Here is a 72089-nt window from a genome sequence, read left to right on the forward strand (position 1 = left end):
CCATTTGGGGTGTGCAAACAGTGGCATCCTTTTTATGAAAGAAGAACTCCTGTACACAGCTTTGCCTCTTCCTGAGAAAAAACAACAAAACAGACAATAATTAATAACATTTAGGAAACAAACAAGTTTAGCCAACATGAAATCTATGAATCAATGCTAATAATGTACTGTATTTCAAAGAGGGTAGGGTAGTAAATCTGCATAATATTATGGACTGAATGTGATTAATAACAATGTTGTTTAATTATGAATGATAATGATTATAATATTAATTGTATTTCATCTATTTGAAAAAGTTTGAGATATCCATGGCCAATGTTGTAGCTGCATAATGCTGCAGTACAAATGCAATGTTGTCGCTGCTCTGCGTATTTTGTAAGAAAAGCATGGCATCTCTTCTCTTAGGTGTGCTGGTCATACATTGCAGTTAGTTGTCAACCATGCCCTGAGGGATCCCCAGATCAGCAAGACACAGAGGGCTGCAAAGTGCCTTGTGAAACATTTAAAAAAAGGTGAGATGGCCACTACAAAAAAGCAATTAGCAAAGCACACAGCACAGCAACAAATATGGGTACCCCTGAACAAATATGGGTACCCCTTACAAAGATGGCTCGTCCATTTGAGGTCGTAGAGCACCAGGATGTTTTCTTCTGAGGTGCTTGTGCATCACAGTTGTGCTGCCGTGGTACGCCATTTCAGTTTTGCAGAGGGAACAAAGGATCATTTTATCTGGCCTCTGTTTAAAGGATTCCCATACTTTTGAAAGTCGTGGTCTAGCTTTTCGTGCTACACTGGAACTTTCTCTATTCCCAGGAGCAGGAGCAGCAGCCGCCATTACTGCCATTACCACCATTACCGCCATTACCGCCATTACCCGCGAGATGAGGCGAAATGAGACGTGCGTGCCGCGTTGACGCCTTTCAAGCACGTCAATTTATTTTCTTAGTTGACGTAGTCGATTGCGTCAACGTGACATGGCAGCTCTAATTGGCATCCATCTGTACAATCAATTAGTGCACATCAGTGCCACCTATCAGTGCCCATCCATGCCGCCTATTAGTGCCCATCAGTGACACCTACTGTATGTGTACCCATCAGTGTTGCATATCAGTGCCACCTGTAAGTGCCCATCAGTGCCCCCTTTCAGTGCCCATCATCAGTGCCCATCAGTGCCACCTCATCTGTGCCCATCAGAGCCGCCTTATCAGTGCAGCCCCATCAGTGCCCATCAGTGAAGGAGAAAACGTACTTATTTACAAAGTTTTGTAACAGAAACAAAAAAAAAATTTTTTTTCAATTTTTGGTCTTTTTTTTTTATTTGTTTAGCAGAAAATAAAAATCCCAGAGGTGATAAAATACCACCAAAAGAAAGCTCTATCTGTGGGAACAAAATTATAAAAATTTAGCTTGGGTACAGTGTTGTATGACCGTGCAATTGTCATTCAAAATGTGACAGGGCTGAAAGTTGAAAACTGGTCTGGGCAGGAAGGTGTATAAGTGCCCTGTATTGAGGTGATTAAATTGCTACTTCACTGAAATGTACTGCACTGCTGGTGCCTACGACTTTAACAGACTGTACCACACTGCTGGTGCTTTCCTCCTGCAATTCAGTAGGATGTTCAGTGCTTGAGGACTCGATAAACCTGACTCTTTTAGCAGGGACCCCTGCATCCTTGGAATCAGAAGTGGCCACTAATGAACCGCTTCTTTCTTCAGGTTCAAAGGATTGTTTGGTCTCTTCCCTGGTGCTTTCATCAGTCATACTCAGAATTTGAAAGTCCTACTCACTGGTGCACATTTTTAAATATAATTTGGGCAGTGGCTGTACTGGTACCAGATCGCACTGGTTGGTGATCTAAACACTGTTTCAGGTGGTTCTAGATTAACTAAATACTCAAAATATTCACATTCACCTAAAACAAGCAAACAATAATATATATATATATATATATATATATATATATATATATATATATATATATATATATATATATATATATATATATATTTATAGCTGAAGCACTTAAAGTTATCAAACCTTGTACAATAAACATATTCACCAAATGTGCCACACTAAAACAGCAAAATGTGTTTGTAATAATGTGTTATTCATCAAAAAAACTATACGGTTTCAAAATGAATAAATATAAGATCACCAGCAGGGGACCTCAGAAGAGGAAAAATTATACAAAGAATAGTACAAATAGTGTTCTCTGCTTACAAATAACTATTGCCTTTTATTGACACAAAGTAATGCACTCAGAGAATGTAGATAAAAAGAGGCCCATCTTTTTATCTACATTCTCCCAGCTGCAGATTCCCCGGGGGGAAGGCTCTCTGCTGGATGGATGTGCCTCACAAACTCCTCCTAATACTCCACCCTATACGGTATGCCAATTAGGCCTATCAAGAGACGCCCTTGTATACTTACTGTATGTATGTCCTTGCTTTTTTATACATTTTTACTTTTTGGGGTTTTTCTAACACTATCACAAGAGGACTGAGTAGTGATAAGGACTGTAGTGACAAGTATTCTTTATCATATGCAGGAGCACACTCATGGGCATGGAACCAAGAAAATGTCTCCACCGTAGCTCTGCTGTCTATAGTGATTGGATGGCTTATCTGAATTACAAATCATTTGGCAGGCAAAACATTTCTCATATTAATATTTTATGTGTAAATTTAGTTTTTCCCTCATACTCAGTTATAAACCTAGACCAAACCCTAAGAGAATTTTGGGGGAGAATATATTAATATATTAATAATTCCACTAGCCTTTAGATGGCTATTTTTAAAATCTGATTTATTTATTATTAATTACAAAGATATGTCATTGTCATATCAATGATATGTTTTGTTTTTTACTATTGGCCAAGTTGATTCTATTAAAAAGAACTGTAATGCCGTGTAAACACAACCGATCGTGTGTGGGCTTCATCGGACCTTTTCTATCAAAAAATCTGATGGGCTTTAGAAATAGAACATGTTTCAAATCTTTCCGCCGCAACCAGTTCCTATCGAGAAAACCGCTCGTCTGTATGGAGATCCGATGGACCAACAACGACGAAAGGGCAGCTATTGGCTGTTACTGGCTATTGAACTTCCTTTTTCTAGTCCTGTCGTAGGTCTTCTCATTAAATGATCAAACTTTGGTGTGATCATGTGTAGGCAAGTCTGGTTCAGCGGAACTCCGTCGAAAAGTCTGTCAGAGTTCATTCCGACGGAAGGTCGCGTGTACGCGGCATAAGTGTTTAATCATCTAAAACTTTTTTTTTTAAAGATTATAATAAACTGTTAAATTAACAAATAAAATAATAAATGCATTTTCCAATGTTTGTCTTTTTATCAGCTTATAATTAAATAATTCCCTGCTCAGATTTTTTAACACTATACCAAATAAAAGAGATATAATTCCTTTTACTAACAGTGCAAACTATTATTAAGTTGGGATGAATTAAAAACAAAAAAAATCGACATACCCTTTCGTACTATCAATAAGAAATAAAATTATTAATAAAACCCCCTAGAAAGATGTGAAAGTGACACAGCTGCTGTATGTATATAATCCACCCACAAAGTGAATATCAAATATACAAAATACAGTACTAAAAAAATAGTTAATAAATTAATCAGTGCTGACATAATACACTTTTCAAATGAATGTGCATATCAAAATGACAACAGAATCCAATGTGAATTTTTTTTTTTTTAATTCAACAAACGTGCAAAGCACTGAGTGGAGCCTGATGCTGGGAAGAGCTTGGGATCTGTGTCTCTTGAGCAGTGAAAGGGTTGAGAACAGTCGGAGGATTTGAGCGGTTGGCTGGCTGGCTGATTGTTGCATAATGCTGCTGCACACACTCTCCACGGGAAATCTTGTTTTGATGTGGCTGTTTACTTGCAGTCTATGTGAGTTTTTTTTTAACGTCTTTAATAAAATTATCCAGAAGTTACTACACCATTGGAGTTCTCCTGTGCTCTTTTTATGTAACCATCAGAGGGATTTGTGAACGGAGAGCAGAGGAAGTGCTGGATAACAGCCTAAGTACCTGACATGAGCCTTGTTTGCCTAATCTGTTTAAGTTGAGTGAATCTGTCAGAGAGTTATAGTCAAGGTAATCTACACATATGAACGCTACTAAACCAGTGGTCATCAATCCTGTCCTCAGGGCCCACTAACAGGCCAGGTTTGCAAGATAACTGAAATACATCACAGGTGATATCATTTGCTGCTCAGTGATTGCAGTATTCTAGTCTGCATCCCCCCAATACATAAAACCTGGCCTGCTATTGGGCCCTGAGGACAGGGGCAATGACCACTGTACTAAACAATACCACTTAAAGCATTTTTGTACATCTCTTAGGAAAAGAAAAACATATTTGTTTAACCTGTACATTCTGCCTCTCTGGTCCCAATAGTATCATTGTCTCTGCCTTGTTATCCTTTGTGGACTAAAGAACACCTCCCCATTTGTTATGGAGATGAGCAGAGGGAGTGGGTTCTGTAGTGTAAATCAGGTGCAAGCCACTCCTATATAAGGTCTGGTTCACACCTCATATTTTAGTGCATTTCAGTTTTGCAGAAACACAATACAGTCCATTTAACATGGTTTCCTATAGGTCACATTCATATCTGTGCATTTTATGGAAAGGGCCAGGGACCAGCGGGTTGTGTTTTTGGTTCCATAGACTTTAATGGATAAAAAACATTGCAAAATGAAAAAAATATCTGGAATATGCATCAACCGCAACCTGCATAGGTAAACCAGACCTTAATATAAGACAGTTAGGACTGAAATAATGTTACTTGTAGAATCACTTTTAGAAAATAACGGAATGAAAAACATTTATGATTATGCACATTTTATGGTTTTTGCACTATTTATTTGTTATTGAATTTTTATTGATCATGTACACTTTGTGATTTTCATTAGGATGTAAACGTATACATGCACTTAATAATTTTTTATTTATTTTGTCTGATATTACATTTTTAATTATTATGAGTACTTTGTGATGTTTTAGATCTTAGAAAAGTATTTAAAGAGACAGTACAGCTATTTTTTGTATGTGTGTGTATACTGTATATCTTGTATTAAAATGCTGCTGTTTTTTAAAATTCACACCAAAGATTCTTTACTTTAGTTTTAGTTTTGCCAAGGCACCACTGAAGAACCCAGAAGGCACCCTGGTTGACAAGGGCTACTTTAAGGAATAATGAACTCTGTTTTATGCAAAATTGCAAAATAAATCATTGTACATTCACAAGCTATTTGTAGCGAGTACACTCATTATCACATCATGGGTTTTTGTTAAATTCAGGAAAATGACTTTGCATATTCAACAAAATAAATTTTTACCCACCATTAAAGCATCAGCAGACCACCAATATAACACATACTTGTCCTTTTTTATTAAGAGAACTCTTCAGAGCTATTTTATATACCATCATAGAATTCTATGTTGCTCAGCTGAAAGAAGTTTGAACTAAATCATTTTTTGTGAAGCAAAATAATGTGAAAATGTACAAATTGGATAAATATTTAATACAGTTGTGCTCATAAGTTTATATACCCTGGCAGAATGTATGATTTCTTGCCCACTTTTCAAAGAATATGAATGATAATACAAAAACTTTGCTTTCACTCATGGTTAGTGTTTGGCTGAAGCCATTTTTTATAAATCAATTGTTTACTCTTTTTAAATAATAATGGCAACAGAAACTACACAAATGACCCTGTTTAAAAGTTTACATACCCCAGTTCTTAATACCGTGTATTGACCCCTTTATCATCAATGGCAGGCTCTTTATCTTCTCAGATGGTAAAGCTTCCCATTCCTCTTGCCAAAAAGCCTTCAGTTCCTGTAAATTCTTGGGCTGTCTTAAATGCACTACATGTTTGAGATCTCCCCAGAGTGGCTCAATGATCTTGAGACTGAGATGGCCACCGGAGATGGATCATTGTCTTGTTGGAATGTGCAAGTACGTCCCATGCGCAGCTTCCTGGCTGATGAATGCAAATGTAATCTTGCCATCAATTTTGACCAAATTTCCTGTGCCTTTGTAGATTACATATGTCAAAACATCAGTGATCCACCTCCGTGTTTCACAGTAGGAATGGTGTGCCTTTCATTATAGGCCTTGTTGACTCCTCTACAAATGAAGCGTTTATTGTTGTGGCTAAAAAGCTCAATTTTGGTCTCATCACTCCAAATGACTTTGTGCCAGAAGGTTTGAGGCTTTTCTCTGTGCTTTTTAGTGTATTGTAAGCGGGATACTTTGTGGCATTTGTGTAGTAATGGCTTTCTTCTGGCGACTTAACCATGCAGCCCATTTTCTTCAAGTGTCTCCTTATTGTGTACTTTTTTTTTTGCATCCCGAACAATTTTCCTAGCAGTTGTGGCTAAAATTTTAGTTGGTCTACCTGACCGTAGTTTGGTTTCAACAGAACCCCTCATTTTCCACTTCTTGATTAGAGTTTGAACACTGCTGATTGACATTCTCAGTTCCTTGGATATCTTTTTATATCACTTTCCTGTTTTATACAGTTCAACTACCTTTTCCCGCAGAACCTTTGCCAATTCTTTTGCTTTCCCAATGACTCTGAATTCAGAAACGTCAGTGCGGCACTGCCCGAAAGAGGCAAGGTTCTGTCAGGAGTCCAAAAACACATTGACCTTTAATGCACACACACTAATTACAAGCAAATAGACCACAGGTGAGGATGGTTACCTTTAACCACTTGCTGGCCGCCACACACAGATGTACGTCGGCACATAGGCACAGGCAGGCAAATGGACGTACAGGTATGTCCTTTTAAATTTGCTGCCTTTCAAGTGTGCCTGTGGGTCCCGGGAACTCAATGTTCTCTGGGCCCTGCGATTGCGGTGTGGAGAGATAGAACGGAAAAGTGCCTATTTAAAGAAGACATTTCCCGTTTTGCCTTGTGTCATGACAGAGATCCACTGCGCCCTGTGATCGGGGGCAGTGATCGCTGTCATGTCCTAGGTAGCCTCTCCCCCCTACAGTTAGAATCACTCCCTAGGACACACATAACCCCTTCATCGCCCCCTAGTGGTTAACCCCTTCCTTGCAAGTGTCATTTACACTGTAATCAGCGCATTTTTAATAGCACTGATTGCTGTAAAGATGACAATGGTCCCAAAATAGTGTCCGATGTGTCTGCCATAATGACACAGTCATGATAAAAATCACAGATCACTGCCATTACTAATAGAAAAAAATGAATAATAAAAATGCCATAAACTATCCCCTATTTTGTATAACTTTTGCGCAAACCAATCAATATACACTTGTAACATGTAGAGGAATACATATTGGCCTAAACTGAGAAAAAAAATGTTTTTATATATTTTTGGGGAATATTTATTATAACAAAAAGTTAAAATATTGGGGGTTATTTACTAAAGGAAAATCCACTTGAATGCAATTGAAAGTGCACTTAGAAGTAAAGTCGCTGTAGATCCAAGGGGGACATGCAAGGAAAATAAAAAACAGCATTTTACCTTGTACATGATTAGATGATAAAATCAGCAGAGCTTCCTCTCATTTCAGATCTACCCCTTAGATTGAGAGCAAGTGCACTTTCAAGTGCACTTGCAGTGCAAATTGGATTTGCACCCCCATTGTGTTTTTTTCAAAATTGTCGCTTTTTTTTGTTTATAACGCAAAAAATAAAAAATGCAGGGGTGATCAAATACCATCAAAAGAAAGCTCTATTTGTGGGAAAAAAAAGGACATAAATTTTGTTTGGGTACAACGTCGCACGACCACGCAATTGTCAGTTAACCCCCCTAGCGGTAATCCCGAGTCTGGCTCGGGTTGGGATTTTAATTACAGGAGCGGTAACCCCAAGCCAGACTCGGGATCGCATCGCTTGACGCAGGGGAGGACACAGGGAGAGTTACTTACCTTGTCCCATGGATCCAGCGATGTCCGCCGCGCTGTGTGATCGAGCCGTCCTCCGCTCGATTCACAGTGCCGGATGCCGCCGAGCTCCGTTCCCTTGCGACGTTACGGCGCATGGGAGCGGAGAACGGCGGCAAATTCAAAAAAGTAAAAGTACACAAAACACACACAGCACTGTAATCTTACAGATTACAGTACTGTATTAAAAAATATACACCCCCTTTGTCCCTAGTGGTCTGTGCAGTGCCCTGCATGCATTTTTATATTATAAATACTGTTTTTTTCTGCCTGGAATTTGGAGATTGTCCATAGCAACCAAAACTTGTCCCTTTTTCAGTGTTTTAGGATTTGATTACATTATTGAATATTTTTTATTATTCTTTATTATATTATAAACTTTATCATACCCGGGATGTCTGCTGGACTCTGGTTTGAACAGATTTAAGAGCGTTATTCCTAAGAATTACAGGACTACAAAATAAAACGCCAGATTTCCATGTAAAATAATTGTACCGCTTTCAGCGCCTTTTATTTCAGACTGAATCATACCGCCAGGGAGGTTAAAGCGACACAGTGCCAAATCGCAAAAAGTGCTCTGTTCAGGAAGGGGGTAAAATATTCCAGGGCTGAAGTGGTTAATAGCCATTAAAAACCTTTTGTGTCGACTTGTGTGCAAGTTATCAGGACAAAATCATTAGGGTATGTAAACTTTTGATCAGGTTCATTTGGGTAGTTTGTGTTGTGATTATGATTTAACCACTTTCAGACCGGACCAATTTGCTGGTCAAAGACCAGACCACTTTTTGCGATTCGGCACTGCGTCGCTTTAACTGACAATTGCGCGGTCGTGCGACGTGGCTCCCAAACAAAATTGACGTCCTTTTTTTCCCACAAATAGAGCTTTCTTTTGGTGGTATTTGATCACCCCTGCGGTTTTTATTTTTTGCGCTATAAACAAAAATAGAGCGACAATTTTGAAAAAAACGCATTATTTTTTACTTTTTGTTATAATAAATATCCCCCAAAAATATATAAAAAAACATTTTTTTCCCTCAATTTAGGCCGATACGTATTCTTCTACATATTTTTGGTAAAAAAAATCGCAATAAGCGATTATTGATTGGTTTGCGCAAAAGTTATAGCGTTTACAAAATAGGGATAGTTTTATAGCATTTTTATTAATAATTTTTTATTATTATTTTTTTTACTAGTAATGGCGGCGATCTGCGATTTTTATTGTGACTGCGACATTGTCGGGGACCCATCGGACATTTTTGACACATTTTTGGGACCATTGTCATTTATACAGTAATCACTGCTATATAAATGCAGTGATTCCTGTGTAAATGACACTGGCAGTGAAATGGTTAACCAGTGGGTGGCAGTGTAGGGGTTAAGTGTTCCTAGGGGTGTGTTACTAACTGTGGGGGGTTGGGCTTTCATTTAGTGTACACTGATCTCTGCTCCAATCACATGGAGCAGAGATCAGCGTCACTAGTTGCTAGGCAGAATGGAAAAATGTTGTTTATACAGCATTTCCTCCATTCGGCCGCTCCGTGAGACGATCGCGGGGATGCCCGCGGCGATCGAGTCCGCGGGTCCCGCGACCGGACTCACGGGGGTCCGGACCAGCGCGGGAGCGCGCTGCCGGCGGCGCGCTCCCGATGGCAGGGCGGCATCGAATATTGGACGTACATGTACGCCAATATGCCTGCCCGTGCCATTCTGTCGACGTACATCGTCGTGCGCTGGTCGGGAAGTGGTTAAAAAGCATAAACACAGTTGATTGATAATAAATGGCTTCAGCCTGTTTGGCTGTATCTAACCATGAGTGAAAGAAAAGTTTTTGTGTTATCATTCATATTCTCTGAAAAATGGCCAATAAATCATAAATTCTGCCAGGTTATGCAAACTTATGAGCACAGCTGTACATGCATTGTACATTTACCTCTACTACAACAGATGAGTCCTCAAATATATCACCTAAATTGAATCCCAGCTTCTTGCTTTCTAGTCTCATTATGTGTCTGAACATAAAAATGTCAGCTCATACATCTGGAAGATTTTTCCACTTCAAGTTAGTCCTGTTCAAGCTAATTTCTCTTTTTTAACCCAATAATTTTTATTTTCTAAAGAGATAAAAAGAAAAAGGTTTCCAAAACAAATTGTAATGCCTACCAATAGACAAGAAAAGCCGAAATGTACCTATTTTCCCAATCAATATAACCATATATAAAAGTTCCAGTATAAGGCTCACTATTTTTGTCAGTGATAGCATACTTTCCATCATTAGGCTGTATGTTTTCTCACGTGTTTAATAAAAAATGATGGGGGCTCAGTAAAACAATACACTGTTGGATCTTACCCCTCATGCACTTAGCGGCACAGGCTTTGGACGTGGAGAGAGTAAGAGGGGGAAGTAGATGAACTGTGCTGCACTAAATAAACATACAGTTTAATATGCTCCATTTTATTATTTTTTTGGGTGGGGGGCAAACAGTCTTCCCTATTTTTAAGCCTATTAGAGCCTCTGGCTCTAATCGGTTCTTCAAAAAAACACCCCCACCACTGTAATTCATACGCTTGCCTCCTGAAAGGGGCCAGACGCATGGATAGGGGGTGACGGTAGCATGGATATGGAAGGCGGCGCCCATGCGCTCTTAATGGAGGGGCTGCCCTTGCTCAGATTATAGAGAAGTCACATAAAGCATGATGTCAGTTTAATCACTAATAGGTAGGGCATGGGCTTCAAGTGAAAGACCACCAGCAAGAAACACCATTAATACAGTATCTTTCCTCTCAGTCCTCCATCTCATATATACCCTGTTTCCCCGAAAATAAGACCTAACGTGATTGTCGGTGATGGCTGCAATATAAGCCCTACCCTCCAAATAAGCCCTAGTTAAAGTCCTTGTCGGTATTATTTTCAGGGTAGGGCTTATTTTTGGGGAAACAGGGTAGGGCTTATTTGGGGGGTTGGACTTATATTGCAGCCATCACCGACAATCACACTAGGCTTTATTTTCGGGGAAACAGGGTATCATATCCCAAGAAAAGATTAACCACTTGCTTACTGGGCACTTAAACCCCCCTCAGTCCCAGACCAATTTTCAGCTTTCAGCGCTGATGCACTTTGAGTGACAATTACGCGGTCATAAAACACTGTACCCAAATGAATTTTTTATCATTTTTTTCCCACAAATAGAGCTTTCTTTTGGTGGTATTTAGTTACAGCTCGGAGTTTTATTTTTTGCTAAACAAACAAAAAAAGATGCAAAAAAAAAAAAAAAAAAAATCATGTTTTAATAGTTTGTTATAAAATTTTGCAAACGGGTCATTTTTCTCCTTCATTGAAGTGCGCTGATTAGGCGGCACTGATAGGCTGCATTGGTGGGCACTGATGGGCTGCATTGGTGGGCACTGATGGGCTGCATTGGTGGGCACTGATAGGCTGCACTGGTGGGCACTGATAGGCATAGTTAAGGCGGCACTAATAGGCACAGATAAGGCGGCACCGATGGGCACAGATAAGGCGGCACTGATGGGCAAAGATGGGCACAGATAAGATGGCACAGATGGGTGGCACGGATAAGTGGCACGGATGGGTGGCACGGATGGGCACTGATAGGTACCACAGATAGATGGGACTGATGGGCACTGATAGGTGGCACTGATAGGTGGCTCTGATAGGTGGCACTGCTGGGCACTGATGGGCGGCACTGCTGGGCACTGATGGGCGGCACTGCTGGGCACTGATGGGCGGCACTGGGGTGCAGCACCTGAGGCAGATTTTGGGTGGCACTGTGGGTGGCACTGCTGGGTGGCACTGTGGGTGGCACTGTGGGCACTGCTGGGTGGCACTGTGGGCACTGCTGGGTGGCACTGTGGGCACTATGGGCACTGCTGGGTGGCACTGACAGGGGGGCACTTACTTTATTTCAGGATGGCACTGCGGGTGGCAGGTGGGCACTGGCAGGGGGCAGGTGTCCGTTTAAATTGCTGGCCGTGATCGGGACTGATGTCCCGAACACGGCCGCCGGCGATCGGCTTTTTTTTTTTCTCCTCGCGCTGTCAGCGCGAGGAGGAATACTAGCCGATTACCGGCTCCGTTTTATCACATGATCAGCTGTCATTGGCTGACAGCTGATCACGTGATAAGGGGTCGGGATCGACCCCTTACACGGATCGGTGATCAGGCGAGTCTCACGGACTCGCCGATCACAGAGCGCGCCGCGCGCGCCCCTCAGGGGGCGCGCAGGCCGCTCGTAACCGGGACTACGTCAATAGACGTAGTCCCGAAAATGTGGGTCCGCGCTATTGCCGTCATTTTGCAATAGCGCGGATCCCAAGTGGTTAAAACAAACACTCCACATAGAGTAGTATTAAGATCAAATAATTGCACGTACACAGGTAAAAATATCACAGTACAGCATAACAATGGTAAAAACTGTCTGAATCGATCCCCGGAGACACTTGCACAATGACATTATGGTATGTAGCTCTGCCCTATGTGTTTAATCAGAATTGATGTCTTCTAGGGCATGAATGCCATGCCGGGGTCAAGACGCAATAATTACCCTCCAAGTGCTGTGGATGAAACTAGAAAGGAACCGAGCCTTAGTCAATTCATGTCTAAGGGGCCAAATATACCTAAATGGTGATTCATCTAAGGCACAATGAAATTAGTTTAAATAAATTAATGACAATAGTAACGCAATTAGACCTAATTCCATCCAAATAAACAACATACAATATGAAGAAAAGGAATGAGGGAGAGAAGAAAGCCAGCACAAAAACAATACAGAATGTCAATTAAAAGTAGAGTCCATAAAATCCAGTTGCAATGGATATATGGCTTCCAGCTGGTGAGCAAGAAGCAACTCTTTGGATTAAAGCAGGAAGAAAAGCAGCACCATCTGAGTGTAAAGTAAAAACTATTTATTCAGAAGGTAAACCACTCACATGAAGGAGAGATTGTATATAGCACGTCAAAGAACTGTGCTGCCAGAAAGACAATCCCAATGTATGGAGCATCCATCCGGTGTGAGGAGCTTCAGCCGCACTGATGGATTCCAGAGCCCCTGGGCTCACTCGGTCAACATGTAGACACTCCGGTGACAGCTCAAATGATGTGGCAGCAAGGGGGTGTGGCACATGTTCAGAGCATGCATGCGCCTTCATCATTATTAAAATAATTCAGAAAATTAATAAAATGAAAAAGGAAAAAATAATATCCAAAATAAATCTCATTGGAAAACAGGGAAGAGGTAAAATATTAAAACAAGACACAAAAGGGAAGAAAAATAAATGGGGAATCCTACATAATATCCCAAATGAGGGTGTGAACTATTATTTATAAATGTTTTCCTGTCCCAGTCGATGTTTAAACCATACAAAGAGTATGCCTTCAAGTTTTAGATCCATTTAGTCTCTTATCTATACACTCTTCTTTTAGAGGCACTTCCTAACTATACACTGATTAAATTGTCAGACAGAACATATTCTGCAGGAGAAAAAAACAAAACAGTGAGTGCATGAAAAAAGGAGAGTCTAACCAGCTGGTCTAGTACATTTGAGGCAACTATGTCTTTTAAATATGGAACACCACTATATATAACTTGTAGCCTCTCTGGCAAAAGGGAGCCTAATATCCTATTGTTTTTTAATATGTGCTAGTGTTTTTGATAATATTTCTTCATAGTAAAATTTGGGACATACTAAAACATTTAATGTGAAAATGGCTTAATGTAGCTTAACATGTAATAAAGTGCCTAAACCTCAATCAATTGAGGTTTAGGCACTTTGTTACCTTTCCAAACCTACCCTATAAGTTTTTTGCATTTCGGTGTTCCACAAGGCAAACTAGGGACATTAAGATTGTTTTTTAGGGAGCTTAATGTGGCTTAAGGTACAAAAAAGACCTTAAATGTTAACCAATTACCCCTAAACTTTACACAATAGAAGACACTATCCATGCCAACATATTCTGAAAATGTCATCTCATTTTGTTAATCAATTCAAAAGTTATTCACATTAAGCTATGTTTTACAATGCTAAAACATTTAATGCATAAAAATGTAACTTCACGTGTAATAAAGTTCCTAAACCTCAATTTAGTCTTGGGAGGACCATGAACGAACCAGCTTGATGCCAATCACACTTTTAGCAGATCTCAGACAGCTAATCTGACCATTCAAACCTTCTGGTATACTGCCCAGGTGTAGTGGCGGCTGGTTTTCATTGTTTGAACACCTTTCTGTCCTTCCCTTTTTGGCATCCACACAAGCTTAAGAGGGCAACTCTTTGGAGGGCCACATTGGGACGTCCTTTGTGAGGGACCACAGTCCTTTTTAGGCTTCGGGACCTGCTGTGTGTCTTGGACAGCCTGTTGATCTATCTTATCGAGCCGAGGTCTAAAGGGGCCAACTACCACAGTCTTTTCCTCCTTTTTTATCAATTTGGATGCTGGAGCATACACTGATTGTACAACGTTTTGTACATTCTGCGAGAAATCACTTACACCCCTGATGAATGGAAATCAAATACTGTAAATCTCAAAATGCGTCGGGTACTTCTGATGTACCCACTCCAGTACAACATATAATTTGTGATTTTCTTGATTGTGCAACTCAATGCAATTTGTATGCTCCATGGCCTCCACAGTACTATTGCTAAAATTGTCGCTATGATTTTGTATGTGTTTACCTTTTTTATACTATCTCCTTAAAATAATTACTTTTTTTAATATTTGCTTTACATTTCATGAGCTATCTACCTTATCCAAAAGTCCTGCACAGAGGAAATTTTTTTCAATTATCCTTATAATCCTCAATTCTGCCCTGAAACTTTGCACAGCCTAAGTTTTTACCTTTCCAAATCTACACTATAAGTTTTATGCATTTGAGTGTTCCACAAGGCAAACTAGGGACATTAAGCTTGTTTTTTAGGGAGCTTAATGTGGCTTAACGTACAAAAAATACCTTAAATGTTACCCAAACTTTACACAATAGAAGACTCTATCCATGCAAACATATTCTGAAAATTTAAGCTCATTTGGTTAATCAACCCAAAAGTTATTCACATTAAGCTATATTTTACAATGTTAAAACATTCAATGTAAAGAGCTTAATGTACCATAATGTGCCTAAACCTCAATCAATTGCACTGAAACTTTGCACAGTCTAAGATCTCAACTTCTCAAACCTATACTATAAGTTTCATGCAATATGATATTCCACAAGGCAAACTATAGATATTAAGCTGGTTTTTTGGGAGGGTAATGTGGTTTAACGTACAAAAAAGACATTAAAGGTTAACCAATTTCCCCCAAACTTCACACAGTAGAAGAATCTATCAATGCCAACATATTCTGAACATTTCAGCTCATTTGGTTAATCACACAAAAAGTTATTCACATTAAGCTATATTTTACAATGCTAAAACATTTAATGTGAACAGCTTAACCATTTGCCAACTGCTGCACGCTGATATACATCGGCACAATGGCAGCAGTGGGCAAATGGGCATATCTGTACATCCCCTTTAGTTGGTGGGGCTAGTGGGCACACGTGTGCCCACCGCATACAGCGGGACTGTGCCCCCGAGTCTTGCGGACTTGATGTCCACTGGTGACCCACGATCGTGTCACGGAGCTGCAGAACTGGGAGATGCCTATAAAAACAAGGCATTTCCCCGTTCTTCCTAGTGAAATGACAGGGCTCTACTGCTCCCTGTCATCAGGACCAGTGATCGCTGTCATAACAATGGTAGCCCATCCCCCCACAGTTAGAATCACTCACTAGGACACACTTAACCCCTTGATCTCCCCCTAGTGTTTAACCCCTTCTCTGCCAGTATCATTTACACAGTAATCAGTGCATTTTTATAGCACTGATCGCTGTATGAATGACAATGGCCCCAAAATAGTGTCAAAAGTGTCCAATGTGTCCGCCATAATGTCGCAGTATCGATAAAAATTGCAGATTTCCGCCATTACTAATAAAAAAATTATAATAAAAATGCCATAAATCTTTCCCCTATTTTGTAGACGCCAGAACTTTTGCGCAAACCATCAATACACGCTTATTGCTATTTTTTACCAAAAATATGTAAAAGAGTACATATTGGCCTAAACTGAGGAAAAATATGTTTTTTATATATTTTTGGGGGATATTTATTATAGCAAAGTGTAAAAATTTTTGCTATTTTTTTGTTTATAGCGCAAAAAATAAAAACTGCAGAGGTGATAAAATACTACCAAAAGAAAGTTCTATTTGTGGGAAAAAAGGACATCAATTTTGTTTTGGTGTAACTTCACAAGGCTGCGTAATTGTCAGTTAAAGCAATGCAATATTGCAAAAAGTGCTCTGGTCAGGAAGGGGTAAAATCTTCTGGGGCTGAAGCGGTTAATATAAAAAAGAGCTTAATGTACCATAATGTGCTTTAGCCTTAATCAATTGTCTTGAAACTTTGAACAGTCTAATGCCTTGTACACATGACTGTTTTTTTTCGTCAGAATAAACTCTGACGGTATTTCCAATGGAGCTCTGACGGAGTTCCGCTGAAATGGTCTTGCATAAACACGATCACACCAAAGTCCGATCGTCTAGAACAGGGTGACGTACAGGACTAGAAAAAAAGAAGTTCAATAGCCAGTAGCCAATAGCTGCCCGTGCTTTGTTTTTGGTCTGTCGGAACAGCATACAGATGAGTGGTTTTCCCAATAGGAATTGATTCCATCGAAATTGGGGAAAAAAAAGTCAGATGAGGCATACACACGATCAGAATATCCGATGAAAAGATTCCGTCTGACTTTTTCTGCCGGAAAGTCCGACCGTGTGTACACAGCATAAGATCTCAACTTTCCAAACCTATCCAAGAAGTTTTATGCATTTCAGTGTTCCACAAGGCAAACTAGGGACATTAAGCTTGTTTTTTGGGGAGCTTAATGTGGCTTAACGTACAAAAAAGACCTTGTTAACCAATTTCCCCCAATCTTCACATAATAGAAGACTCTATTCATTCCAGCATATTCTGAAAATTTCAGCTCATTTTGTTAATCACATGGATGTAAACCCAATTTTTTTTTTGATGTCATAATGTAGAATATAAGATTTCCTATAATTTGAGCCCAGTCTTGCCATAAAGAGTTAATCCAGGTCTGAGCAATCCTCTTTTATTGTTCAGTGAGATAAATCTTGACAAACAGAGAAAAACTTTGTCAAATCCTCCCCCTTGCTGTGAGTGAAAGGTGATTTACATATCTTGACAGGTAAAGATACATGCATATCCTTATAGATAACCCCTATGGCAGTAGTTTAGAAAGGATGACATTGGGTTTACATCCACTTTAATGTAAAAAGAGCTTAACCTCCCTGGCGGTATGATTATTTCAGATTTTAGGAGCTGAAAGTGGTACAATTATTTTGCATGAAAATGTGGCGTTTTATATTGTAGGCCTGTAATTCTTAGGAATAACTCATTTAAATCTGTCCAAACCAGAGTCTAGTACACATCCCGGGTATGATAAAGTTTGAAAAATGAAATCATAAATTATAATATAATAAATAACTATAAATAATTATACCAAATAATAATATAACAATAATAAAAAATATTCAATAATGTAATCAAATCAATAACACTGAAATCTGCTCAGTTGCAGAATTGTCACTGTCATTACTTTTCAGTATTTGATGACGAATTTCCCCACAAATCGATATCTCTCAATTCTGCGAGTGATTCTAATTTATTATCGCTGTTTTCTAGCTGGTCTAAAACCATTTTTGATGTAAAGGGACAGTATTGGTTGCTATGGACAATCTCCAGTTTCCAGGCAGAAAGAACAGTTTTTATAATATAAAACGACATGCAGGACACTGGGCAGACCACTAGGGACAAAGGGGATGTGAAATAATTACATACAGCAATGTAATCTGTAAGATTACGTTATACTGTATGTAATGTGTGTGTTTTACTTTTTAAATTTGGCACCGTTCTCCATCCCCGAGCGTTACAACGCTCGCAGGGAATGGAGCTCGGCTCCATGATAGATCAAGTGGAGGACGACTCGCTCGTACAGCGGGGGGACATCGCTGGATCCAGGGGACAAGGTAAGTATACTCATCCTGCATCCAGCGATGCGGTCCCAAGTCTGGCTCTGGTTTACCGCTAATGGTACAAAATTTTCACCCCAAGCCAGACTCGGGAATACCGCCAGCAGGGTTAACATACCCTAAAGTGCCTAAACTTCAATCAATTGCACTGAAACTTTTCACAGCCTAAGTTCTCAACTTCCCAAACCTATCCAAGAAATGTCATGTGATTCGGTGTTCCACAAGGCAAACTAGGGACATTAAGCTTGTTTTTTGGGGAACTTAATATGACTTAACATACAAAAAAGAGCTTAAATGTTGACCAATTTCCCCCAAAGTTAGCACAATAGAAGACTCTGTCTATGTCAACATACTCTGAAATTTTCAGAACATTTGATAAATTAGACCAGTGTTTTACATTAAGCTATATTTTACAATCCCAAAACATGTGGCTTAGTATAAAAGGAGCCTAATGTACCATAATGTGCCTAAACTTTAATAAATTGTCTTGAAACTTTGCACAACCTAAGTTTTCAACTTCCCAAACCTATCCTAGAAGAGTTGTAGATTTTGGTCTCCCACAAAGAAAATTAGGGTGTTAAGCTTGCTTTTTGGGGGGGGAGCTTAATGAGGCTTAACTTACAATAAAGTGCCTAAACCTTAATCAGTTGCCTTTAAACTTTGCAGAACCCAAGCTTTCAGCTTCCCCAAACCTATCCTAGATGTTTCATGGATTTTTGTTGTGGCATTAAGCTTGTGTAGCCCCTACCACCTTTTGTGCAGTGGCCACAGTATGGGACAGCCAATGGTGGAATATTATGTGTGTGTGTGGGTGTGTTGCTCACCAGCCAATCACTAGGGGTTTCTTGGCCAGTGATGCATGCTGGAGAAGTGCATATATACTTAGGAGAATTGCTATGTGCTCAGTCTTCGTACAGCCTACATCCAGGCTTGTCCTGGAGATCGGAATGCTCAAGTGTGGGAAAGGTTTGACTAGGCCTCAAGCCTAGAAGAGGCCCCACATGCTTATTGAGGAGGAGAACTAGAGACACTGGATGACTACTGGAGGTAACTGTTACTGGAAACGACCTAAGGAGCATGTATGGTGTCTTTCCTACTGAAGATATTATGTCTATCCCTATTCAGCTGTTGCTCTAATACCCAGAGCCAGCCTGTGCTCCTATTGAATCTGCACTGTGGAATACTGAAAGGGACTGTTGAGTCTGGAGTTCTGTTCTAATTTAGTTTTGCCATGGATGTTCTCAGCCCTATGCCTTCTCTGTCAGTTATTGAGTTCTTCAATAAAGCATTCAAAAATGTACTTTCAATGACTGGTGCCAAAACGTTTCTTTGATGGCACAGCCCTTCACTGGCCTAGGATCTCCCCAAGATCAAAATGTCAGCCTTCCCTGTCTTTGGGTGTCCATGCTATGCCTCTAGGGGTCAGGGGGTGCTGTATTTTTTTTTTTTTGGGAGTTTAATGTGGCTTAATGTACAAAAAACTTGGATGTTATCCAATTTCCCCAAAATTCACACAATAGAAGACTGTACCTATGTCAGCATATTCTAAAAATCTCAGGTTGTTTGGTAAAACAGACCAAAGGTTATTCACTTTTAACAATTTTATTATATTTCTGAAACATTTAATTGGAACAGCTTAAAGGGTAAGTTCACCTTTACAGAAAATCTTTAAGGTGAACTTACACTGGTCCCCCTCCCCACCCCCCCAGGTCCAGCTGACCTGGAGCCCTGCAGTCACCCGCTGTGACGCATCGGGTCGCTGCTTCACTGGTCAGAGGATTTGAAATCCCTGTGGTTTGATCTCCTAAACGTGTCTCATAAATGTACGTATAGAAGGCATTCTAATTGGTTGGTGCCATCAAATGGATGGTGCTGACCAGTCAGGACCTGCCTAGCCCATCTTGCCAGCACTGGAGAAGAGGAGAGAAAGCCATGGGGATTTCAAATCCCTGGACCGGTAAAGTAGTGACCTGATGTGTCACAGCGGGTGATCACGGGACTCCAGGTTAGCGGGACCCGGGGGATGGGGCGAGGGTCCAGTGTAAGTTCACCTTACAGATTTTCTGTAAAAGTGAACTTAAACTTTAATGTAAAAGGGGCTCTTTGGGGGTTATTTACGAAAGGCAAATCCACTTTGCACTACGAGTGTACTGCAAGTGCACTTGGAAGTGCAGTTGCTGTAAATCCGAGGGGGACATGCGAGGAAATTAAAAAACAGCATTTTAGCTTGCACATGATTGGATGATAAAATCAGCAGAGCTTCCCCTCATTTCAGATCTACCCCTCAGATTTACAGCGACTGCACTTCAAAGTGCACTAGCAGTGCACTTGTAGTGCAAAGTGGATTTGCCTTTCATAAATAACCCCCTATGTGTAATAAACTGCTTAAATTAGAGCTGCGCGATTAATCGTTAAGAATCAAAATTGCGATATTTTTCCCTTTCCTATCTTCAAAACAGCATGTCACAATTCTTTCTAACAAGTACAGAGAGTTCTCATGGCTGGAACAAAAAAAACAAATCCAGGCAGCCTGCCAAGGTTTATCACAACACCATGAATAAGTAGAAACAAAATATCTTCTCATTCTTTTATCAAAGGAAAGAACTCTGGCGTGTAAATGAGGGAAGTTTAACCATTTAAAGACCAAACCTTTTCTGACATTTGTTGCTTACATGTAAAAATCATTATTTTCTGCTAGAAAATTAATTGGAACACCAAAACAAGATTTTTTTTTAGCAGAAACCCTAGAGAATAAAATGGTGGTTGTTGCAATATTTTATGTCACATCATATCTGCGCAGAGATTTTGCAAGCACAATTTTTTTGGAAAAAATACACTTTAATGTATTAAAAAAAAACAGTAAAGTTATCCCAATTTTATTTTTTGTATAATGTGAAAGAAGATATTACACCGTGAGAATCGTTCTCATTTGGTGGATGGTTCTCATTTTAGCCAGAATCATGCAGTTCTAGGCTAAATCTCAATCAATTGCCTTGTAACTTTGCACAAGTTCTTTTTTGTACATTAAACCACATTAAGCTCCCAAAAAATGAAAGGGGTTGTAAACCCTCAATGTTTTTCATCTTAATGCATTCTATGCATTAAGGTGAAAAACCTCCTGTGATGCAGCAGCCCCCCAGAGCCTCCTTTTTCCTTACCTTAACCTGGTCTTTCTAGAGACGGGGACAAGCACACCAGCTCCAGCCGCTGTCTCGGGTCCTGATTGAATAACAGCAACAGCAACCATTGACTCCTCCTGTTGTCAATCAAATCCAATAATGCAGGAGACGGGAGCGGGGTCGAGTCCTGCTGTCTGTGTCAATGGACGCAGCAACAGGACACGGGACCGCACCTGCATGAGTTCCACCCAGGGAGAGCGTATCTGCGTAGTTTTAACTGACAATTGCGCAGTCGTACGGTGTTGTACTCAAACAAAATGTATGTCCTATTTTTCCCCATGAAAGAAAACAAATAGTGTTGCGCTTATAAAGAAACATGACTTAACATGTATAACAAACAACAGGTGCTATACTTAACTCCATAAGGACCGCCTCACGCCGTTATACGTTGGCAGAATGGCACGGCTGCCCTTTAAGAGCTCCGTGACCGTGGCTGCGGGACCCGTGGACCCGATCGCCGCCAGTGTCCCACGATCGGGTCACAGAGCTGAAGAACGGGGAGAGGTAAGTGTAAACAAACCTCTCCTCGAGCTTCCTAGTGAGCCTGTCACTGATCATGTTCCCTGTCATAGGGAAAGACGATCAGTGACGTCACACACCAAGTCACACCCCCTACAGTAAAAAAAAAAAAAACACACACTCACACTTAACCCCTACACTGCCCCCTAGTGGTTAACCCCTTCACTGCCAGTGACATTTTTACAGTAATCAGTGCATTTTTAATCGTGCTGATCACTGTATTAATGCCAATGGTCCCAAAAATGTGTCAAAATTGTCCGACGTGTCCGCCATAATGTCGCAGTCACAATAAAAAACGCTGATCGCCGCCATTACTAGTAAAAAAAAATTATTAATAAAAATGCCATAAAACTATCCCCTACTTTGTAGACACTATAACTTTTGCGCAAACCAATCAATAAACACTTATTGTGCGTGTTTTTTACCAAAAATATGTAGAAGAATACGTATCAGCCTAAACTGAGGGAAAAAAAGTTCTTTATATATTTTTTGGGGATATTTTTTTTTCCTCAGTTTAGGCTGATATGTATTCTTCTACATATTTTTGGTAAAAAAAAAATCGCAATAAGCGTTTATTGATTGGTTTTTGCAAAAGTTATAGCTTTTACAAAAGAGGGGATAATTTTATGGCATTTGTATTAATTTTATTTCTATTTTTTTACTAGTAATGGCAGCGATCAGCAACATTATGGCGGACACATCTGACATTTTTTACACATTTTTGAGACCATACAAATGCACTGATTCCTGTGTAAATTACACTGGAGTTAACCAATAGGGGGCAGTGTAAGGGTTATGTGTGTCCTGGGTAGTGTTTCTAACTGTGGGGGGGCATGGCTACGTGTGACACATCACTGATCTCTGCTCCCGATCACAGGGAGCAGAGATCATTGACACTGTCACTAGGCAGAACAGGGAGATGCTTGTTTATATTATCATCTCCCCGTTCTTCCTCTCCATGAGGCGATCGACTCCCACTCACAGAGCTTGCCGCTGGGGCGTGGCCGGGCACGCGCTGGCTGCCTCTTAAAGGGCCACGTACAGGTACGTTAGTTTGCCTGTACGAGCCCTTCTGCCAATGTATATCGGCGTGTGGCAGTCGGCAAGCGGTTAAAGAACATTAAGCTCCCCAAAAATGAAGCTTAAAGCGGGGTTCCACCCTAAAGTGGAACCTCTGCTGATCGGAACCCTCCCCCCCTCCGGTGTCACAATTGGCACCTTTCAGGGGGGAGAGGGACAATTCCTATTGCGCTGCGCGACTCGCGCATGCGCAGTAGGGAACCGGGAAGTGAAACCGATTCGCTTCACTTCCTGATTCCCTCACCTAGAATGGTGGCGGCAGCAGCCGAGGGCCGAGCGATCGATCGGCCTCGGCTGCCGGCATCGCTGGAACCCGGGACAGGTGAGTGTCCGTTTATTAAAAGTCAGCAGCTGTAGTATTTATAGCTGCTGGCTTTTAATATTTTTTTTGTAGGTGGAATCCCTCTTTAAAGGAATTGTAAAGTGAGAAGGTTTATTTATCTTAATGTATTCTATGTATTAAGATAAAAAGCATTCTGTGTGCAGCAGCCCCCCCCCCTCTGCCCCCCTAACACTACCCTGAATCCCATCTAGATCCAGCGATGACATTGCAGGACACTGACAATCACAGGCATGACTCCTAGAGGCAAAGGCATGATGGGATTTGTAGTTTCACCACAGCTGGAGTGCCAAGCTTGCCTACCCCTGACTTAAGATAACAATGTAGTATAAGCATGCATGCATGCAGGACAAACAAGGCTTTCTTTTTGTGAATATTGTCCTGCAACAATAATTTTTATTTGCAATTCCTAGACAATTATAGTATTTATCGGCATATAGCACACACAGACGTATAACACGCCCATTCATTTTAAGAGGGAAGTTTCAGGAAAAAACTTAAATTTTAAATAAGGAACTTTGGAGCAAAATAAGGGTCAATGCCCATCTGCAGCCTCACCATTGCCATCAATGCAGCCTCATCAGTCCACATCAATGCAGCCTCGCCATTGCCATCAATGCAGCAGCCTTGCTATTTCCATCAATGCAGCAGCCTCTCCAATGCCATCAATGCAGCAGCCTCACCATTGCCATCAATGCAACAGCTTTACCATTGCCATCAATGCAGCCTGGTTGATGGCCATTTGCAGCCTAGAGGGAACAGGGAGGGGGGCAGGATGAGCACCGACAGATTACTTACAGTGAGAATCTCACATGATAGACAGAACAGTGGTCCAATGGCGGCCCAGGAGACGGGGACTTCCTATTACAGAGGGCGCCAAGTAAACAGGAGATTCTCACTTTATGTAATCTGATGGACCCCTTCGAGGCAGCTAAAATTTAAGTATTGGCGTATAACACAAACATTTTCATGGTGAAAAAGTGAGTGTTATACTCCAATAAATACAGTAAATGTAATAAAACTAAACAAAAGGCATGTTTTTATTTTTAATTTCAGAAGTAAATATATGTAAAAAGGTGTAAAAAATACTAATAAGCAAAGCAAACAAAAACAGAAAAAAAGGTTAACTATTAGTTAATAAAATAGAAAGGAAAAAAATAACCAGGAATAGAGAAGGAGAATATAGAGTTAATCAGTTGCTGATTAGAGAAAACTAAAGGGTTAATAAGGGGTTCAACAGAGGAACATTTAATTAGAAAAACATTTTTTTTTTTACTTGTCACAGTTGCTTTAACTCCCTTCACCTGCAAATCAAAGTTCATCCCTTTGATCTGTAAATGCAAAACACAAAAAGTTACAATTGATGCAGTGGGGGCTAATTACTAAAGGCAAATCCACGTTGCAAGTGCAAACTACAAGTGCAAAGTGCACATGAAATTGCACTTGAAAGTGCAGTCGCTGTAGATCCAAGGGGGACATGCAAGGAAAATAAAAAACAGCATTTTAGCTTGCACATGATTGGATAATAAAATCATCAGAGCTTCCCCTCATTTCAGATCTATCCCTCAGATTTACAGCGATTGCACTTCCAAATGTACTTTCAGTGCAATTTCAAGTGAACTTTGCACTTGTAGTGCAAAGTGGATTTGCCTTTCGTAAATAACCCCCAATGTTTCAATGTAACTTTCTGTGATGTGGTTGTTGATAAACATTGCCAGCCTGCTTCTTTTTTTTGACAGCTCCTGCTGAATTGTTAGGTACTGAGACAGGGAAGGGTCCCAGCAGCAGAGCAGAAGGACTGGATGTACTAGACTCGCCCTGTGTACACTGGTGATATGTTTTTGGGCGTATCTAGTACACCCAAAATCTGCAACTGGTTAAGGATTGTAAAAAATGGTTAAATGTGAATAACTTTTGGGGTGATTTATCAAATGATCTGAGATTTTCAGAATATGTTGGCACAGATTTAGGGGCTTATTTACTAAAGGCAAATTCACTTTGCATTACAAGTGCAAACTACAAGTGCAACATGCACTTGAAATTGCTCTGAAAGTGCACTTGGAAGTGCAGTCACTGTAGATCTGAGGGGGACATGAAAGGAAAATAAAAAACAGCATTTTAGCTTGCACATGATTGGATAACAAAATCAACAGAGCTTCCCCTCATTTCAGATCTACCACTCAGACTTACCTAGTTTGCCTTGTGGAACACTGAAATTGCATGAAACTTATAGGATAGGTTTTAGGAAGTTGAGATCTTACGGTAGGCTGTGCAAAGTTTCTTTTACAAAGGTTTTTATTGCAAATGAAGTATTACAAAAGTGTACAAAAAATTACTGGTTACAGTAGACATCAGACAACATCATTTATAAAAAAATAACAAAACAACAAAAAAGACCCCCCCCCGACATCAAAACGTTGGCTATATTGAGCTGTGTACATAACGTTCATGAAGAGGAAATGAAAATCCTAAACGGTTCTGAATGACATAATCATCGGCAAAAATAGCCAATGTAGACAAAGCGTATGAAAACAAAAAAAAAGAAGTACACATTGGAAAATAAGATAATTAAGAAGTGCAATATAGCCCATCGGGTTCGGTTATTTCAGTCTACCATAACCATCAGAATTAACTTGGCTCCGTCTCGGCCAAAGTCTTTAGAGAAAAAAAAAGACTAAGGCAGAAAAGAAGAGATGAATGGAAGTAGGAAACAGAAAGAGAGCAGAAAGAGTAAAAAGAAAAGAACAGAAGAGGGGAGGAGGAGTCCATTCCACTAAAGGGAGCGGGGGTGCACACGGAGACCCTAGATAGACAAAAGTTGGCTGTTTAATCTGGAAGGTTGAATAGAGGATATCCAGGGCCCCCAGGTTCTGAGAAACTTGTCATGAGTATCGAAAGCCAAGGAGGTAAGTTTTTCATTTATCATGATGTCACTCATACGGTTTTTAACTGCCTCGAAACTGAGTGTAGGCGTTTTCCAAGACTTAGCAATGATCAATTTTGTTGCATTAAAAAGGTGTTGGGCTAGTTGACGCTCTGGGCGGAGAAGTTCCTGGATAGGTTTACATAATAGAGCTGCATAAGGGTCTCTTCTCAGGTTGGTATGGAACATATTTCTTAACAGGGCGTATACCCGAACCCACAATCTGCAGGCTCTAGGACAGGTCCACCAAATGTGGGCCATGGACCCTGGTACCGGGCAGCCCCTAAAACAATTAGGGGAATGTGAAGGAATGAATCTTGCCACCCTCTCAGGGGCTGTGCAAAGTTTCAGTGCAATTGAATGAGATTTAGGCACATAATGGTACATTAAGCTCTTTACATTAAATGTTTTAGCATTATAAAATATAGCTTAATGTGAATACATTTTGGTGAGATTTACCAAATGAGCTACTTAATAATGAGCTGAAATTTTCAGAATATGTTGGCATGGGTAGGATATTCTATTGTATGAAGTTTGGGGGACATTGGTTAACATTTAAGGTCTTTTTTGCACATTAAGCCACATTAAGCTCCCTAAAAAAAACAGCTTAATGCCCCTAGTTTGCATGTGTAACACTGAAATGCATTAAACTTAGGCTGTGCAAAGTTTCAGGGCCATTTATGAAGGTTTAGGCACTTTATTGCACATTAAGCAACATTAAGCCATTTTTACATTAAATGTTTTAGCATTGTAAAATATAGCTTAATGTGAATAACTTTTGGTGTGTTAACCAAATGAGCTGAAATTTTCAGCATATATTGGCATGGATAGAGTCTTCTATTCTGTGAAGCTTGGGGGAAATTGGTTAAAATTTAAGGTCTTTTTTGTACGTTAAGCCACATTAAGCTCCCCAAAAAACAAGCTTAATGTCCCTAGTTTGCCTTGTTGAACACCGAATCGCATGAAACTTCTTGGATAGGTTTGGGAAGTTGAGATCTTAGGCTTAGACGTTTCAAGACAATTGATTGAGGTTAAGGCACATTATGGTACATTAAGCTCTTTTTACATTAACCGCTTCAGCCCCGGAAGATTTTACCCCCTCCCTGCGATACGGCACTGTTTAACTGACAATTGGGCGGCCATGCGACGTTCCGGCAATTAAAAATTTACGTCCTTTTTTTCCCACAAATAGCACTTTTCATTTGGTGGTTTTTATTTTTTGCGCTATAAACAAAAAAGAGCGTCAATTTTGAAAAAAAAGCAATATTTTTTACTTTTTACTATAATAAATGTCCCCAAAAATATATAACAAAAAATTTTTTTTCCTCAGTTTAGGCCAATATGTAATATGTAAAAAATAGCAATAAGCATATATTGATTGGTTTGTGCAAAAGTCTTTTTTGTAGGTTAAGCCCCATAGGCTCCCCAAAAATCAAACTTAATGTCCCTAGTTTGCCTTGTGGAACACCGAATTGCATGAAATTTTTATGGATGGACTCTTCTATTGTGTGCAGTTTTGAGGAAATTGGTTAACATTTAGCCCACGTTCACACATGTGCGTTGCGAATTGAAGCTGCGGTTTCACTGCGCAGATAAAAATCAGTTGTTCAGCGGTCCCTCTGTGTTTTAGCTGCTGATCAGCTGCGAATTCAGAAGTAACCCCTGAAGTGTCTAATTAGAGCTGCGAATTTTGAGCTGTCCAATTGTTTGTTATCTATTTGTGAGGCTGCTAATAAAAAGATTGATTTTTTTGGACACTTCCTGTTTGTTCAGGAGTCTGTAGTGTGTTTTTGTATGTTAGCAAAATGTGTGCTACTCTGCCCATGATAATGCCAACAGTTGTTGCTGCAACAGCAGCAATCTTGCTGGAAGTAGAGAAGAGAAGAAGGAGGAGGAGAAGAAGATACTGGGTTCATCCCATAATTGCAAATCGGGAGGAGAGAGGCTAGTTCATGATCCTGTATGAAGACCTCCGTGTGCATGATGAGAATTTTTTTCATTACACGCGCATGTCAATAACTAGGTGAGTCATTTACCTGCCAAGCCATACATTTTTTTCATGCATTTTTCCATAGTAGGGGATGTTTGAAAAAGACACAAGTCCATCAAGTGTAACCTTTGTGTGTGATTATGTCAGTCTTATATTTTGAAAAATAAGCGTTGTCCCCACCCCCCCCCCCCCCAAAAAAAAATACCTTGTCCCCAAGTTGATGAGGACAAGGTGCTTTGTGGAAGGGATCCCACACTGCTTTGTTGTGCAGTTTGTGACCAGACAATTGTTATTGTTAAATTCAAATGCCAGTGGCTAGATCTATGTCCAAATGATGTCACAACTGCAAATGACGTAGGATCTTATTTTTGATGCCACTTCTTTAACCTACATTTTGATGTAGATGAAGGATGCAGGTCTTCTTGGATATAATAATGTTCTCTACCACTTACCTTACTATTTTGAAGACTGTATGGCAAAATGTGTTTCATATATGTATCTAATCTAAGTTTTTTTTAAATTTAGTGTTGACAAATTGCTTGGTTTAATCTCCCCTCACTTGGAGCGTCAGAACCCGTGCTACAGAACAAGTATCCAGCCTGCTGAAAGATTACTGATCACATTAAGGTACTTTTCATCAGTGATGTCCTTTGTCATGTGAATTTTGGAGCATGAAATCGAATGTTTTTACAACTCTTCAAACATGTGTAATTTATAAATATATAACCCGACAAAAGTTGGTGTAATAAGGATTTATTCAATTATCCAAAATATATAAAAAAAAATATATATATATATATATATATATATATATATATATATATATATATATATATATATATATATATATATATATATATATATATATATATATATATAAATAACAAACATTTGCTCATGTAGCCATCATAAATTAACATTGAAAATAAAAAAATAAAAAATAAATGTCTCTCAAGTAGGCCTCTTCAACATAGTTAACCAAACAGGTGTCCTCTTGGTCCTCAACCTTGGACAGACATCATTAATCATATGTTTTTTGGAAAGGGGCTCATTGGAGTAGTGACTGGCGGGAGCTGGGTAATCACTGGCAGTGCTGGGAGCAAGCCTAGCCTCGCCATGTTGACTTGGCACATACATACAAGGATTTTTGGGGGGGGGGGGGGCTGATTGAAGGAATTGGGGATGGGATGGGATAGAGAATGTTACTGTATGGCACTTCATATCTGGAGATTGCCTTTTCAAAACTAGAAGGATAGGATGGGGGATTTTAGGGGTAAGGTTGGTGTTGTTGTTCAGGGTAGTGGACGTATCTGGGGTAGTTAACAGGAGGTCTTGGTGGTGGCACATATGGCACTTTAAATGAAGCTTCCTCATGGCTGTGAGAAGGAGTGCAGCACTTGTTCAATAGTGTTTCGCATTTCAATGTAGCGCTCTGGTGGTACCTTTTTAATTAGAGAGACAAAACTGAGCGCCAGTATAGTATCCAGACCCAGTGCTCCCTGATAGCTGTCCAATTTTTTGTGGTATTGATTCAGTTGGGCAAGTATATAGATCACTATTTACAACCACTAGTTGGGAAAATGCCCTTCATCTTGAAGGATACTTGTCATGTTATTAATGTTTTAGAATAATGTCGAGCACCTGGAAAATCTATTGATGGATACTGCTGAAATTACCTCTCTGTATACGGTTATTCCACACAAGTTGGATTTTAATGTGGTTGAAAATTTTTTGGAGCAAAGGTCTGACACACAGTATCTCACAAAAGTGAGTACACCCCTCCCATTTTTGTAAATATTTTATTATATCTTTTCATGTGACAATACTGAAGAAATCAAACTTTTCTACAATGTAAATTAGTGAGTGTACAGCTTGTATAACAGTGTACATTTGCTGTCTCCTCAAAATAACTCAACACACAGCCATTAATGTCCAAACTGCTGGCAATAAAAGTGAGTACACCCCTAAGTGAAAATGTCCAAAATGAGCCCAAAGTGTCAATATTTTGTGTGGCAACCATTATTTTCTAGCACTGCCCTAACCCTCTTGGGTATGACCTTACACCACCCCACCTTCCATTTGAGGATGCCCCACGGATGCTCAGTAGGGTTTAGGTATGAAGAAATGCTTGGCCAGTCCATCACCTTTACTCTCAGCTTCTTTAGCAAGGCAGTGGTCATCTTGGAGGTGTGTTTGGGGTCATTATCATGTTAGAATACTGCCCTGCTGCCCATTCTCTGAAGGGAGGGGATCATGCTCTGCTTCAGTATGTCACAGTACATGTTGGCATTCATGGTTCCCTCAATGAACTGTAGCTCTCCAGTGCCAGCAGTCCCAGACCATGACACTCCCACCACCATGTTTGACTATAGGCAAGTCACGCTTGGTTTTGTACTCCTCATCTGGTTGCCACCACACATGCTTGACACCATGTGAACAAAATAAGCCTATCTTGGTCTCATCAGACCACAGGAAATGTTCCAGTAATCCATGTCCTTAGTCTGCTTGTCTTCAGCAAACTGCATCATCTATAGAAGAGGCTTCCTTCTAGGACCTCAGCCATGCAAATGAATTTCATTCAGTGTGCGGTGTGGTCTGAGCCCTGACAGGCTGACCCCCCACCCCTTCAACCTCTGCAGCAATGCTGGCAGCACTCATACGTCTATTTCCCAAAGACAACCTCTGGATACGATGCTGAGCATGTGCACTCAACTTCTTTGGTCAAGCGTGGCGAGGCCTGTTCTGAGTGGACCCTGTCCTGTTAAACTGCTGTATGGTCTTGGCCGCCATGCTGCAGCTCAGTTTCAGGGTCTTGGCAATCTTCTTATAGCCTAGGCCATCTTTATGTAGAGCAACAATTTCAGAGAGTTCTTTTCCATGAGGTGCCATGCTGAACTTTCAGTGACCAGTATGAGAGCGATAACACCAAATTTAACACACCTGTTTCCCATTCACACTTGAGACCTTGTAACACTAACGAGTCACATGACACTGGGGAGGAAAATGGCTAATTGTTCCCAGTTTGGACATTTTCACTCATGGGTGTAATCACTTTTGTTGCAAGTGTTTTAGGTGTTGCTTTATTTTGAGGGGACAGCAAATTTACACTGTTATACAAGCTGTACACTCACTACTTTACATTGTAGCAATGTGTCATTTCTTCAGTGTTGTCATATGAAAAGATATAATAAAATTTTTACAAAAATGTGAGGGTTGTACTCACTTTTGTGAGATACTGTATCTGTACAGCAGGGGATTTTTAGTTTGGATTTTCTGCCACCCATAACTATTTTTGGTTTGGGGGCAGTATTTTCTTTAGGATAAGGGAGTTGCATTGGGCGCTAAATATGCCCCCATCTTGGTCACCCATTTTATGGTGAAGATGTTGCTATATCTATAATGTCTATAAGCTATTGCTATGATTTTAAAAGACTTTTTTTCCTTGCGAAATGCCACTTTGTGCAGGGACAGTTCTAAGCACGGGAAACATGCGCCCCTTCACGGGCATACTATACACACCCCCCAGGTACAAAATTTAAAGGAATATTACACTTTTATTGTTTCACTTTAATCATTATTAAAATCACTGCTCCTGAAAAAAACGGCCGTTTTTAAAACTTTTTTTTGCATTGATCCATGTCCCCTGGGGCAGGACCCAGGTCCCCAAACACTTTTTAGGACAGTAACTTGCATATTAGCCTTTAAAATTAGCACTTTAGATTTCTCCCATAGACTTGTACAGGGTGTTCCGGCTTTTCGAATTTGCCGCGAACATCCCAATTTGTTCACTGTTCGCTGAACAGGCGAAAAGGCAATGTTCGAGTCGAGCATGAGTTCGACTCGAACTCGAAGCTCATCCCTATATACAAACTACTACAGCAACAATGACAGATAAAAATAAAACAGTGTGTTTAAATTGTTAGCAGAATGACAGCTCCCAGCAACTTCCTGGTTGTATAGAGTTTAGGATTTATAGAAATTATTACTTCTAAATATTTAAAAGAGGTAGCTACCTAAATGGATGTGGCAGATAGGAATGAGCCGAACACCCCCCCGGTTCGGTTCGCACCAGAACTTTCGAACGGACCCCAAATTCGAACGAACTTTAGAACCCCATTGAAGACTATGGGACTCGAACGTTCGAAATGAAAAGTGCTAATTTTAACGGCTAATATGCAAGATACTGTCCTAAAAAGGGTTTGGGGACCTGGCTCCTGCCCCAGGGGACATGGGTCAATGCCTAAAATGTTTTTAAAAATGGCCGTTTTGGCGAGAGCACTGATTTTAATGACGATTAAAGTGAAAAAAAAGTGAAATATTCCTTTAAATATGGTGCCTGGGGGGTGTCTGTAGTATGCCTGTGAAGTGCCACGTCTTTCCCGTGTTTAGAACAGTCCCTGCACAAAATGACATTAAACGGAAATAACACCATTTAAAACTGCTTGCGGTTTTAATGTTATATCTGGTTCCTGCAATATGGTTGAAAATCATTGAGAAAAATGGCATGGGTAGCCCTCCCTGCCCATTACCAGCCTATTTGGGTCTTGTACGCATATTAAGGGGAACCCTGTACCCATATTAAAAAAAGGAAATGCGTGTGGCCCCCAGGCCCTATATACTCAGAACAGCAGTATACAGGCGGTGCAAACAAGACAGGGACTGTGTAGGTTTGTTGTGTTAAGTTGAATCTGTTTGTAATTTTCAACTGGTACATTTTTAAAGTGTAGCTCCAGTCAAAAAAACTATTTTTAAGCTTTTTGGAAAACATAGGGAAGGGTTATCACCCCTGTATAATTTGTTTTGTCGTCCATCTTTTTTCATCTCACTTGCTGTTGTCTCCTTCCGTTTGCAAGTAGGAGATGTTTGTAAATTGGATGTTTGAAGGTAGGGGCCTGCCCTATATGCTCTGCAGAAATGGCGGAACAAGGTGTTGGTTTTGCCACAACATTGTAAGCCCTCAAAGTGACTCTTGGTGGGCGCTGGAGCGCCCTGCTGTGAACGATTATATCAAGAATTGTAATTACATGCCATTGTTGAACAGTGGTAGAAAAATTGACCTTTGGTGGTTGTGGTGCTGGTGCCACAACACTATAAGTCCTCACCGTTACTCTTGGTGGGCACAGGAAGGGGCCCTCCTGTGAAATATTATATCAAGAATTGTAATTACATGTCCCTGTTAAACAGGGGCAGAAAAATTGGGCCTTAGGCACTGGTGCTGGTGCCACCACACTGCAACCTCTGCCATATACTCTAGTTTTATTGCAGGAATTAGCCCTGCTTCAAAGCATTGCATCAAAAATTGTAATTAAACGCCCCTGTTAAACAGGGGCAGAAAAATTGGGCCTTAGGCACTGGTGCTGGTGCCACCACACTGCAACCTCTGCCATATACTCTAGTTTTATTGCAGGAATTAGCCCTGCTGCAAAGCATTGCATCAAAAATTGTAATTAAACGCCCCTGTTAAACAGGGGCAGAAAAATTGGGCCTTAGGCACTGGTGCTGGTGCCACCACACTGCAACCTCTGCCATATACTCTAGTTTTATTGCAGGAATTAGCCCTGCTGCAAAGCATTGCATCAAAAATTGTAATTAAACGCCCCTGTTAAACAGGGGCAGAAAAATTGGGCCTTAGGCACTGGTGCTGGTGCCACCACACTGCAACCTCTGCCATATACTCTAGTTTTATTGCAGGAATTAGCCCTGCTGCAAAGCATTGCATCAAAAATTGTAATTAAACGCCCCTGTTAAACAGGGGCAGAAAAATTGGGCCTTAGGCACTGGTGCTGGTGCCACCACACTGCAACCTCTGCCATATACTCTAGTTTTATTGCAGGAATTAGCCCTGCTGCAAAGCATTGCATCAAAAATTGTAATTAAGCGCCCCTGTTAAACAGGGGCAGAAAAATTGGGCCTTAGGCACTGGTGCTGGTGCCACCACACTGCAACCTCTCCCATATACTCTTGTTTGATTGCAGGAATTAGCCCTGCTGCAAAGCATTGCATCAAAAATTGTACTTAAACGCCCCTGTTAAACAGGGGCAGAAAAATTGGGCTGATGGCATCAACCAGAACCAGAAATGTTCTTCCAACATATCAGCGGAGGAGGAAGAGGATAGACAATCAACATAACAGGACAGTCACTCAGCATCAGCATAGGCAGTCTTGAAGGGATGTGATATTTCAAAAAAAATTATTCTGTTACATTAGCTTCAGGTGCTTGGTAGCTGTGGGTGATCCAAGACTGATTCATCTTGATGAAGGTCAGTCGATCAACTGATTCGGTGGACAGGCACACCCTGTGATCGGTAAACAAAGCCACCAGCAGCACTGAAGGTGCGTTCCGAAAGAACGCTGGATGCAGGACAGGCCAGTAGCTCAATTGCATACTGTGCAAGCTCTGGCCAGTGATCCATCCTCAAGACCCAGTAAGCCAGAGGATTTTCGGTGGGAAAGGTGTTCAAGTCTGACCTTGCCCCTAGGTATTCCTGCACCATGTAAATCAGACGCTGGCGATGGGTGCTGGAACCAATCATACCTTGGGGCTGCGGACTAAAAAATTGTCTAAAAGCATCAGTCAGACGGCCACCTTCTCCACCGCTCCTTCTGACCGATGCCTCAGCAACACGTTGTCCAGGACCAGGAGTTTGTAACCTCCGGGTCTCTGGGAACGCGTTGCACAGACCTTTCTGCAAAGCCTCCCGGAGATGTCTCATCCTCTGCTCCCTCTGCGATGGCAAGATAAGGTCGGCAACCTTACCCTTGTACCGTGGATCAAGGAGAGTGGCCAGCCAGTAATGGTCCCTCTCCTTGATCCGAAGAATACGAGGATCCTTCCGCAGGCTTTGCAGGATCAGGGAGGCCATGCAGCGTAGGTTAGCTGAGGCATTCGGTCCGGAGTCCTCTGGGTCACTAAGGACAACATGATCCGCAGCTACCTCCTCCCAGCCACGTACAAGTCCACGTGTTTCTTGGGACTATAAATCATCCCTACAAGACTGCTGCTGCTGCTGCTGATGCTGAGTGCCAGCCTCCACCTCCATGCTGACACAATCATCCTCCTCCTCCTCTTCATCCTCTTCCTGTGTGATGGGTGGCACAGCAGGAACACTGTCTGGATAAAGGGGGCCTTGAGAGGCAAGGAAGTCCTCCTCTTCCTGCCTCTGTTCTGCCTCAAGTGCCCTGTCCATTATTCCACGCAGCGTATGCTCCAAGAGGTGGACAAGAGGTACAGTGTCACTGATGCATGCACTGTCACTGCTCACCATCCTTGTGGCCTCCTCAAACAGTGACAGGACAGTGCATGCATCCCTGATCATGCCCCACTGGCGTGGTGAGAAAAAACCGAGCTCCCCTGACCCTGTCCTGGTGCCGTAGTCGCACAAGTACTCATTGATGGCCCTCCTTTTGGAGCTCAGCCAGCCGAGCACAGGCATTAAATGATCGGCGGAAATGCACACAGACTTTCCTGGCCTGCTTCAGGACATCCTGTAAGCCGGGGTACCTGCCCAAGAACCGCTGCACCACCAGGTTAAGGACGTGAGCTACACAGGGCACATGGGTCAGTTGTCCCTGTCGGAGGGCGGAGAGGAGGTTGGTGCCATTGTCGCAAACCCCCATTCCTGGCTTAAGCTGGCGTGGCGTCAACCACCTCTCGGCCTGCCCCTGCAGAGCTGACAAAACATCCGCCCCAGTGTGGCTCCTGTCCCCCAAACAAACCAGCGCAAGCACGGCATGGCATCGTTTTGCCTGCGTTCTTGCGTAGCCCCTGGAACGCCTACAGACCACCGCTGGTTCTGAGGACAGAGCACTGGAAGAGGCCATGGAGGAAGAAGAAGAGGAGGGGGTGGAGGAGAGAGGTGTGTCACAACCAATAGTAGCATTTTGGAGGCGTGGTGGCGGAACAACCTCCAACACTACTGCACCTTGTCCTGCATCCTTCCCAGCTGCCAGAAGAGTGACCCAATGGGCCGTGAAAGACAGGTAACGTCCCTGTCCATGCCTGCTGGACCATGAGTCAGCGGTAATATGCACCTTACCGCTGACCGCCCTGTCCAGCGAGGCAAGGACATTGCCTTCCACATGCCGGTAGAGAGCCGGAATCGCCTTCCGTGAGAAAAAGTGGCGTTTGGGGACCTGCCACTGAGGAACCGCACATTGTACAAACTCACGGAAGGGGGCCGAGTCTACCAACTGAAAAGGCAGCAGTTGAAGTGCTAGCAATTTAGCCAAGCTAGCATTCAACCGCTGGGCATGTGGATGGCTGGGAGTGAACTTCTTTTGCCGGTCCAGCAGCTGGGGCAGGGACATTTGCCTGCTATAATCGGACATGGGTGTACCGCTAGCAGAGTTCCCGGAAGCACTTGGCTGTGACACACCTAATTCTACACCTTCATTCCTCTCAGAGCAGGTTTCAGAGAGGACTGAAGGTCTAGTGGGGTTGGAGATGCCAGCTGATGAGGAGCAAGGAGAGGTCCGCTTTGTTCTTTGGTGTGGGTCTTTGAGGTACGCTTGCCAACGAGCTGCATGGCAGGTCAACATATGTCTGGTCAAGCATGTGGTGCCCAAGCGGCTGATGTTTTGGCCACGTGAGATACGCTTGAGACATATGTTGCAAATAGCAGCGGTGCGATCTGATGCACTCGTCTCAAAAAAGGCCCACACCAAAGAACTTTTAGAATAACGCGCAGAGGCAGCGCTCTGCACAGGCGGAGCTCTGCGGTGTGATTCAGTCGGTGTGCTGCCCCTAAGCTGGCCCCCGGAGGGCATCCTGCCTCGTTGGACATGTGCCTCCTCCTCCTCCTCCTCCTCCTCTCTCCTTCCAGGCACCCACGTAGAGTCAGTGCCCTCATCATCCCCTCCCTCTTCATCGCTGTAGCAAACCTAGCAGTATGCTGCAGCTTGTGGAACATGACTGCCAGATTGCTGTCCTTCTTGAGCATCCCCTCTCTCTGCGCTCACGCTACTGCCTTCCTCTAGCTGAGTGTCATCATCAGAGCCCACAAAACACTGGGCATCCTCCTGGAGCATGTACCCAACACTGTGCTCAAAGAGTTCAGGAGACTCCTCAGGAGGACGTGGTGGGTCTAGGGAAGGAGTCACTGATGATGACATTGAGAGGAGGGAAGACGATGCGTTGGCAGCTGCTTTGCTAGTACCCTGAGACTGGGTGAGAGAGGATGAGGAGGATGAAGAGGGCTTGGTCATCCACTCTACCAAGTCGTTGGCATGTTGCGGTTCAACATGTCCAGCTGCTGAAAAGAAGGACAAGCGTGTCCCATGGCCACGTGCTGATGACAATGCACCGCGTCCACGACCAGCACTGTTGTCTCTAGACACAGAGCTTGCTTGCCCTCTTTTATCGGCTCGCGCCTGTCTGCCTCTCCTTGCTGGCCTTCCGGACATGGTAATGGCCTGAAGGGAGTTGGGTAAAAAAGCAGTTGGGTAGTGTATATTGTGCTAGAGGCACACAACACCCACTAACTCCTGCAGATGCCTTTATTATAGAACACCAGAGATAAAGGGGTATATACAGATGTATACTGTGCTGTGCTGGAAGCACACACAACTTCAAATAACTCCTGCAGATGGCAAGTGGGCTCAAATAGAGAACAGCTATGTAGGTGGATATAGCGGTATGTACTGGGTACAGAGCACGCAGACAGCACGCACTATCTCCTAACACTACTGACTGCAAGCTCTATTATAAAAGATAGATCACTAGCTATACAGGTGAGGTGAATATAGCGGTGTATACTGCGGTCAGGGCACGCAGACAATAACCACTACACAACAGCAAGATCGAAAATCGGCCGAAAACGATCGGTGTGTACTGTGTTGAAGGTACACAGAACACCCACTGCTTCAGACGCCAACACACTACACAAGGCCGCCGCGCTGGCGGCCTTATATAGTGTGGGGCGTGCACTACACAGCCCGAGCTATGATTGGCCACAGGCATCCTGCCTGTGGCCAATCATGGCTCTCCTCGCTGCTGGCGCTGCGATTGGCCAAGCATGCGGGGTCACAGTGCATGCTTGGCCAATCATGAGCCAGCAATGCACTGCGCCATCGCAGTGCATTGTGGGCCGTGAGCGCCACACGAATTTGGCGCGAACGGACCAAAATGTTCGGACTTCGCGGAACGGACGAACAGCCAATGTTCGAGTCGAGCATATGTTCGACTCGAACACGAAGCTCATCCCTAGTGGCAGAGCGGGGTAGAGAGTATTTCAGTTCATTAATAGGTAACTATACAGACTGAAGCCTCGTACATAGGCTTAGGTTTTCAGATGGAAGAACATCCGTTTTTTGTGGCATGCTAGTCTCATGTCGAAAGTGAAGAGGTTACTCACAATAAGAAAATTTTCGTACAACAGAATAGAACGTCAGAAGTCACGTAATGTGTTGAATAATTTTGTATGTATTCTTTCGTTTCTGAGCATGCATCTTGCTCTTCCGATTTGTTTCATACAAAAACCATACAAATGAAACCAAAATTGGACACTGAGTTCACATCCGACAAGAATTTTATAGTCTGCACATCCAGCTTTTGTCTGACGAAAAGCGAAATTGACTGTTGAAAGCATCATACTAACGATCTGAAAATCATCAGACAGCTCTTCATACGAATTTTTCCATCCAATTTTGCTATCATGTGTATGGGCCTTTACTCATTACTTACTCAATTAATTATTAATCCTAAAAAATGAGCAAAGATAGTAATTACAGACATAGCATTTACTAAAGAGCGGCTTGTATCACCTAAAAATAAAAACATCATAGTCCGGATTCACAATTGTATGTAATGTATTACCACAAACGAGTGATTTGCGAGTATTTTAGCTATTATTTTAACAGCCACTGAGGCAAGGATATCAAGTAGTACAAATTTAGATGGGTTGCATCCTTACCTGGTTTTAGTAAATCCACCAGTAGGGGGGACCAGATGTTTGGGTCGAACATCGGGTGTTTGCCCGTTTTCCGAAGAACGAACATTATGGGGCGTTTGCAGCAAATTTGAGCACCATGGAAAGCCCTATAATGCACTGTGAGATTGCAGTGCATTGCTTTATGATGATTGGCCAGAGCATGCACCTGACCTGCATGCTTTGGCCATTCCCAGTGCCCTCTACTAAAAGAGCCATAATTGGGTGCCTTTGGCCAATCATGGCTCAGGGTGACAAAGTCCCCGTCCCACACAATATAAGGCTCCCTACACGGCGGCCCTGTGTAGTCTTTTTGGTGTGGATGGAGAGATAGCAGGCAGGTTATTCAGTTAGTGGAAAAAAGAGAGGGGAAGGGTGGGACTTTAGATGACGTGCGTGGGTTAGAGCCAGACAAAACCATATACATATGTAAAAAAATTTATTCTTTATTAGACCAAAAATAGGGCATGGATCAACCCATATAAGTGCATAATAGCACATTGGCATATAAAATACAAAGTATCAAAATACATATTGAGGATAGTCACCAACTTGACACAGAAAATAAATATTGTACATCACAGTCCCCCAAATGGAGTAGACATAACATTATATCAGGGTGGTAAAGCAATAAAACCATCTAGAATCATAAATATGAAATGGATGCATCAGAATAAGCTCCACGACACTTTATGGACTTCTATCCACTCATCAGGAGCAAATGCATCCATATACTAAAAAAAGGATAAAAATCACCATTATAGTTTGATATAATCACAGACTGGGGGGGTGGAGGGATTAAGGATGATGATAAATAGATAAACGGCCATAACTGAATGTACTCACATAAGAACTGATACTGAGACCATGCGATACCACCTGCCGGAGGTCAGACAGATAATTATGTCCAGCATGGGAGCTGAAGAATGGACCCAAGCATGAACCAGGAGCACACACACAGTCCCCCAAAAAGTGTATATGGAAAAATCTTGATGTAGCTGGGGATGGGGTTTCTATACTGTATACAATAAAGTAAGTGGTTTGCCACCATAAAATTAAAATAAAATTAAAAAGAAATGTCATATAGTAGACCCATCACCACAGTAAAGAAGTATATTGTGAAGCATATTATCAAGGTGAACAGAGTGAAAAAATAAGGTGTCCATATAGTAAAAATAGGTAAGAGGAAATGAGATTCCTGAGTGAGTGATGTGCTAGAGGTGTTGAGGAGAGATAGTCTGCAAGCAAGTGATGTGCTGGAGAGAAAAGAGGAGTTGTATATAGTCTCAAGTCCCTGAATTGTCCAATCATCTGGGCATCTCATAAATTTCCCTATCCCTATCCAAGTTTATTCCCCTCAATAGAATTAACAAAAACAAAGTTCAAGGACTGGTTTTCTGCCTGAGGATGAATGAGAACTGTGTGCCTGCCTGGGCAGGGTGACAGACAGACTATACAACACTCAGCAGCCCTCAAGAGGGTACCGCTACATATACTTCTACTCTGAATTCAGTTCAGGTGTATCAGAATGAACCTGATCTGTCAGTCAGTGATTTAACAGCCAATCACATTTAAAGGACAGCATGTAAAGAGAGCCGATCAGCGGCATCTCCTCACAGGACAGACTGTACAGACAATTAGGGCACTGATTACAGTGCTGCCCTAGTAGTGCCCAGCAAGTGATGCCAGTCTGTGCCCATCAGTGACACCAATCAGTGCTGCCTTTCAGTGCCACCCATTAATGCCCATCATTGCCACCCATAAGTTCCACCTATCGGTGCCACCTATCAGTGCCACCGCCTATCAGTGAACTTCAGTGAAGGAAAAAAATGACTTACAATGCCTTGAAAAAGTATTCATACCCCTTCAAATGTTCCACATTTTGTCATGTTACAACCAAAAAGCTCTGTCAGATTGGATGGAGAGCGTCTGTGAACAGCAATTTTCAAGTCTTGCTACAGATTCTCAATGGGATTTAGGTCTGGACTGTGACTGGGCCTGGGCTATTCTAACACATGAATATGCTTTCATCTAAACCATTCCATTGTAGCTCTGGCTATAAGTTTAGGATCACTGTCCTGCTGGAAGGTGAACCTCCGTCCCGGTCTCAAGTCTTTTGCAGACTCTAACAGGTTTTCTTCTAAGATTGCCCTGTATTTGTCTCCATCCATCTTCCCATCATCTCTGACCAGCTTCCCTGTCCCTACTGAAGAAAACCATCCCCACCACATGATGCTACCACCACCATGTTTCACGGTGGGGATGGTGTGTTCAGGGTGATGTGCAGTGTTAGTTTTCCCCCACACATAGCGTTTTGCATTTAGGCCAAAAAGTTGAATTTTGGTCTCATCTGATCAGATCACCTTCTTCCACATCTTCTTGCCAATCTTCCATAAAGGGCAGATTTGTGGAGAGCATGACTAATAGTTGTCCTGTGGACAGATTCTCCCACCTGAGCTGTGGATCTCTGCAGCTCCTCTAGAGTTACCATGGACCTCTTGGCTCTTCTCTGATGAATGCTCTCCTTGCCCGGCCGGTCAGTTTAGGTGGACGGCCATGTCTTGGTAGGTATGCAGTTGTGCCATACTCTTTCCATTTTCGATGATGTATTGAACAGAGCTCTGTGAGATGTTCAAAGCTTGGGAGATTTTTATATAACCTAACCCTGCTTTATACTTCTCCACAACTTTATCCCTGACCTGTCTGGTGTGTTCCTTGACTTTCATGATGCTTGTGTTTGTTCACTAAGGTTCTCTAACAAACCTCTGAGGGCTTCACAGAACAGCTGTATTTATACTGAGATTACATTACACACAGGTGGACTCTATTTACAAATTATGTGACTTCTGAAGGCAATTGATTCCACTAGATTTTAGTTAGGGGTATCAGAGTAAACGGGGTGCCATACAAATGCCCTCCCACACTTTTCACATATTTATTTGTATCAATTATCATTTTCCTTCCACTTCACAATTATGTGACACTTTGTGTTGGTCTATCACATAAAATACATTTACATTTTTGGTTGTAACATGACAAAATGTGGGGAATGTCAAAGGGTATGAATACTTTTCAAGACAATGTATTTATTTATTTATTTTTATTTTTTTAATTCGGGCTTTTTTCATATTTTAGCAAAAAATAAACCCCCCAGTGGTGATTAAATACCACCAAAACGAAAACTCCATTTGTGTGAAAAAAGGACTACAATGTAATATGGGTACAGTGTTGCTTGACAGCGCTATTATCATTCAGAGCCCAGGTTCACACTAACATCGGGAATTAAATCAAGCGAGTACAGATGAACTATTGAACGATTTCATACTCGCTTGTCAATCCCGACATTGGGGTGCGATTTCAGAGACATCTGTGTTCCTATACAAATGTCTATTGAAATCGCATTCCGAAGTTGCCACAAGTAGTACAGAAACTACTTTTGGGAATCGGTTTGACACTGCAAGTGGAATCGTTGCGCCGTTGCACCGATTGCATGCCAAATCACTCCAATGAGAACATGGGTTTAATGTGAGAGCACTGAAAGCTGTAAATTGTCCTGAGCAGGAAGGGGGTGAAAGTGCCTGGTAGGCAAGAGGTTAAATGATAAGGCCGAGGGAGAGACAGAGTAGGATAGAAGAGAGGGAGGAGGGGGGAGTATGGTCACAGCTCGCTCACTCACTTGCACAATGCACAGTCCCAGCAGGAGGCTCACTGGCTCAGTCAGTGTCTTCATGTTTAGGATGGGACTTTGTGGCTGCCGCCTTTAAAGTTTCCCGCCCGCATATCCCCTTTACACAGCAGACGGCTGCATTGAGTGTGGGCAGGCACAGGGAGAGAGGTGCGGGAAGAGGCAGAGCTGTTCGTTCTCCCATTAGTGTAGACTAGAGGAGGGCTGTACTCTGCAAGACGGAACACACACTCTCAGCCCTGTGACAGGTGCAGCCAATGTCCCTGCCACAGGACACATCGCAGCTGCAGCATGGGATGGAGATTATGGAGGGATCACTGCTATTTGGCCGCTAATTCAGGATCCAGCCCTGTTCACCCCCCGCTGGGAGCTGCCCAAGCAGTAGCACTTGCCCGGATCCAGAAACTGCACATGCACATTTCTGAGCTGGCCGCATAGCGGCCCTTTTACAGGGAATCAGAGCAGCCTGGGGGGAAATTGCCACTCTGCCCCCCAGCCCAGCCCGCCCCTGGCCCTGGCAAATTCACAAACTTGCATGGCGATTTTCTTCAACCCTTCTCTTCAGAAGATGCTCCTGTCGAGGTGTTAACTTCCGTAGATGTCCTGGATGTCTCTGTAAAATGGTTGCAGTTCCATCTTAAATTTTTTATATCACTTTTGCTACAGTATTCTGATTGATAAGAAAAGCTTTGCTGATCTTCTTGTAGCCTTCACCTTTCTTGTGTAAAGAAATTATTTTCTTTCTCAGGCCTTGTGACATTTATCTTCCATGTGATGCCATTGCTGACAGCAAGAAATGGGAAGGGGTTTTCTTTGTTAAGTAACGCCCTTTTATAATCAACTCTCTGCTGGACACATGTTGAATATATATATATATATATATATATATATATATATATATATATATATATATATATATATATATATATATATATATATATATATATATATATATATATATATATATATATATATATATATATATATATATATATACATATATATATATATATATATATATATATATATATATATATATATATATAAAATTAAACTCACTTGTATTTGAATTCTTGTTAATTAGGTTTTTGTTGTCTAAAATTTAACTTTGCGCCTAAGACTTTCATTGGGGTGTATTCATTTTTGCAACATGGTCTTGCATACATTTTTTAGGAAAAATACTCTTTTGTGTGTGCAAATTAACAAATCTTGGTTGCAATTAATGGCCTGCATTTGTGGGAGTATTTTGTAGTTTAGTGTCCAATAGAAAATATAGATTCTGAAAGGAAAATAAATGTTATCTGACAAATCTGTTGGGGTGTACTCATTTATGCTGAGCACTGTATATTCACTTATTGATAATTAGCAATACCAGATTGATATATCACTATAAAAATAACAGGTCTTTGCCACTAAAAGTCCAATTTATTTTGTTACTGTAATTTACTTAACTTATTAATCACTTTCTACCACTGAAAACCTCCTGTATGGACTACAGTACACATAAAACTTTCTTAAATCTTATGATCCATCTATGATATTATAGAATAGTTGTCAGGATATATCAACCCCAGAACATAACAGTTAGGACAGTTATTATAAATCAATTACTTTTAGCCATGTTGATTTATACTTATGCCCCTAGTAGAACAGCTTACTTTAATAGGTCAATACTCTCAAGAGTGTACCTAATTTATAGCTCTACAGGATTTCTGCATTTATTAACTTTGTGAATCTATTATAGTCTATAGAATTTGGAATAGATTGAATAGAGGTATTACAAAATGCCATTGGGTCCTCACTATAGTGTTGTACAAAATGTCTAGATAGACTATATTTTGTAATTCTGTATGTATATTAAAGCTGTGGTTTTTTAAGCGCTTACATAATATCTGAATAGCTTACATACATACATATTGTAAGCCATGTGTACATTCTATATTATAGACAATATATTGAATACTACAATTCATAAAGGATTTGATCTCCTAACTTTCATTATTAGCTGTTGATCTAAATTAGTTTTTGCCATGTGTTATTGACAGTATGAGTATCTGGTGTGTCCATATCTATAACGTTTCTTTTTGCTAGTTGACAAGAAGCTAATATTTTTTATTGTAGTTTTTGAGATCAATTTGATGGGAGCAACTATATTCCCTAATGGTTTTTATTCATCTAAAATGTATTTTAGATTTTTTTCAGGAGTTGTTTCTTTAGTAGTGGATTTTGGTTTAAACGAAAGTCAATACCTATCTAGTATGGATTGAATTTCCTTGTGCTGTTCACTATAAATGGTAGTAAATGTAAATATCTCCATAAATGTTTTCTTTTTCTTTTCTGATTGTCTAGTTCTAACTTTTAAACAGTCGATTTGCCTTGGTCTTTTTGCAGGTCTAATGCTCCCTGATCTTCATTTTTTAACCACTTACTGACCTCTGCACGACGATGTACGTCCCTTTTTTGAAGAGGGATATCTCGGTAACGGCAGTAGCTGCTGCCACAACCGAGGTATCCATCTCTTCAGGCGGCGGTTCGGTAAACGATAATGGTGGTCTGTGCAGCGGATTAGCCACAAGATCACCATTATCGGTGGTGGGAGAGGTGCCATCCCCCCTCCCGCCCCCCTCCCGCACCCTCCAGAGCAGTCGGCAGCAGCAGTGGCGATTGGGTCCTGTCACTTCCTTGGTATGGAGACAAGTGAGGCTAAGATGGCCCCCACCCATCTTCATACCATAGCAGGGCGGAAGTGACGTCAAAAAGCCCATACCTCTTAAAGGCACATTTTTTCAATGTAATTTTTTCAAATGACATCTTTTTTTTTTTATTGCATTTAAGTCCAAATATGAGATCTGAGGTCTTTTTGACCTCAGATCTCATATTTAAGAGGACCTTTCATGTTTTTTTCTATTACAAGGGATGTTTACATTCGTTGTAATAAGAATAAAAGTGACCCAAATTATTATTATTTTTTTTTAAACTGTGTAAAAATAATCTAAAAAAAAATTGGGCTAACTTTACTGTTGTCTTATTTTTTTATTCAAAAAAGTGATTTTTTTCCAAAAAAGAGTGCGCTTGTAAGACCAATGCGCAAATATGGTGTGACAAAAAGTATTGCAATGACCGCCATTTTATTCTCTAGGGTGTTAGAAAAAAAATTACAATGTTCTAGCAAAAAAACTTGTTTTTAACTTGTAAACACCGGGTCTGAAATAGAGGCCTGGTCCTTAAGAGGTTACGATATTTTTATGTTGAAATCTTTGATATATCGTATTAACTTGTTTAGTAAAGATGTCATCAGAAGCACAATTATGCCTAATTCTTTTGAATTAGTTACATAGAATGTTCTATAGCTATGGTCTGAAGTGAGAACCATCAAAATGGAGATAGCTGTGTGTATTTTCTGTTTTTAAATAGTTTTAGTGGTGATGAAATTGCCAACGTTACCTACAGTATCTGACAAAAGTGAGTACACCCCTCACATTTTTGTAAATATTTTATGATACCTTTTCATGTGACAACACTGAAGAAATTACAGTTTGCTACAATGTAAAGTAGTGAGTGTACACCTTGTATAATAGTGTAAATTTTCTGTCCCCTCAAAATAACTCAACACACAGCCATTAATGTGTAAACCGCTGTCAACAAAAGTGAGTACACCCCTAAGTTAAACTGTTCAAATTGGGCCCAATTAGCCATTTTCCCTCCCCGCTTTCATGTGACCCATTAGTGTTACAAGATCTCAGGTGTGAATGGGGAGCAGGTGTGTTTAAATGTAAATACTGTTGTACAGAACTGGAGGAAACCAGTGGGACGCAAGTACACCAATCGACTGTACAGAGAGAAGTCTGGCCAGAAGAAGTCTTCATGGAAGAATTATGGCCAAATTCCATACCTCCAACATGGAAACAGGGCTAAGCGAGTCAACTATGCATGAAAAAGGGAATTGAGGTGCAGAAAAATGGCTGCAGGTGCTTTGGACTGATGAGTCACAATTTAAAATATTTGGCTGTAGCAGGAGTCAGTTTGTTCACCAAAGAGCTGGAGAGAGGTACAATAATGAGTGTCTGCAAGTGACAGAGAAGCATGGTGGAGGTTCCTTGCAAGTTTGAGCCTCCATTTCTGCAAATAGAGTTGGAGTTTTGGTCAGAATCAGTGGTGTCCTTGCTGAGAAGCACAGACAGATATAGTACTTATCTATCATGTTATACTATCAGGGAGGCATGTGATTGGACCCAAATTTATTTTGCAGCAAGACAAGGACCCTCAAACATGTAGTCAGTGTCATTAATAACTATCTTCAGTGCAAAGAACAAGGAGTCTTGGAAGTAATAGTATGACCCTCACAGAGCCATGATCTCAACATCATGGAGTCTGTCTGGGATTACATGAAGAGACAGAAGATCTGTGGTTTGTTCTCCAAGATGTCTGGAGCAACCTTTCTGTCAAGTTCCTTCAAAAGCTGTGTGCAAGTGTACTTAGAAGAATTTATGCTGTTTTGAAGGCAGGGGGGTGGTCACATCAAATATTACTTTGATCTGGATTCCCCTTCTATTCATATATTATCTATTTTGTTAATTGATAAAAAACTATAAACACTTCTATTTTAAAAAGCATCCTAACTTTACAGTATTTTTTTCACACCTGCCAAAAACACACAAAAAATGCACAGTTGTGTGTTATATATATATATTTATTTATTTATTTTTAATTTTTTTCACATTCGGCTCTGGTCCTCTGCTTCTCACTGTCATTTGTAAACAGAGAAGCACAGATTCTTAGTTTGCAAGTGACAACTTGCCTCCCAGTGGCTCCCACAGATCTTGTCTCCCGAGTGGCTCCCAAAGAGTGCAGAACGGGGACAAGGGACATGTAGGTGACCCGATGCAGTGCAGTTATGGGATGGGGAGGAGCATTTCTGGTAGGCTGCATGCACCCTCTATGGTCCTCATCTGTTGCCTGGTGCCAGGTGCCTACGCCCCACTGGATGATCTCACAGCAGAGAGGCTGAGGCACCTACAGAATGTATGGCTGGTGGCTGGTGGTTCAGCTACAAAGGTAGGACACACAGGGGATAGTGGAGCTTTTGAGGGGGGGAGAAGATGAGGGTAGTGGAGAGGGGGTGAGCTGAGGAGGGGTGAAAATTGGATATGGGATGCAGAGGTAAGAAGCTGTTAAAGAGAGCTGAACTCTGTAATACGTGTATACTGCACCGCTGAACATTGGAATCTGTGCATAGTGCACCTCTGAACTGTGAAAATTGTGCATAGTGCCCCCTGAACCCTGAAATATGTAGCACACCCCTGAACTCTGTACTCTGTGTGTAGTGCACTCTTAAATTCTGCACTCTGTGCGTATTGCACTCTTAAAGAGGAAGTAAACCCTGATGAGTTTACCTCCTCTTTCATTCCCTGCAAAGGCAAAGCATAATGGACTACTATGCATCGCATAGTAGCCCATTATGTGTCACTCACCTGACACAGGAGCCAGCGAAGTCGCCGCTGTCCCCTGTAGTCCGCCGCATCCATCTTGTTGGTGGGGTCTCGCAGCTCCGCCGCTGTCATTCGGCAAAGCCGCGATGACGTCACTCCTGAGCATGCGCACGGGAGTCGACACGCGTGGCAGCTCCATTCTTGGAAATGCCGCGCTCAGTGCGCCTGCGTGCCGCTGTCGTTTTCGGGCAAATATCTCCTAAACCATATAGGTGAACCTCTTGTGAAGCGCTCTTCCCCACTGGCTCCTCCTTCCCTTCACGTCCACCCAAGGTGCTTGTATTTGTCATCACCTCGGACGGACGAGAGGAGAGGAGGGGCCGGCAGGGAGGAGTGCATCACAAGAGGTATGTTTACAGCCGCTTCCCGCACTACTCTGCATGTAGGAAGGAAAGTGCAGCAGCAGCTTGTATGCTGTCCTGTGCTTAAGTGTGTACCACATGTGGCTATTATAAAGTTGCTTCCCACAGTGTGTCCCTGTAACACCCCTCACAGTGTCCCCCTGTGCCCTCCATCCCCCCCACAGTGACCCCCCTGTAACCCCCCACAGTGACCCCCTGTAACCCCCCCACAGTGACCCCCTGTAACCCCCCCACAGTGTCCCCCTGTGCCCTCCACCCCCCCACAGTGACCCCCTGTAACACCCACCCACAGTGTCCCTCATTGCCACCTCCCCACAGTGTCCCCCTGTGCCCTCCACATCCCCACAGTGTCCCCTTGTGCCCTCCACCTCCCCACAGTGACCCCCTGTAACACCCACCGAGTGTCCCCCTGTGCCACCTCCCCACAGTGTCCCCCTGTGCCCTCCACCTCCCCACAGTGTCCCCTTGTGCCCTCCACCCCCCCACAATGACCCCCTGTAACCCCACCCACAGTGTCCCTTATTGCCACCTCCCCACAGTGTCCCCCTGTGCCCTCCACCTCCCCACAGTGTCCCCTTGTTCCCCGACACCTCCCCACAGTGACCCCCTGTAACACCCACCAAGTGTGCCCCTGTGCCCTCTACCCCTCCACAGTGTCCCCCTGTGCCCTCCACCTCCCCACAGTGTCCCCTTGTGCCTTCCACCTCCCCACAGTGTCCCCTTGTGCCCTCCACCTCCCCACAGTGACCCCCTGTAACACCCACCCAGTGTCCCCCTGTACCACCTCCCCACAGTGTCCCCCTGTGCCCTCCACCTCCCCACAGTGTCCCCTTGTGCCCTCCACCTCCCCACAGTGACCCCCTGTAACACCCACCCAGTGTCCCCCTGTGCCCTCCACCTCCCCACAGTGTCCCACAGTGTCCCCCTGTGCCCTCCACCTCCCCACAGTGTCCCACAGTGTCCCCCTGTGCCCTCCATCTCCCCACAGTGTCCCCTTGTGCCCTCCACCTCCCCACAGTGACCCCCTGTAACACCCATCCAGTGTCCCCCTGTGCCCTCTACCCCCCACAGTGTCCCCCTGTGCCACCTCCCCACAGTGTCCCCTTGTGCCCTCCACCTCCCCACAGTGACCCCTTGTAACACCCACCCAGTGTCCCCCTGTGCCCTCCACCTCCTCACAGTGTCCCCCTGTGCCCTCCATCTCCCCACAATGTCCCCCTGTGCCCTCCACCTCCCCACAGTGTCCCACAGTGTCCACTTGTGCCATCCACCCCCCACACAGTGACCCCCTGTAACACCCACCCACAGTGTCCCTCTGTGCCACCTCCATGCAATGTCCCCTTGTAACACCCACCCACAGTGTCCCCCTGTAACACCTCCCCACACGGTGCCCTCCACCCCCCCACAGTGTTCCTCTGTGCCCTCCACCCCCCCCCCCCACAGTGACCCCCTGTAACACCCACCCACAGTGTGCCTCTGTGCCACCTCCCCACAGTGTGGGGAGGTGGCCAGAGCGGGGGGGGGGGGGCAGAAAACCTCCAAAAGACCAACACCTCCCCACAGTGTCCCACTGCTGACCGCTGTCCTATTCTGCAGCGGTCCTTTATCAGTGTAGGGACTGAGGTACAGTATGCACATCACTAGCTACCCGGTTCACAAAGGTCCTTGTAAGGACTGGTATTTGGTGTGCAGTATATAGGTGTGTAATACACATATAAAATACTTGCACATATAGAAAACATAGTATAGTGCATTTCCACTGTGCAGCATTGTGACTGCTGAGCGGTTCTGCAGCAATACTACAGAGAGCAACAAACGCAATAAAAGAAAGTATTATAACTGGTGTGATAGACCAGTGGCCCCCAAAAACAACAGATTGAATCAGGGTGTTATATACCTTCTTCCACATACATACTGCACTTCTCTGGAGACTTTTTTCACAGGGTCATTTAAAAAATGACAGGCAGAGGAAGAGGCAGGCCCTTCCGCAGGGTGGCAGTGGTAGGGCAGGAGCAACAGACTTGAGCCAAAGTAGCAAATTGCAGAAGGTGCATGCGATTATGTCAAAGGACGCACCAGACTTGGTTGAGTGGCTCACTCAGCCTTACTCTTCTGCACCCTCCTCATCCTCTCGATCTGCACCCTCTTCTTCACTCTCTGCTATGTGCACCCCCAAAGACACTACCACCAACAGCACCACCACCATATACCTTCCGCTTCTTTCACAGGAATTATTTTCTGATCCATATCAAGACATTTCCGATGCGCAGCCACTCTTGGCATTGGATCAGGAAGAGGAGGTAGCAACAACCGCCGCTCAGCAGTCTGGCGACAGTACCTGGATCGGCCCAAGGAGGAGGTCTGTCCCCACTGTTGCTGCCTACTCCGAGATCTCTAACTATAGTGGTGGTGAAGGTGACGTCGATGATGACGTGTCTAGTGATGTCACGTGGGTGCCCACAAGAGAGGAAGAGGAGGAGAGTTCAGAGGGAGATATAGACCAGCAGATAGGGAGGAGAAGCAGGAAGAACTTAGATTGCACAGGAGGGAAAAAGCAGAATGCAAATGTATCAGGAGCGAGGCATCAACCATGTACGGTCACATCTGGCGCTCCCAGGACGCCGGCACATGGCTCTGCAGTGTGGGCTTTTTTAACGTGTCTGCTAATGACAATAGTGTTGCCATCTGCAATCTTTGCAGTCAACGCATAAGTCGCGGTAAGCCCAATACTCACCTAGGGACGACCGCCTTAAGAGGGCACATGAGCTGCCATCACCGAGCCCAGTGGGAGCAACAGAACACACAAAGCCACACCCCAGGCTCTCACCGTCCAACCTCATCTTCTACTTCTCCTTCTCCTCTCTCCTCACAGTTGTCCTCCACTCCACCTTCCATCAAAGGCAGGCTTCCGTGGGCCAAATTTTCGAGCGTAAAAAAATGATGACGCCGGATAACCCTCTTGCCCAACGGTTGACGGCTGGCTTGTCAGAACTCATAGCCCGCCAACTACTGCCATATAAACTGGTGGACTCAGAGGCCTTTTGAAAATTTGTGGCCATTGGAACACCACAATGGAAGGTCCCAGGAAGGAAGTATTTCTCAGAGAAGGGCATCCCAGAGCTATATGGCCATGTTCAGCGACAAGTGAATGTATCTCTGGCACACAGTGTGGGTGCCAAGATACATCTGACCACAGACACGTGGTCTAGCAAACACGGGCAGGGAAGGTATATCACTTTTACTGCCCACTGGGTGAACCTTCTGACGGCCGTCAAGCATGTAACCCGTGGCACCCATGTAGATTTGGTTTTACCGCCACGGATTTCATGCAGGCCTGGCTCTTCTTCTCCTCCTCCTCCCTCTCCTCCTTGGCTGACTCCTCCTTTTCCACTGCTAGCGTCTCTTCCGCTGCGCCGCCCAAGCTCCCCAGAACCTATTCGACATGCCGGGTGAGACATTGCCATGCCGTGCTGCGTTTGTTGTGCCTGGAAGCCAAGAGCCACATTGGCCCGGCACTCCTTTCAGCTTTGCGTTCACAGGCAGATCAGTGGCTAACACCTCTCAATTTGACAGTTGGTAAAGTGGTGTGTGACAACGGTGCCAATCTGCTTAGCGCATTGAAACAGGGCAAAATCACGCACGTGCCATGCATGGCACGCGTCTTAAACTTGGTCGTGCAGCGATTCGTTGTCAAATACCCTGGGGTCCAGGACATCTTGCGGCAGGCAAGGAAAATCTCGGCCCATTTCAGCAGATCTTACACGGCCATGGCTCGCCTTGCTGACTTTCAGCGGCGACACAATCTTCTGGTCAGACGTCTTATTTGCGATTGCCCGACGCAATGGAACTCAACCTTCTATATGCTTGATAGGCTGCTCCAGCAGAAACGTGCAGTTAACGTCTACCTGTATGAACTCTGCGGCAGAACAGGTTCTGGGGAGCTGTTTTTTTTTTCACCGCGCCAGTGGCTGCTCATGCGCGATGCATGCAGACTTCTGCGGCCATTTGATGAGATCACCAAACTGGTCAGTCGCAGCCATGGTGCCATCAGTGACATGGTACCTTATGCCTTCTTTATGGAGCGTGCATTGCGTCGTGTCTTTGATCAAGCCATGGAGGAGCAGGAGCGGGAAGATGAGGAAGTCGCAATGCTGGATGAATTCCCAGGGGGGGCTACTCTATCTGAGACAAGTCAACAACAGGAGTCTGAAGAGGAGTCAGAGGAGGATGGTGCCGGGGCGGATGAGGAGGAGCAAGAAGAGCATGCTTTAAACCTTTCTGGGATCCCTGTTGTTGTGCGTGGATGGGGAGAGGAGAACGAGGAGGACGACATTATCCTGGATGATGAGCAGGAGCCTGGCCACCACACCGCTTCCAGTTTAGTGCAAATGGGGGCCTTCATGCTCCAGTGTTTTAACAGGGACCCCCGTATAAAAAGCATAAGGGTCATGGACCAGTACTGGGTGTAAACGTACTTAGACCCCCGGTACAAACACAAAATGGCGGAAATGTTACCACCGTCACAGAGGGCTGTCAGAATGGAGCACTTCCAGGCCTTGCTTCGAGAAATGCTGCATTCTGCTTTTGCGTGCGCTGGCAGAGGAGCAATTCCCACTCCCAGAGAAAGAGTTGCGGGTACCAATCCAACGGTGCCTGCAAGAAGAGGGTGGTTTGAAGATGTATTGGTGACTTCTGATATGAGGTCATTCTTTCAGCCGACCCATTGACAGGTGTCATCCGGATCCAGCATCAGGGAACGCCTAGACCGACAGGTGTCCGACTACATCGGGTTAACAGCCGATGTGGAACCCCTGGACTACTGGGTGGGCAGGCTTGACCTCTGGCCAGAGCTTGCCCAATTTGCAATGGAACTGTTGGCTTGCCCCTCGTCCAGTGTCCTGTCCGAAAGGACGTTCAGAGCAGCAGGGGGGATCGTGACCGATAAGCGCACTCACCTAGCTCACGACAGTGTTGACTACCTCACATTTCTGAAAATGAATGAGGCATGGATCGCGGAGGAATTCAACACATGTGACCAGTAGACCATGTATATCTCTATAAAAAATGTATTTAATCGAGCACACAGACCTTTTTTCTACATTTGGCTCACTTCCTTCTACAAAAAAAACACTGTACTATATGCTCGTACCCACCTGTTTGAAGAGGTTGAGCGGTGTCATATTTTTGGGGCCCAGCAGCGAGTTGCTGGTATCAGTGCTGCTGTCAGTGCTCTCTATCTCTGTGCTGGTGTCAGTGCTCTATATCACGGTGCTGGTGTCAGTGCACTTTATCACGGTGCTGGTGTCAGTGCACTCTATCACAGTGCTGGTGTCAGTTCTCTATATCCTGGTGCTGGTGTCAGTGTTCTATATCACAGTGCTGGTGTCAGTGCTATATATCACGGTGCTGGTGTTAGTGCACTCTATCATGGTGCTGGTGTCAGTGCTCTCTATCACGGTGCTGGTGTCAGTGTTCTATATCACAGTGCTGGTGTCAGTGCTCTATATCATGGTGCTGGTGTCAGTGTACTCTATCACAGTGCTGGTTTCAGTGCACTCTATCACGGTGCTGGTGTCAGTGCACTCTATCACGGTGCTGGTGTCAGTTCTCTATATCCTGGTGCTGGTGTCAGTGTTCTATATCACAGTGCTGGTGTCAGTGCTCTATATCACGGTGCTGGTGTCAGTGTTCTATATCCCTGTGCTGGTGTCAGTGCACTCTATCACGGTGCTGGTGTCAGTGTTCTATATCACAGTGCTGCTGTCAGTGCACTCTATCTCAGTGCTGGTGTCAGTGCTCTATATCACGGTGCTGGTGTCAGTGCTCTATATCATGGTGCTGGTGTCAGTGCTCTATATTACGGTGCTGGTGTCAGTGCACTCTATCACAGTGCTGGTGTCAGTGTTCTATATCACAGTGCTGGTGTCAGTGCTCTATATCACTGTGCTGGTGTCAGTGCACTCTATCACGGTGCTGGTGTCAGTGTTCTATATCACGGTGCTAGTGATCATCTTCTGCACCCTCTTCATAGCCTACCCTGACCTTTCCTCTCCTCCATTGCCTTTATGTGCTCCTGAGTCCTGAATTGTCAAAATTTCACATATAAAAAAAGAATGGCTGTAGTTGTCGATCCCAGATTCACTTCATACATGTGTTATGTCAGTGGCCATGTGGTGGGACTATGTGTGCACAGCTAGTAATTATTTTGTGGCTGGAAATATGACCTGTAGGTTTTCAAAGTTCGCCTGCCATTGAAGTCAATGGGGCCCGCCGCAAACTTTGCGGTTCGCAAACTTTTGGCCGCGTTCGCGGTTCGTGTTCGCGAAACGTCCCATCGGAAGTTTGTCCATCTCTACTCCTGTGCCATTATCCAGGAAATCTTCTGTTTGGTCTGACGGAGGGACACCAAGGGGGATTTCCACGAGTGAGCCAAGGTGATCTTGGCCCCTAGGAGAATGAAGTGGATAATGGGAGAGGGTCAATTTAGGTACCTTCAGGATTTTGCTATTGAGAAGACCAATGGTGGGATCCTGTTTAACTGCGTATCCAGTGGACTTATGGATGAGGTTGAAAATTCTATTCCAGTACCCACTGATTTTAGGACATTCCCAAAGTGTATGGAGGAGGGAACCTACGTGGCCACATCCCCTAAAACAGTGAGGTGATGACTGGGGGTAGAATTTGGTGAGGCGGGTGGGGACTAGATACCAGCGGGAAATAATCTTGAGGTCTGCCTCCACAAAGGAGATATTCAGAATTCCCTTGTATGAGCGAGCAAAGTTTGTGTGCCAAATATCCAGGTCCCATTCAAACTGAAGGTCTCGCTCCCATTTCAACATATAGTTCACTTCCCCTGGGGTTCAGCTAGTGCTGAAAAAATAAGGGAGATTCCTCCTGTCATGCCCATGGCTGAGGAACACCAACCCGCGGCCATTTTCAAGTAGATCTTTACCAAACATGATGTAAACATTCGTTCAGCGGGCATTTTCTAGTGGCTCAAAGGCTGAATAAATGTCGGCAGCCATTTTCTAGTGGTTCTAAGGCCGGAAAAAGACAGGCGGCCATTTTCTTGTATATGTATATGTGACAGACAGCCCCTGTCAGTTGTAGATGGTGTGTACCTGCCACATAGAATTTTGAGGTTCACAAGGTAAATCAGTGGCAGTGAGAGGTCTGTAGCAGGATGCTAGGGGTTAAGCATTATAATTTGCCTTCCATGGGCATTAGTTGGTTGGTTGAGTTGGTTGGTTGAGGGTTGGTGTTGTGAAAGGAGACAAGCAGGACTAGAGCCAACCCAGTGAGGTCTATTTATTAGCCAGGAGACTTACATTTGTTTGACTGGACTTTTGTTTTTGGGACTGTGTTTCCTACCCCTGATCGAGAATCCTTTTGTTTATTGTACATTCTGACCAATAAACACAGGCAAGAAGCCTGCCTTACATGCGGCTTGGGTATAGTTGCCACCTCATCCCTTTAAACCCAAACACATATGAATTACACATGTTCTCAGGTTAATTTAATGTGGATAATGTGCTAAGTGAGTTTAATCACCACCTTAACCACTTTCAGACCGGACCATTTTGCTGGTCAATGACCAGAGGTCTTTTTACAATTTGGCACTGCGCTGCTTTAACTGGTAATTGCGCGGTCATGCAATGTTGTACCCAAATAAAATTTGCGTCCTTTTTTTCCCCACAAATAGAGCTTTCTTTTAAAGGTATTTGACTGACTCTGCGATTTTTATTTTTTGCGATATAAACGTAAAAAGACCGCAAATTTTGAAAAAAAATGATATTTTCTAATTTTTGTTATTAGAAAAATCCAATAAACTCAATTTTAGTCATACATTTAGGCCAAAATGTATTCAGCCACATGTCTTTGGTAAAAAAAAAGTCAATAACTGTATATTTATTGGTTTGCGCAAAAGTTGTCACATCTACAAACTAAGGTACGTTTTCTGGAATTTACGCAGCTTTTAGTTTAGTTTCATAGTTAGTTAGGTTGAATAAAGACACCAGTCCATCCAGTTCAACCAGTTCAACCTGAGTGAGTGTCTACAATGGTCCCTTTCCCTGTACATTGCTACACCCACATCGGTCCCTATCCTCAAGGAGTCCACAATCCAAGGTCCCCATTCATATGCTAGGGCCAATTTTGGACAGAAGCCAATTAACCTACCTGCATGTCTTTGGATTGTGGGAGGAAACCGGAGTACCCAGAGGAAACCCATGCAGGCACAGGGAGAACATGCAAACTCCAGGCAGGTAGTGTTATGGTTGGGATTTGAACCAGTGACCTTCTTGCTGCTAGGTGAGAGTGCTAACCACTACACCACTGTGCTGCCCTTTTATGACTGCTTATCTCATTTCTTGAGGTGATAAAATGGCAGGGCAGTACAAAACCCCCCCAAATGACCCCATTTTGGAAAGTAGACACCCTAAGGAAATTGATAAGAGGCATGTTGAGCCCATTGAATATTTTTTTTTGCCTCAAGCGATTGAATAATGACAAAAGAAAAAAAATTTTTTTTTTACACAAAGTTGTCACTAAATGATATATTGCTCACACATGCCATGGTTATATGTGGAATTGTACCCCAAAATACATTCTGCTGCTTCTCCTGAGTACGGGGATACCACATGTGGTCGACTTTTTGGAAGCCTAGCCGCGTACGGGGCCCCGAAAACCAAGCACCGCCTTCAGGATTTCTAAGGGCATACATTTGTAATTTCACTCCTCACTACCTATCACAGTTTTGAAGGCCATAAAATGCCAAGATGGCATAAAACACCCACAAATGACCCCATTTTAGAAAGTAGACACCCCAAGCTATTTGCTGACAGGCATGTTGAGTCCATGGAATATTTTATATTTTGCCACAAGTTGCGGGAAAATTACAAACTTTTATTTATTTATTTATTTTTTTCACAAAGTTGTCACTAAATGATATATTGCTCACACATGCTATGGGCATATGTGAAATGACACCCCAAAATAAATTCTGCTGCTTCTCCTGAGTACGGGGATACCACATATGTGGGACTTTTTGGGAGCCTAGCCGCGTACGGGGCCCCGAAATCCAAGCACCGCCTTCAGGCTTTCTAAGGGCGTAAATTTTTGACTTCACTCCTCACTACCTATTACAGTTTTGAAGGCCATAAAATGCCAAGATGGCACAAAACCCCCACAAATGACCCCATTTTAGAAAGTAGATACCCCAAGCTATTTGCTGAGAGGCATGTTGAGTCCATGGAATATTTTATATTTTGCCACAAGTTGCGGGAAAATTACAAACTCTTTTTTTTTTTTTCACAAAGTTGTCACTAAATGATATATTGCTCACACATGCCATGGGCATATGTGAAATGACACCCCAAAATAAATTTTGCTGCTTCTCCTGAGTACGGGGATACCACATGTGTGGGATTTTTTGGGAGCTTAGCCGTGTACGGGGCCCCGAAAGGCAAGAACCGCCTTCAGGCTTTCTAAGGGCGTCAATTTTTGACTTCACTCCTCACTACCTATTACAGTTTTGAAGGCCATAAAATGCCAAGATGGCACAAAACCCCCACAAATGACCCCATTTTAGAAAGTAGACACCCCAAGCTATTTGCTGAGAGGCATGTTGAGTCCATGGAATATTTAATATTTTGCCACAAGTTGCGGGAATATTACAAACTTTTTTTTTTTTTCACAAAGTTGTCACTAAATGATATATTGCTCACACATGCCATGGGCATATGTGAAATGACACCCCAAAATAAATTCTGCTGCTTCTCCTGAGTATGGGGATACCACATGTGTGGGATTTTTTGGGAGCCTAGCCGCGTACGGGGCCCCGAAAACCAAGCACTGCCTTCAGGATTTCTAAGGGTGTAAATTTTTGATTTTACTCCTCACTACCTATCGCAGTTTTGAAGGCCATAAAATGCCAAGACAAACCCCATTTTGGAAAGTAGACACCCCTAAATTTAGGGGTACACTAGTGAGACTCACAGGTAAAAAAGCACCTAGGCTGTCAGCGACTGTATCAAAACGCTACAAAAAAAACTGTTAGCGATCGCAGGGATCAGGCCTGACTCTGCGAACGCTGCAGTTATGTGTGTTGTGTTTTGTAAGTGACAGTGATCGATCGATACTGCACTTGGGTGGGCTGGGCTGGGCTTGGCGAGGGGGCTAAACGCAGGTGCTAGCAGGTATCTGGGCTGATCCCGCTAACAATGCGTTTTGGGAAACCTAAACTGCTGGCGACGCTAATATAGATCTGATCAGATACTATATTACTAAGGGAGGTGTATGCTTTGTGCGTGGGTGTTAGCGGTACTGGCACTAACCTGACGCTGCCTGGGGTGACGCAGACCTTATCTGACCCTCAAACTTATATCACCCGCCGGGTGATCAGGGGGTTAAACCTTTATTAGGTAATAAATGGCGGGTGCCCTGAAACTATAAAAAAATAACTAGCCAACCAGCGTCACCTGTAACAGTTATATGGTGATCACTGGTGAAAGGGTTAACTAGGGGGCAATCAGGGGGCTTTATGCGGTAGTATATGGGGGTCCCTGGCGCTATAAAAAGCTGCGGCGAACCTAAATACCTACCTGCCTAACTAGCGTCACCTGTGACACTAATACAGCGATCAGAAAAACGATCGCTTATTAGGCTGGGTTCACACTGGAGCGATGCGGGAACGCCACGAATCCGCGGCGGGTTCCCGCATCACACTGCCCTATGCGAACTGCTGGGAGTGTCAGTGAAATGTTAATGACACCCCCAGATCAGTTCGCATATCGCAGTGCGATCTGCAAACTTGGACAGGAATCGGATCGCATGGTGTGAACACCCATGCGATCCGATTCTGCTGCGGACCAAAAAAAGGGTCCCGTGCGAGTTTGCGTCGGGTGGGGCGGGTGCGATGCGAATTCAGCCATACTATCTGTATGGCTGAACTCGAATCGCACAGAGATCGGATGTGATTTGCACTGCAGTGCGGTGCGAATCACATCCGTTCTCATAAACTGCTGCAATGTGAACCCAGCCTTAGTGACACTGGCGACGGGGGGTGATCACGGGGTTAAACCTTTATTGGGGGGGTTAGGGGGGTACCCTAGAACTAAAGGGGGCTAACCCTAACTGCCCTAACAGTTATTACAGTCACAAATGACACCATTGCAAAAAAAAATATGCAATTGGTGTCACTGTGACTGGGGGTGCAGGGGTGATTGGGGGGGTGATCGGGGGGTGAAGGGGGGGTGAGAGTGTGCCTGGCATGTTCTACTGTGTAGTGTAGTGTTGGTGCAACTCACCGATCCTCTCTCCTCGGTACCGGAACGAAAAATACCGACACGGAGGAGAGATTACATCACTTCCTCTGCCTGTGTTTACATTACAGGAGAGGAAGTGATGTCACGCTGCACTTCCATTCGTCAGGAGCGATCGCGAGGGGGTGGCCATGAACGAATGGCCGCCCCCTCATCCCGGATCGCTCCTGAATGGATTCCGACCGCCGCTGGCACCGGGGGGGGGGGCCAGATCGGGCCCCCCACCCGCGGGAAGGCAGGGACGTACATGTACGCCCATATGCCTGCCCGTGCCATTCTGTCGACATACATCGTCGTGCGGCGGTCGGCAACTGGTTAATCAGCTACAGAACCTGTGTAATTAATATGTGTTTGAGTTCAAACCATGGTTCACATTGGTGTGATTTGACATGCAGAAACCCGCACAGATGTCTGTGAAATTGCAGCCCGAAATCAGGACTGACATGTGGGAGTGAAATTGTGCGAGTTCAGCTGAACTTGCACGGCTTGATTCCCACAGCTCAATGTGATCATGGGCTAAAGGTATGAGGTAGAAACTCCAGGCTTGGGTTACCTCTCTGAAAACTCTCTACTTGAAGCTGAACACCACAATTGGTGTTTTTGGATGTGGGTGATCCCTCTGCTGATCCGTGCTAAAAGGCACGTTTGCTGGGTATGCTGTCTACCTGAAGTTAAAAGTGTATTGAAGGAAGCCATGTGAAAGTTTGTGTTAGCTGTGTTTTAAAAGGACAGCATGCTGTGTCTATACCATTTAAAGGCTCAGGACACTGCAGTGTAATTGTGAATTTGAAAAGTGGAGGACTTAATAAGGGCTTTGGTCCAAAGTAATAACAGGCTTATAAGCAAGCTGTGGAACAGCAACAAAAAAATAATAAAATTCTGTCTGCTGCACAACAAGAAACCAATACACTGTTGGCCACCCAGCTAGTGAGCACGAAGGCTCAAGTAACTGACCTGGCTCGGGCAGCCGAGAGAGATCGACAGGCAGCTGATTCTCAAGCAACTGCCCTGGCTAAGGCAACAAAGGCTCAAATGACCGCTTTGGTTTAAGCAGCTGAGAAAGACTGACAGGCCATGGCAGAAGTGCTACAGTCGAAGCCAGCCCAGACAGCAAGTGTTTCCACAGGGTCCCCTGGTGACACCCTGCCAGGCACCACAAGTCACCTTCTACAAAAGATGACATCCCAGAATGATGTGGAGGCCTGCTTATGTACTTCTGAGAGAACTGCTGAGAGGCAGGCTTGGCTTAAAGGCCACTGGGCTGTGCTTGTTGCACCACCTTTAACAAGAGACTCCCAAGAGGCATACTTCGACGTATCCGGTGAGGATGCCTGAGCCTATGACAAACTAAAAGCTATGATCTTGTGGTGCCTGGGGGTCACAACCGCAGTTTCAGGGCAGATGGATCCTCCCACTCCCAAATGTATGACCTAATCAATCTGGTCAAATGGTGGCTGCAGGCAGAAATACTTACAGGGACCCAAATAGCAATCAAAAGTCTCCCTCCCGTGGCCACCTGGCCAAACCCAGCATCACAGCCGGTAAGCCCAAAAGGGGAAGTCCCGAGAGCCCAGCAAGGGTGGTCAGAGTCTCACCCTCCTTGAACATTGAGCCTATGGAGTGTGAAGCAGTCTAACACATGTCCTTGTTTGCCCTGTCCAGGCCTAGCCACGGATCAGGACATGCAAAGCTCTGTTGTAAAGATAAGGGGAAAAAGTGTGCATGCCCTCCTGGACTCTGGAAGTCTGGTCACTCTGGTCCATACCTGGTTTGTGGACCCAGAACAGCTGACTTTGTAGGAGTGGTATGTGTGTACGGTGACCCCACAGTGCTGGTTACCTTTGAAACCAGCCCAGGACTCTGAAGTGGCTGTGTCCCCTATCCTATTGCACAGTGTAATACTGGGGAGAGAATTTCTACTGGTCCAGGAACTCTGCAGTAGAAAGGATAAGAGTCCTGAGCCTGGGCTTTTTGGTGGAACTGCAGAGGAGAACCCCAACCCCTTTGAACCAAATATTAATGAAGATGCTGTAGGGGTGACCCCTAATTAAAATATGTCTTTTTCCCCAAGCAGTCTGTGCAAGGGAACAGGAGGTGACCCCTGAGACCCTGAGTTTCTCAGTTTTCCGGAGCTACAGGTCTCTGGGACAACTTCTGGAGTTACAGGATCCTACTCTTGAATAAGCCTGAAAAAAATCTGAAGGCAAACAATGGGACCCCAATAGCCCCGGGGTTGGAGAATGTGTTTCCTCATATTGTAGTTAATCATGATCATTATGGCAGTGAATCATATATCGGGTTGACAAAATTCAGGGTGAGGTTGCTTGGCCCTTTTTGGAGGACAGTGTTGAACCTGGCCCATACACATCCCCTGAAGGATCACCTGGCATATGAAAAGACCAAGGAATGTATTTAACAGCATTTCTTTTGGCGCAGGATACATGTTGATGGGAAAAACGATTGTAAGTCTTGTCCTGAGTGTCAAAAGGCAGCCCCTATGCCCCAGTATCACTGGTGCCATTGCCTGTGATTAAGGTTCCATTTGACCGAATTGCCATGGATCTAATAGGGCCAGTAGTCTGCTAAAGGCCATCAGTACATCCTTGTGGTCATGCCGCGACACTCAGCTGTCAGCTAATTGCCAGCTCCCATCTCTCTCCGCAGTTCCTCAGCTGTTGCTGATATCCGGCTCGCCTCAGTCAACATCACAGAGATGCTCTCCTGCATTCCTGTTAAAAGACTTGCTTGGCTGACATCCCTTCTGGCTCCAGATCCTGCTTGCTGTTTTACCACGCTCATCTCCGGCTCCCTGACATTTGGCTCGTCTGACTATCCGTTCCGGTTCCTGAACTCTTGCTATGTTTTCACTATGTTTGTTCTATTTACTTTTATTATTAAACAAGTGTGATTTAAGGCCCCATGCACGCGAGACGCCGGTGCAAACTCTGCTGAACACATGTTTTTAAAAGCTGAAACCGGTGTTTGGAAACGGCCGTTTTGCCACGATTTTAGCAGAATTTTACCACGTTTGCGTATAGAAGCGTTTAGTTAAGAAAACATCATAGACCCTCCCCACGTCACCTGCCACAAGTTGGGGATTGTCCACTTGCCACGTCACTTGCCACGTCTCCTGCCACAAGTTGTGGATTATCCACTTGCCACGTCATCTGCCACAAGTTGTGGATTGTCCACTTGCCACGTCACTTGCCACGTCACCTGCCACAAGTTGTGGATTGTCCACCATGCAACGTCACTTGCCATGTCACCTGCCACGTCACTTGCCACAAGTTGTGGATTGTCCACTTGCCACGTCACTTGCCATGTCACCTGCCACAAGTTGTGAATTGTTCACTTGCCACCTGCCATGTCACTTGCCAAGTTGTGTTACTGTACTTCTGTCTCAGTCTGATTTCATGGTTTATGACACTGGGATCCCAAAAGAAATCCTAACTGACAAGGGGACTCTCTTTATCTTGAAGGTAATGAAAGAGTTGTGTTCAATATTGCATACTTCTGTTTACCATCACTGAACGGATGGTTTGGTAGAATGATTTACCAAAACATATGTTTAAAAAAGGGAGGTTGATAAAGATGTGAGAGACTGTGATTGTCTTCTGCCATATTTGTTGTTTGCAATTAGACAGTCTTCCATGGGTTTCTCACCCTTTAAACTTTGTATGGGAGGCATCCCCAAGGGTTGCTGGATATTGCAAAAGAAAGCTGGGTGACTGAAACTACTCCCTACCTGAGTGTCATAGAGCATATCTCAGCCATGCAGAATACAATTGCCTTGGTAATGCCACTTTTTCGAGAACACATGCAGCAAGCCCTGGAAGCACAGGGTTAAGTGTACAATAGGTTGGTGAAGGTTCGAACTCTCCATCTGGGGGATGGTGTACTTATTTTAGTTCCCACAGTGGAAAGTAAGTTCCTAGCTAAGGAGCAATAACCCTATGAAATCCTGGAAAAGGTTGGGGAGGTAAACTATAAGGTATACCAACCAGACAAGCGTTAGAAGAAACAGGTCTATCATGTGAATTTAATCTAAAGCCTGGAAATATTGGGAAGCCCTCCTAGCCCTGGGAGATCAGCCACTAAAGAAAGAGGAAAGCATAAGTGAGGTTCAGATACCTGAGTCTGTCAGTGTCCTAACAGCAGGAGGTGAGAGAGTTTCTACAGTGTAATAAAACATGACATTGTTACTGACTCCAAGGTTCGGGTGTGCCTCAAACCTTATCGTATTCCAAAGGCCTGCAGACAGGCAGTAGCCGAAGAAGTACAGAGGATGTTCAACCTCGGGGTGATTGAAAAGTCCAAAAGTGAATGGTGTGTCCTATAGTCTTGGTTCCCACAATAGATGAGTCATTAAGATTTTGCAATGACTTCCGGAAACTGAACAAAATTTGACATCTATCCCATGCCCCAGGTTGATGAATTAGCAGAGAAGTTGGGCCCCGCCAGATACGTAACCATTCGTATTGGCAGGTTTCCCTGACAGAGGAAGAGAAAGAAAAGACTGCTTTTGCAACTCCAGAGGGTTTGTGGCAGTAAGTTTGGATGTCCTTTGGGTTAAATGGAGCTCCCACTACATCCCAGTGGATCATGGATCAGATTCTTAGCTCATATCTATGCTATTCAGCAGCCTATCTAGATGAGGTGATTATTTGGAGTACAGACTGGGAAAGTCACTGACCCAAAGGGCTGGCTCTCATACTTTCCATTAGAAACACTGGCTTTACAGCAAATCCAAAGAAGTGTGCCATAGGGTTAGAAGAGGCCTGGTATCTGGGATACTCCATTGGACGGGGCCTAATCAAACCCCAAGCCCATAAGGTAAGAGCCATTAGAGACTGGCCTGCTCCTGCCACCAAGAAACAAGTGAGAACCTTCCTAGACATGGTTGGGTATTATTGGAGGTTCATCCCAAACTTTGCCACAATGGCAGCACCCTTAACTGACCTCACCAAGGGCAAAAGCTCCCCTGTAGAGATTAAGTGGAATCCCGAGGCTAAAGCAGCTTTCAGCCTGTTCAAACAGCTGTGTTGGTGGCCCCAGACTTCAACAAAGAGTTTGTAGTCCAGACTGATGCCTCAAGTATATGTCTGGGGACTGTATTGTCTCAAGTGGAAGGCAGAGAAGTCAGAAGTTTACCCCAGCAGAAACAAATTACAGTATTGTGGAGTGAGAGTATTTGGCCAGTCAGTGGGCATTGGAGGCTCTATGGTACTACTTGCTGGGACGCCACTTCCAACTCATAACAGACCATGCTCCCTTAACCACTTGGCGCCCATACTACGTCTATTGACATCATGGGCTTTTGGTGGTTATATCTGAATGATGCCTGAGGCCACAGACATCATGCAGATATCGGCGTTTTCAGCCGGCAATTCCCTACACCACAAGAATGATCATAGCGGCTGTTCCACCGCTTGATCGTTCTTACGGGTGGCGGGAGGGGATGCCCCCCCTCCCGCCGCCCTCCGGTGCTTGTACCGACTCACCGCTTCCATCGGTGAGTCAGTCACAGGATCCGCCGGCCCCCGCAAGTTACAGTGCCTTGCGAAAGTATTCGGCCCCCTTGAACTTTTCAACCTTTTGCCACATTTCAGGCTTCAAACATAAAGATATAACATTTTAATTTTTTGTGAAGAATCACCAACAAGTGGGACACAATTGTGAAGTAGAACGAAATCTATTGGATATTTTAAACTTTTTTAGCAAATAAAAAACTGAAAAGTGGTGCGTGCAAAATTATTCGCCCCCTTTACTTTCAGTGCAGCAACCTCACTCCAGAAGTTCAGCGAGGATCTCTGAATGATCCAATGTTGTCCTAAATGACTGATGGTGATAAATAGAATCCACTTGTGTGTAATCAAGTCTCTGTATAAATGCACCGGCTCTGTGATAGTCTCAGGGTTCTGTTGAAAGCGCAGAGAGCATCATGAAGACCAAGGAACACACCAGGCAGGTCCGTAATACTGTTGTGGAGAAGTTTAAAGCCAGATTTGGATACAAAAAGATTTCCCAAGCTTTAAACATCCCAAGGAGCACTGTGCAAGCGATCATTTTGAAATGGAAGTATCAGACCACTGCAAATCTACCAAGACCTGGCTGTCCCTCTAAACTTTCAGCTCAGACAAGGAGAAGACTGATCAGAGATGCAGCCAAGAGGCCCATGATCACTCTGGATTAACTGCAGAGAACTACAGCTGAGGTGAGAGAGTCTGTCCATAGGACAACAATCAGTCGTACACTGCACAAATCTGGCCTTTATGGAAGAGTGGCAAGAAGAAAGCCATTTCTCAAAGATATCCATAAAAAGTCTCGTCTAAAGTTTGCCACAAGCCACCTGGGAGACACACCAAACATGTGGAAGAAGGTGATCTGGTCAGATGAAACCAAAATCAAACTTTTTGCCCACAATGCAAAACGATATGTTTGGCGTAAAAGCAACACAGCTCATCACCCTCAACACAACATGCCCACTGTCAAACATGGTGGTGGCAGCATCATGGTTTGGGCCTGCTTTTCTTCAGCAGGGACAGGGAAGATGGTTAAAATTGAGGGGAAGATGGATGCAGTCAATTACAGGACCATTCTGGATGAAAACCTGTTGGAGTCTGCAAAAGACCTGAAACTGGGACAGAGATTTATCTTCCAACAAGACAATGATCCCAAACATACAGCAAAATCTACAAAGGAATGGTTCACAAATAAACGTTTCCAGGTGTTAGAATGGCCAAGTCAAAGTCCAGACCTGAATCCAATTGAGAATCTGTGGAAAGAGCTGAAAACTGCTGTTCACAAACGCTCTCCATCCAACCTCACTGAGCTCGAGCTGTTTTGCAAGGAAGAATGGGCAAGAATTTCAGTCTCTCGATGTGCAAAACTGATAGAGACTAGGGATGAGCTTCGTGTTCGAGTCGAACATACGTTCGACTCGAACATTGGCTGTTCGTCCGTTCGGCGAAATCCGAACACTTTGGTCCATTCGCGTCAAATTCGCGTGGCGCTCACGGCCCACAATGCACTGCGATGGCGCAGTGCATTGCTGGCTCATGATTGGCCAAGCATGCACTGTGACCCCGCATGCTTGGCCAATCGCAGCGCCAGCAGCGAGGAGAGCCATGATTGGCCACAGGCAGGATGCCTGTTTTCGTTTTCGGCTGATTTTCTATCTTGCTGTTGTGTAGTGGTTATTGTCTGCGTGCCCTGACCGCAGTATACACCACTATATTCACGTCACCTATATAGCTAGTGATCTATCTTTAATAATAGAGCTTGCAGTCAGTAGTGTTAGGAGATAGTGCGTGCTGTCTGTGTGCTCTGTACCCAGTACATACCGCTATATCCACCTACATAGCTGTTCTCTATTTGAGCCCAATTGACATCTGCAGGAGTTATTGGAAGTTGTCTGTGCCTCCAGCACAGCACAGTATACATCTGTATATACCCCTTTATCTCTGCTGTTTTCTGGTTGTTGTCTGCGTGCCCTGACCGCAGTATACACCGCGATATTCACCTCGCCTATATAGCTAGTGATCTATCTTTAATAATAGAGCTTGCAGTCAGTAGTGTTAGGAGATAGTGCGTGCTGTCTGCGTGCTCTGTACCCAGTACATACCGCTATATCCACCTACATAGCTGTTCTCTATTTGAGCCCAATTGCCATCTGCAGGAGTTATTGGAAGTTGTCTGTGCCTCCAGCACAGCACAGTATACATCTGTATATACCCCTTTATCTCTGCTGTTTTCTGGTTATTGTCTGCGTGCCCTGACCGCAGTATACACCGCTATATTCACCTCACCTATATAGCTAGTGATCTATCTTTAATAATAGAGCTTGCAGTCAGTAGTGTTAGGAGATAGTGCGTGCTGTCTGCGTGCTCTGTACCCAGTACAGACCGCTATATCCACCTACATAGCTGTTCTCTATTTGAGCCCAATTGCCATCTGCAGGAGTTATCGGAAGTTGTCTGTGCCTCCAGCACAGCACAGTATACATCTGTATATACCCCTTTATCTCTGGTGTTCTATAAAAAAGGCATCTGCAGGAGTTAGTGGGTGTTGTGTGCCTCCAGCACAATATAAACTACCCAACTGCTGTTTTACCATGTCTGGAAGGCCAGCAAGGAGAGGCAGACAGGCGCGAGCCGATAAAAGAGGGCAAGCAGGCTCTGTGTCTAGAGACAACAGTGCTGGTCGTGGACGCGGTGCATTGTCATCAGCACGTGGCCACTGGACATGCTTGTCCTTCTTTTCGGCAGCTGGACATGTTGAACCGCAACATGCCAACGACTTGGTAGAGTGGATGACCAAGCCCTCTTCATCCTCCTCATCCTCTCTCACCCAGTCTCAGGGTAGTAGCAAAGCAGCTGCCAACGCATCGTCTTCCCTCCTCTCAATGTCATCATCAGTGACTCCTTCCCTAGACCCACCACCTCCTCCTGAGGAGTCTCCTGAACTCTTTGAGCACAGTGTTGGGTACATGCTCCAGGAGGATGCCCAGTGTTTTGTGGGCTCTGATGATGACACTCAGCTAGAGGAAGGCAGTAGTGAGAGCGCAGACAGAGGGGATGCTCAAGAAGGACAGCAATCTGGCAGTCATGTTCCACAAGCTGCAGCATACTGCCAGGTTTGCTACAGCGATGAAGAGGGAGGGGATGATGAGGGCACTGACTCCACGTGGGTGCCTGGAAGGAGGGAGGAGGAGGAGGCACATGTCCAACGAGGCAGGATGCCCTCCGGGGGCCAGCTTAGGGGCAGCACACCAACTGAATCACACCGCAGAGCTCCGCCTGTGCAGAGTGCTGCCTCTGCGCGTTATTCTAAAAGTTCTTTGGTGTGGGCCTTTTTTGAGACGAGTGCATCAGATCGCACTGCTGCTATTTGCAACATATGTCTCAAGCGTATCTCACGTGGCCAAAACATCAGCCGCTTGGGCACCACATGCTTGACCAGACATATGTTGACCTGCCATGCAGCTCGTTGGCAAGCGTACCTCAAAGACCCACACCAAAGAACAAAGCGGACCTCTCCTTGCTCCTCATCAGCTGGCATCTCCAACCCCACTAGACCTTCAGTCCTCTCTGAAACCTGCTCTGAGAGGAATGAAGGTGTAGAATTAGGTGTGTCACAGCCAAGTGCTTCCGGGAACTCTGCTAGCGGTACACCCACGTCCGATTATAGCAGGCAAATGTCCCTGCCCCAGCTGCTGGACCGGCGGAAGAAGTTCACTCCCAGCCATCCACATGCCCAGCGGTTGAATGCTAGCTTGGCTAAATTGCTAGCACTTCAACTGCTGCCTTTTCAGTTGGTAGGCTCGGCCCCTTTCCATGAGTTTGTACAATGTGCGGTTCCTCAGTGGCAGGTCCCCAAACGCCACTTTTTCTCACGGAAGGCGATTCCGGCTCTCTACCGGCATGTGGAAGGCAATGTCCTTGCCTCGCTGGACAGGGCGGTCAGCGGTAAGGTGCATATTACCGCTGACTCATGGTCCAGCAGGCATGGACAGGGACGTTACCTGTCTTTCACGGCCCATTGGATCACTCTTCTGGCAGCTGGGAAGTATGCAGGACAAGGTGCAGTAGTGTTGGAGGTTGTTCCGCCACCACGCCTCCAAAATGCTACTATTGGTTGTGACACACCTCTCTCCTCCACCCCCTCCTCTTCTTCTTCCTCCATGGCCTCTTCCAGTGCTCTGTCCTCAGAACCAGCGGTGCTCCGTAGGCGTTCCAGGGGCTACGCAAGTACGCAGGCAAAACGATGCCATGCCGTGCTTGCGCTGGTTTGTTTGGGGGACAGGAGCCACACTGGGGCGGATGTTTTGTCAGCTCTGCAGGGGCAAGCCGAGAGGTGGTTGATGCCACGCCAGCTTAAACCAGGAATGGTGGTTTGCGACAATGGCACCAACCTCCTCTCCGTCCTCCGACAGGGACAACTGACCCATGTGCCCTGTGTAGCTCACGTCCTTAACCTGGTGGTGCAGCGGTTCTTGGGCAGGTACCCCGGCTTACAGGATGTCCTGAAGCAGGCCAGGAAAGTCTGTGTGCATTTCCGCCGATCATTTAATGCCTGTGCTCGGCTGGCTGAGCTCCAAAAGGAGTTGAACCTGCCCAAGAACCGCCTTATATGTGACATGCCCACCAGATGGAACTCAACATTGGCCATGCTGCAGCGGCTGCACACGCAGCAGAGGACCATCAATGAGTACCTGTGCGACTACGGCACCAGGACAGGGTCAGGGGAGCTTGGTTTTTTCTCACCACGCCAGTGGGGCATGATCAGGGATGCATGCACTGTCCTGTCATCGTTTGAGGAGGCCACAAGGATGGTGAGCAGTGACAGTGCATGCATCAGTGACACTGTACCTCTTGTCCACCTCTTGGAGCATACGCTGCGTGGAATAATGGACAGGGCACTTGAGGCAGAACAGAGGCAGGAAGAGGAGGACTTCCTTGCCTCTCAAGGCCCCCTTTATCCAGACAGTGTTCCTGCTGTGCCACCCATCACACAGGAAGAGGATGAGGAGGAGGAAGAGGAGGAGGAGGATGATCGTGCCAGCATGGAGGTGAAGGCTGGCACTCAGCATCAGCAGCAGCAGCAGCAGCAGCAGTCTTGTAGGGATGATTTACAGTCCCAAGAAACACGTGGACTTGTACGTGGCTGGGAGGAGGTAGCTGCGGATCATGTTGTCCTTAGTGACCCAGAGGACTCCGGACCAAATGCCTCAGCTAACCTACGCTGCATGGCCTCCCTGATCCTGCAAAGCCTGCGGAAGGGTCCTCGTATTCTTCGGATCAAGGAGAGGGACCATTACTGGCTGGCCACTCTCCTTGATCCACGGTACAAGGGTAAGGTTGCCGACCTTATCTTGCCATCGCAGAGGGAGCAGAGGATGAGACATCTCCGGGAGGCCTTGCAGAAAGGTCTGTGCAACGCGTTCCCAGAGACTGGGAGGTTACAAACTCCTGGTCCTGGACAACGTGTTGCTGAGGCATCGGTCAGAAGGAGCGGTGGAGAAGGTGGCCGTCTGACTGATGCTTTCAGACAATTTTTTAGTCCGCAGCCCCAAGGTATGATCGGTTCCAGCACCCATCGCCAGCGTCTAATTTACATGGTGCAGGAATACCTAGGGGCAAGGTCAGACTTGGACACCTTTCCCACCGAAAATCCTCTGGCTTACTGGGTCTTGAGGATGGATCACTGGCCAGAGCTTGCACAGTATGCAATTGAGCTACTGGCCTGTCCTGCATCCAGCGTTCTTTCGGAACGCACCTTCAGTGCTGCTGGTGGCTTTGTTACCGATCACAGGGTGCGCCTGTCCACCAAATCAGTTGATCGACTGACCTTCATCAAGATGAATCAGTCTTGGATCACCCAAAGCTACCAAGCACCTGAAGCTGATGTAACCGAATAATTTTTTTTGCTGATGCTGAGTGACTGTCCTGTTATGTTGATTGTCTATCCTCTTCCTCCTCCGCTGATATGTTGGAAGAAGATTTCTGGCTCTGGTTGATGCCATCAGCCCAATTTTTCTTCCCCTGTTTAACAGGGGCGTTTAAGTACAATTTTTGATGCAATGCTTTGCAGCAGGGCTAATTCCTGCAATAAAACTAGAGTATATGGCAGAGGTTGCAGTGTGGTGGCACCAGCACCAGTGCCTAAGGCCCAATTTTTCTGCCCCTGTTTAACAGGGGCGTTTAATTACAATTTTTAATGCAATGCTTTGCAGCAGGGCTAATTCCTGCAATCAAACAAGAGTATATGGGAGAGATTGCAGTGTGGTGGCACCAGCACCAGTGCCTAAGGCCCAATATTTCTGCCCCTGTTTAACAGGGGCGTTTAATTACACTTTTTGATGCAATGCTTTGCAGCAGGGCTAATTCCTGCAATAAAACTAGAGTATACGGCAGAGGTTGCAGTGTGGTGGCACCAGCACCAGTGCCTAAGGCCCAATTTTTCTGCCCCTGTTCAACAGGGGCGTTTAATTACAATTTTTGATGCAATGCTTTGCAGCAGGGCTAATTCCTGCAATAAAACTAGAGTATATGGCAGAGGTTGCAGTGTGGTGGCACCAGCACCAGTGCCTAAGGCCCAATTTTTCTGCCCCTGTTTAACAGGGGCGTTTAATTACAATTTTTGATGCAATGCTTTGCAGCAGGGCTAATTCCTGCAATAAAACTAGAGTATATGGAAGAGGTTGCAGTGTGGTGGCACCAGCACCAG

Source organism: Lithobates pipiens, unplaced genomic scaffold (genome assembly GCF_037356315.1).
Source record: "Lithobates pipiens isolate NorthernLeopardFrog02 unplaced genomic scaffold, aLitPip1_a1.2 Scaffold_19, whole genome shotgun sequence".
NCBI lineage: Eukaryota > Metazoa > Chordata > Amphibia > Anura > Ranidae > Lithobates > Lithobates pipiens.